Source organism: Jaculus jaculus, chromosome 1 (assembly GCF_020740685.1).
Source record: "Jaculus jaculus isolate mJacJac1 chromosome 1, mJacJac1.mat.Y.cur, whole genome shotgun sequence".
NCBI lineage: Eukaryota > Metazoa > Chordata > Mammalia > Rodentia > Dipodidae > Jaculus > Jaculus jaculus.
In genome coordinates, this window is record NC_059102.1 from 309,350,607 (window position 1) to 309,406,442 (window position 55,836).

Genomic DNA, 55,836 nt, shown 5'->3' on the forward strand with positions numbered 1-55,836 from the left:
ACCTTTAGTTTTTTACAAAATCATGAGCCTCAATATTCAGCATGCATATAATTATTCTATCTTTTGATGAGTTACACCTTTTGTTACAATGCAGTGGCCTTTTTTTTTCTCTCTCCTAGTTTTGGTTTGAAATCTATTTTTATCACATATCAGGGTAGCTATGATGGCTTATTTTTGGCTTCCATTTGCTTTATTGGTTGACTTCTAGTCTGTGGTTGGCTTTGCCAATGAGGTATATTTCTTGAAGATGATAGATTTTCTTAAATCTAATTACCTCACCTAGTCTGTATTTTGAATGACACTGAGGCCATCTACATTTAAGGTTACTGAAAGAGGTTTGCTAATTCCTGTGGTTTATTATTTTTCTGGTAGTCTGGGTTATTTGTTGTCTTCTTCCTCTCTTAGTATTGGGGATTTGTTGGTTGAATGTTGTTAAAGTCAGCTTTGTGTTGCCATGAGAAAACACCCAACCAAGAGCAGCTTGTGGGAGGAAATGGTCTGACTTATAGACTCAAGGATAAGTGCCATGATGGCAAGGGAAAGTGATGGTATGAACAGAGAGTGGATATTACCTCCTGATCAATATTAGGTGGACAATAGCAACAGGAGAGTGTGCCAAACACTGGCAAGGGAAAGGTGACTATAACATACATAAGCCCACCCCCAACAATACACTGTTTCCAGGAAGCACCAGTTTCCAAATTGCCACCAGCTGGGGACCTAGCATTCAGAACACATAAATTTATAAGGGGGCATCTGAGTCAAACCACCACATTCTTCCCCTGGCCCCCATAAATGGATAACCACCCATGATGTGCAGTCTATTCAGTCCAACTTTAAAAGTCCTCATAGGTTTTTATCAGTCTCACTGCTGTTCAAACAGCCTCATAGTCCAAGGTCTTTTTTTTGTGGTAGAGTCTAATTCTAGTCCAGGCTGACCTGGAATTCACTCTGTATTCTCAGGGTGGCCTTGAACTCACAGCAGTCCTCCTACTTCTGCCTCCCCAATGCTGGGATTAAAGGTGTGTGTCACCACGCCCAGCTCAAAAGGTCTTTTAACTGAGCTGTAATAACAAAGCAAAACAAAAACAAAAACACACCATAATGGCACAGAATAAACATTCACACTACAAAAGATGGCATTGGACAAAGCAAAGAAATGTTAACTTAAAACAAAACAGGGCAAACATCAAACTCTGTAGCTCCAAGTCTGACAATTCTAACAAGTGACAAGTCTCCAAGTCTGGTAATTGTAACCAATGACAAGTCTCTGGAGTTCCAATTCCACTAATCTAATTAGTCTATTCCGTCCCTGAAAACTTCATCCAGTGCTGGCAGCTCTCTTTGGCAACCACCCCATAGTCCTGGTATCTCTACTGTAACCCACAGTTCATCCTCATGGCTCCACTGGGCCACTATGCAGGTAATCCAGTAAGCCGGCTTCACACTACCTATGGCCATTTCCAAAAACCAAAACCATGTTGCAAATTCAATGACCACTCTTTCCTGCATTTGTTATATATCACAGTACTATGGGGGCACCAATTTGTTAATCTGGAGGTGGGGATAAAGCCAACTCTGAAGAAAAGGACACACCTTCATCATTCAGGTTCCTTCAAAAGAGTCTGCATTGTTTCCTGCTGTCTCAATACAGGTCAGCTGGCCCAAGGTCAATGGTTGTAATCTCTCAAACAAGTCCAGCTGGACAGAAGTTTTGGTCCAAAGATTTCTTTTCTGTACCATATCCCTTTGCTCACACCAGTTTCTATGCAATGCAACTCTACACAAGTTCTCAGAACATGGGCATAACAGCAAGTCTCTCACACAAACTTCTTCTAGCCTAGTCCAGGCAAAGCTCTTTCTCACCTTCATAAGCCAACCCTCACAGTCCATAGTTCTTACTGCATTCAGGTCTTCCAACTCTGACCAGAATAGTCCATCAAGCTGTACTTAAAAGCACTGCAAGGCATCTCTTAGGCCAGGGTTTTAAATCTTTCCACATTCCTTTCTCACATCAGTCCCAAAAGGCCAACAGCCACATTCTCCGGTTTCTAGTAACAACCCCATCTCTCGGTATTAATTTTACTGTTGCAGTCAGGTTTGCATTGCTGTCATAAAACAACCAAGAGCAGCTTGTGGGAAGAAAGGGTTTGTTTTGCCTTACAGACTCAAGGGGATGTTCTATGATGGCAGGGAAAATGATGGCATGAGCAGAGGGCGGACATCAACTCTTGACCAACATCAGGTGGACAACAGCAGCAGAGTGTGCCAAACACTGGCAAGGAGAAGCTGGCTATAACACATATAAGCCCATCCCCAACTATACACTGCCTCCAGGAGGCTTCAGTTCCCAATTAGCCACCAGTTGGGAACTAAGATGTGAGAACATATAGGTTTATGGGGGACATCTGACTGAAACCACCACAAATGTATTGAACATGATTTCCTAGCTCTTATTTTTCATGTTTTCCTCCATGTATCATCTCCTGTATTCTTAGTATTGAGAATGTCACTCGTCCTGTATATAGTAGTACTTCAAACATTTTCTCTAGTGCTGGTTTTGTCAGGAACTGCCTTCATGCTTATCTTGAAATGTCCTTATTTCACCATCAACTTACAAAGATAACTTTATTTTTTGGCAGTTAAGTTTACTTTCAGGGAATGATATATTTCATCCTGTGCTCTCTTGGCTTTTAGGGCTGATGAGAAACTTGCTGTTATTTTTCTGGTGGTTTTTCCTTTGAGGGTGAGCTGGCCTTTTTCTCTCAGTTTTTCAAATTGTCTGCTTTGTCTTTCACATCTTTGATATGTATGCAAAGGCTTTCAGTGTAGCCTGTTGCTATTTTGCTTTTCTTCAGTTATTCCCAGAAAAGTAAGTCAGGCAGATGTGCAGTGCTCATTCTGAAACCTGGCTCTTATTTTCTATCACTGTTTAGCAGAGCATACCATGTTCTTGTTCACCTCTCATTCCAAAGCATCCTAGAGGCGGCTAGGGGCTGGAGATAGCTCAGAAGTTAAGGAGCTTACCTGTGAAGTCTAAGGACCCATGTTCAATTCTTCAGATCCCATGTAAGCCAGACACACAAGCTGATTGCAAGTGTGCAAGGCTGCACATGTGCACAAGGTGGCACACTTTGATTGCAATAGCTGGAGACCCTAGCATGCCAATTCTTTCCCTCTCCCTCTCTCTCTCATTAAAATAAATAAATAAATAAATAAATAAATAAATAAAAGAAAAGAAAAGAAAAGAAAAGAAAAGAAAAGAAAAGAAAAGAAAAGAAAAGAAAAGAAAAGAAAGAAAGAAAGAAAGAAAGAAAGAAAGAAAGAAAGAAAGGCCAGTCTGTTGGGCTTGTCTCAAAAAGAAAAAAAAAATCCTAGGTTCCAATAAAGAAAAACTTATTAAAATGCCTCACGTATGCCATTTCATTTCAAATACCTATGCTTTTAGCAAATGCTTTACATTCCGTTTTCTACTTTGTTTTGAGTCATTTTTACTCTTTGTGGCTATGACATTACTTCTTATAAACTCATTTTAGTCTGCTTTTTGCTTTCTCCACTAAAAAGAATTATTTCCTTTGTCATCCTATTGTATCCTGAATATTGTAATGGCACCTTCTTGGGAAATAATTTACATACTATAAAATGTTCCTTTCAATATATGTGTAACTAAATACATAATTTAGTGGATTTTAGTATAGTCATAAGGCTTTAAAACCATCACAATCTGATTTTCGTATTCCAGCCTAATTAAAACAATTCCTTAAGTCATTCCTCATTACTCCTTATACCTAGACCCCCAGTAACCATTAATATGCTGCCTTTATGAACTTGTCTTTTCTAGATATTACACACACACACACAAAACCAGAATATGTGGCCTTTTTGCCTGGATTCTATCACTTAATGCTTTCAAGGTCCATTTATGTTACAGGATGTATCAGTGTTATATTCATTTTTATGGCTGAATAATATTCCAATTGCACAAATATGTCACAATTTGTTGTCAGTGACTTGTTGAACATTTAAATTATTTATACTTTGTGAGTATTACAAATAATGCTATGAACACAAATATTCAAGTTTCTATGGGAAAATGTTTTCAGTTCTCTTCAGTAGCTTTAAAAATGCATTTGTTGAATCTTATGGAAACTAACTTTTTAAAAAAGTATTTATTGGGCTGGAGAGATGGCTTAGTGGTTAAGCGCTTGCCTGTGAAGCCTAAGGACCCTGGTTCGAGGTTGGAAGCTCTGGAATAAAAAGAACCCCTTCCTCCTCCCATCTGGCTACAGTGCTGCCTGCTCCCTGCTTTCCAGTGTGGACTGAAGACCAGCAGCTCTCCAGGAAGCCTCCAGGCCTTCAGTGGCAGGTTGGGACTACTGAGGCATCCAACCTCATGACTGAACAGTTACTAGGTTCCTTGCCCCTTTGGCCTGCAAACTGCTATTGTTGGAATGTCGTAAGGTAATCCAATTCATTCTATTGGTTCTGTTCCTCTACAGAACCCTGACTAATAGTTATCATGTGCATTTGCCTTAACCACCAAGAAATCTCTCCAGCCCAGAAACTGTTTAACTTTAAAAAAAATTTTGGGGGGGGACTGAAGAGATGGCGTGGCGGTTAAGTGCTTGCCTGTGAAGCTTACGGACCCCGGTTCGAGGCTCGATTCCCCAGGACCCATGTTATCCAGATGCACAAGGGGGCGCATGCGTCTGGAGTTCATTTGCAGTGGCTGGAGGCCCTGGCGCACCCATTCTCTCTCTCTCTCTCTGCCTCTTTCTCTCTCTGTCACTCTCAAATAAGTAAAGATAAACAAAAAAAAAGTAAATAAAACTTATTTAAAAATTTTTTTTTGTTATTTTTATTTATTTATTTATTTGAGAGCTACAGATAGAGAAAGAGGCGGGGGGGGGGGAGAGGGAGGGAGAGAGAATGGGCGCGCCAGGGCTTCCAGCCACTGCAAAATGAACTCCAGATATGTGCGCCCCCTTGTGCATCTGGCTAATGTGGGTCCTGGGGAATGGGACCTCGAACCGGGGTCATTAGGCTTCACAGGCAAGCGTTTAACCACTAAGCCATCTCTCCAGCCCTGTTTTAACTTTTTAAAAAAAACAATTTAAATTTTTATTTATTTGTGGGGGGGGAGGGAGAGGGAGAAAGGATACACCAGGGCATCTAGCCACTGCAAACAAACTCCAGATGCATGCGCAGCCATGTGCATCTGGCTTATGTGGGTACTGAGGAATAGAACCTGGGTCCTTAGGCTTCACAAGCAAGTTCCTTAACCACTAAGGCATCTCTCCAACCCAGAAACTGTTTAACTTCTAAAGAAACTTGCATTGGTTTCCACAGCAGCAATTACCCCTCATAAAGCCAGCCAGACAGGAATTTGTTTGCAGTAGCAAACACTGGCGCACAGGAGGGCACACACATAAATGTTTAAAAAGTTTTTTTTTTTTTTTTTTTTTTTTTTTTACAAGACCCTTCTCTTCAGAGTCCCAAGGCATCAAGTAATTCTGTATAATCAAAGGGACCAAAGTTTTGGTACAGACTTTTCTGAATTAGAATGTTGTCTCTACCACTGTGATGTGTGGCCTTGGATGGTGATTCTAAGTTTTAAAAAAAAATCTGTTTTTCTCCTCAGAAGGTATGTGTGTAGGGGTACCAAGGTTATAGACATGAGCTAGTTTGTAACATCTGCAGAGTAGCTATCTGGCTCAGTATATTTGTTAGTATATGTAAAGTACTTTGTGGTCCCATGGACCTGAATGGGACAATGGTCATTATCTAGCCATTTAATTACATAATTTAAAATTTTTGGTTTCTCATCCTTTAACTGGTTCCTTTGGCCAAAATTAGGATTATTTCAAAGACCTTTTAAAAATTATTTATTTATTCATTCATTTTGAGAGAAAGTCAGGCAAATAGAGATAATGGGCATACCAGGGCCTCTAGCTACTACAAATGAACTCCAGTTGCATGTGCCTCCTTGTGCGTTTGTCTTATGTGGGTATTGGGGAATCAAACCTGGGTCTTTAGCCTTTGCAGATAAATGAATTAACCACTAAGTCATTTCTCCAGCCCTATTTCAAAGACTTTGTTGTTGTTGTTTTGAGGTGGGGTCTCACTCTGGCCAAAGGTGACTTGGAATTCACTCTGTAGTCTCAGGGTGGCCTTGATCTCTTGATGATCCTCCTACCTGTACCTCCTGAGTGCTGGGGTTAAAGGCATGTGCTACCATGCTTGGCTTCAAAGACTTTTAAAGCAACAAAAATTTATTTTGAAGTTGGGTAGTGCACACCTTTAATCCCAGTGTTCTGGAGGCAGAGGATGGCCATGAGTTTGAGGCCACCCTGAGACTACAGAGTGAATTACAGGTCAACCTGGGTTACAGCAAGGTCTTACCTCAAAAAAAAAAAAAAAAAAAAAAACCCAAGGGGTTGTAGAGGTGACTTATCAGCTTAGGTGCTTGCCTGTGAAGCCTAAGGGCCTAGACTCAATTCCCCAGTACCCATATAAGCTAAACGCAAAGGTGGCACATGCATCTGAAGTTCATTTGCAGTGGCTGGGGACCCTGGTACACCCATTCTCTCTCTATCTGCCTTTCTCTCTAATAAATTAATTTTGAGCTGGGCATGGTGGCACATGCCTTTAATTCCAGCACTTGGGAGGCAGAGGTAGGAGGATCATCATGAGTTTGAGGTCAGCCTGAGACTACATAATGAATTCCAGGTCATACTGGGCTAGAGTGAGACCCTACTTCAAAAAACAAAACAAAACAAACAACAAAACCCTTTATTTTGATTAAAGGCCCATTTCTTAAGTTATTTGTAATTCAAATGATTTCTAGTTCTCTAGTATAAAGTTCTCATTTCAACATGCTAAGAGTTAGGTTAAAACTATCTTAGAACTTTTTGGAAGAGATACTTTGTATCTTCATTGCAGAGAAAATTATCATGCTACAACAGTTACAAAAGCACAACTCTGAAAATTCCAGTTTTGTTCTATAACTCAAAACCATAATGATGAAATATCACATCACCAGGAAGAGTAAGCCTTCAAGAAAAAATGCAAGAATGCCAAGATCTTCTCTAACTACAATTATGTTTAATCTATAAAATAGTTTCCTACAAATTAAGTAATTTTTAGGAATAACATTTGCCATTGATGTGATCTGTTTGTCTAATAGGGTTGTAGTCAGAAAGGAAGTTGGGTGGGTTATTTTTTTCCAGAAATTGCAAAATGTGCCATTATTAAGACAAGGAAGAGAAAGATTTGTATCCGTCTTCTTTGGGCACATAAGATGAGAGTGAAGTCTCACAGTTGGAGAATTTGCGGACATTGCTGGAGGAATTGGAGATACTTTCTAGTAAGCGGGTAATCCCTCTTCCACGAACAGTACTGTTCTGGCCCGAAAATTTCACTCCACATGGGTAATCTCCTAGGATGTTGAAAATACATTAGAAGAGATAATTTGGTTATAAAGAGACACCTCAATTAATGAAATCATCTTACTAAACTCTTAGCCATACTTCAAAGGATCATAAAAAGAAGAGAGATTCTCCAAGTAAGTAAAGGCTGAACAAAAGTGTTTCTTTTTCTTTTCAGGGCAGGAAACTCTTAACTGAAGTTCTTTAGGAACTAACTTTTGAAGTTTCTCATCTCTCATAAGAAACTAAAACTATCACTGCTACAGGAAACAGATTTTCTTATAATTGTCCTGAAGAAAAGTCTGAGTGACACAAAAATATACACATTCAAATTGATTAAAAGTGCTAATGCAAACAATATGTTCACTTTAACAAGCATGTGTCCTAAAATTAGTCTAGAAACATCTGTTTCAGCATCCTTTCTGTGGGTCTTTATAAGGTTTCAGGCCCTCCTTAAGGTATTTTCTTAGAAAATTTAGATGCTCACCAGTGGATGCATTAAATCTTTGCTCTTGCTTATAAGAGTTGAAATGATAGAATCCTGGACTCTCAACCCTCAGCTTCTGTAAATTAATAGAAAAATATAAGGGAAATGTTTATTTATCAATTATTGAATGATCTACTTCAGTTTTAAATTACTTATTAAAAAATGAAACTAACATCTAAATACTTTCCATTTTTTCATCAACATTTTCTGAAAATGGTTAGAGGCAAATTAAGGTTTTATATGAGAGGGTTTACTTTTTTTTTTTAAAAAAGCAGTATCATCTGGCATGACTGTTTGCTGGTAAGAATGACTCAAAGGGCTAGAGAGATGGCTTAGCACTTAAGGTGCTTGCCTGCAAAGCCAAAGGATCCAGATTCAATTTCCCAGGACTCAAGTAAGCCAGATGAACAAGGAGGTGCATGTGTCTGGAGTTCATTTGCAGTGGATAGAGGTCCTTGTATGCCCATTCTCTCCTTCTCTCTCTTACACTTAATCTCTCTCTCTCAAATAAATAAATAATTATTTATAAAAAGAATGATTCAGAAAGAAGGTCAAGTCACCATAGACAGGTCCTTATTTGGTAAGATAATTTGATTTAATATGCAGACTGCTTTTTAATAAGATCACAGATAATTTATGCACTAGACTGGAGTAAATGCAGAGAATACATAGATACAAATGGGTGGGGTTGTAGAAATATAATGAAGGTCTTTTCCAACTGCTTCTATTTTCCCAGAAAAATAGGAACATCTGCACAGGCGAGAGCAAGGGCGAGGGAAAAGGTGATGGAAATTAGAACGGAAAGAATGGGTGAGACGTAACTTTCTATTAAGAGTGTGCAATTAATCAGCCTAGAGAGACTTATGCCAGGGAAATCAATGAATCACTTGAAGATGGAAGTCAAGAAAATTTACTAACAGTCAACATGGTGGTTTTTCCTTTCCCCTTCCTTTCCTCTTTTTCTTTCTATCCCATCTGTTTCTTGCTTTGTTGTTCTTTCATGTTTCTTCTTTCTTGCTTTCTTCCCCTCCCTCCCTCCCTCCCTCCCTCCCTCCCTCCCTCCCTCCCTCCCTCCCTCCCTCCCTCCCTCCCTCCCTCCCTCCCTCCCTCCCTCTTTCTTTCTTTCTTTCTTTCTTTCTTTCTTTCTTTCTTTCTTTCTTTCTTTCTTCTTTTTTTGTAGTTCTGGGGATTGAATGCAGGCCCTTGTCCATGTCAGACAAGTGCTCTATCACTGAACTATACCACAAGCACTTTTTCCTCCCTAAATTTTAGTTTGAGGAATGGCCTCATTAACCCGTCTCAGCTGATCTTAAACGTTCTGTGCAACTGATCTTAAACGTTCTGGCTTTGAACTCATTTTGGAGCCTAGGCTGGCCTGGATCTTACTCTCCTTCCTCAGCCTCACAAATGACTATGGCTGGAACTAGAGTCATGTGCCATAACGTCTGGCAACATGGCAGTTTTCTTACAGGTTTGTTTAGATTCACAAGCACAGATAGGAGGTCAATATTTACTGAGGGTTAGTGGCTGTTGACCAAGTATGAACAGGACCAATGGAGTTAACAATGCATATAAGACACTAGAAAAGGAAAGTCTAAATTCGAATCTAAAATAGGAAGGAAGGAGGTTGGGGTGAGTAGATAAAGGAACATGAACATTGAGAATGCAACTTCATGTATGTGAATGGTGCTGATATTATGTACTGCAGTGGCCCTATAAGGGAACAGAAAAAAGTGGAGGGACTTCCGGATAAGATGGCTACATAGGAGACACACCAATCCAGCCTAGGAGGGGATTTGAGCAAAACCACAGCAACATACACTCTCTGTCTGAAAAGTAAGGGTGTAAAGGTTTTTATCTGCCACAGTGGAGAAGCAGGAGAGACTAAGATCTACCAGAAAGGAGGAAATCAGCCAGAATCCCACCAAGAAGCTTGCAGACCCAGATTTGCATGTGGATCCACATGCCCGCCCAGCACCCAACTGCAGGAGCAGAGACCAAACAAGCAGATTTCCCAACCTCACCAGCCTCCTTGTAAAGTCAAGAAATCTGAAGGGGGAGACAACAGGACACAGGCGGGACCAGCTGAGCAGCTCCAATACACAGGCTTCCTGCACTCTGCCATCCCCCAAACGACAGAACTGCAACCCTCAGGAGAAGGCAGTCAGCTCCCAGCAGCAGGTAATACAGCACAACTATCAGAGCACCAGATTCACAGCACAACGTGGAGGGATCTAGGTGGGCACTCAGCACTGGTGAGATCTGAAGCCACCCCAAAAGGTAACAGGGCCAACTGACAAAAAAGCAGGTTCACAGCCTGCACTGAAGTGCTCATCTCTCTTTCTGTGTCAGGGCAGGTTATGGGTTACATATTTGTGGTTGGCTTTACGATTCTCAATTAAGCTGTATTTGGGGGTTAACTACTGTTGCCTTTAATGCTTTCACATTCATAGGGCTTTTGTCTTTTTCTTCTGTCATTATTGGGGGCAAGGTCTGATTCAGACCCAGGCTGACCTGAAACCCATTTCTGAACAGAAATCTCAACCTCCCAGCTGACAGGATTAAGGGTGTAGAGTAATACAAACCCTTAGGGATTGTGGCTTTATAAGGTTATCTGTTTGTTTCAATCCCCACACTTACATATTCTGTGCTGGTTTTTACTGAATGTGTATATTGCTCAGCTGAAGTTTAGAATTTTCCAGTAAATTGTTCCACCTAGCCCACTAGAATACTTGAATAGCAGGCAGACTCAACCCCTAGGATTTCTTCTGCTGTTGGAGTACAAGAGTTACTCTTGGCACCTTAAACTCCTACACTGAAGGCATATAAAGTTGGATTTACAAATTTAAAAGCACCACAGATTATTAGAAAACTCAAGCATCAAATCAACTCAGGGTGCAAAACCCACAACATTATAATACAAGAAGCATAAAGAATCAAGACAATAAAGTCTCACCAAAAATTATAAATCTATCAGAAATAGTCCACAATGAGAATGTTTTAGATGAAATACCTGACAAAGATTTAAAAAAAATGATTTTATCTATGCCCAAAGAAATCAAAGAGGAATCAAAGGAATCAAAGAAGAAAACAAAGGAATTAAAAAAGAAAGCAAACTCCTGAAGGAATTCCAAGAGATTATAGGAAACCAGCTTAATGAAATAAGCAGGTCATTAAAAGACATGAGTAAGGAAATAGAAATACTAAAGAAAAACCAGGTATAAATTCTAGCACTAAAAAGCACAGTCAGTCAAAAAAAAAAAAAAATCTCTGTGGAATGGATGAAGGAGAGAATAAAATGTCTAAACTAGAAGACCAGGTGGCAGATCTAATACAGTCCAACAAAGAGAAAGACAAGCTAATAGGAAGGTATGAATAGGAATTTCAAGGTACCTGGAACACTATGAAAAGATCAAATATAAGAATTCAGGTTATAGTAAAAGGAGAAGAATTTCAATCCAGCTTAGTTGTCCTTTTCAACAAAATCACAGAAGAAAAATTTCCCCCAATTGGGAAAGAAATGCCATTGTAGATACAAGAAGCTTTTAGGAATCAAAGAGACAAAACCTGGAAATAACTTCTTCTCTATATGTTATAATTAAACTACTAAACATGCAAACCAAAGGAAACATATTGAAAGCAGTTAGAGAGAAAAAGCAAGTCACCTATAGGGCAAGCCCATCAGGATCACAGCAGATTACTCAACACTAACTTTAAAAACCAGAAGAACTTGGCATGATATATTCCAAGTTCTGAAAGATAACAACTGTCAACCAAGAATACTTTATGCTGAAAAGGTATCTATCCAAACTGAAGGAGAAATAAAGACATTCCACAACAAAAACAGATTAAAGGAATTCATGACAACTAAACCAGCTCTACAGAAAATACTTGAAGGAATTCTTCATGCTGAAGAGAAAGCAAAGTACACACATGAGGAAACAGGAAAAAATAAACCATACTCAAATAACAGTTCAAACAAGAGAGTAAAGGGAAACAGGAAGCACTACAAAATAAGAAGATTGGTGAGAATAAATGCATAGCTTTCAATAGTAAGTCTTAATACCAATAGCCTCAAATGCCCCAAACAAAAGACACAACACAGGCTTGCAGACTGGAATAAAAGGCAGGATCCTGCTGTTTGTTGCCTCCAGGAAAGTCATCTCTCAATAAAAAATAAGACACTGTCTTAGGGTGAAAGGATGGAAAATGGTATTTCAAGTAAATGGGCCTAGGAAACAAGGAGGTGTTGCTATTCTAATATTTGATAGGATAGACTTCAAACCAACATCAGTGAGGAAAGACAAAGAAGGTCACTTTATGCTGATTAAAGGAACCCTCCAACAGGAGGACATTATAATCCTAAACATATATGCACCTAATACGGAGGCTTCCAATTTCATCAACACAATTATAGTTTGATTTCCCACTCTCACCAACTGACAGGTCATCTGGGCAAAACAAACAAACAAACAAACAAACAAACAAACAAACAAACAAAAAAGAGAGAGAGACATCTGGATTAAATGATGTCATGGAACAAATGGACCTAACAGATATCTATAGAACATTCCATCCAAATGCTGCAGAATATACATTTTTCTCAGCAGTATATGGAACATTCTCCAAAATAGGAAAATTAAAATAATTCCTTATACTCTGTCTGACCACAATGGTATTAAACTACAAATCAGCAATAAAATAAACTACTGAGCATACAGGAATTAATGGAGACTAAACAGTACAGTATTGAATAATGACTGGATCACTGAAGAAATCAAAAAGGAAATCAATAAACTCATAGAATCAAATGATAATACAATATACCAAAACCTTTGGGACACAATGAAGGCAGTCCTAAGAGGGAAATCTATAGCTCTAAATGCCTATATTAAGAAATTACAGCCAGGTGTGTTGGCACATACCTTTAATCCCAGCACTCGAGAGGCAGAGGTAGGTGGATTGCCATCAGTTTGAGGCCACCCTGACACTACATAATTAATTCCAGATCAGCCTGGACCAGAGTGAAACCCTACCTCGAAAAACCAGCCAACCAACCAACCAAACAAACAAAACAAATTAGAGAGTTCACAAGTAAGTAATTTACTGCTTCACCTTAAGGCCTTGGAAAAAGAAGAACAAGGCAAACCAAAAATCAATAGACAGGAAGAAATAATAAAGATTAGGGCAGAAATTAATGAAAAAGAAACCAAAAAAGCAATCCAAAGAATCAATGAAACAAAGAGTTGGTTCTTTGAAAGGATAAACAAAATTGATAAACCATTAGCAAATCTGACCAGAAGAGAGAAGAGACAAAAATTAATAAAATTAGAGATGAAAAAGGCACCATTACAACAGACACCAAAAAAATTTGGAAAATCGTAAGGACATACTTTAAGGATGGATGTATGTATGTATGTATGTATGTATGTATGTGTGTGTGTGTGTGTGTGTGTGTGTGTGTGTATATGCCTTTAAATTCGAAAATCTGAAAGACATAGATGATTTCTTTGATTCATATAACCTACCAAAATTAAATCAAGATGAGATAAACCATTTAAATAGATCTATAACAAGTACAGTGATCCAAGCAGTTATAAAAAGTGTCCCAACTAAAAAAAGTCCAGGCCCAGGCTGGAGAGATGGCTTAGTGGTTAAGTGCTTGCCTGTGAAGCCTAAGGACCCCGGCTCGAGGCTCGGTTCCCCAGGTCCCACGTTAGCCAGATGCACAAGGGGGCACACGCGTCTGGAGTTCGTTTGCAGAGGCTGGAAGCCCTGGTGCGCCCATTCTCTCTCTCTCCCTCTATCTGTCTTTCTCTCTGTGTCTGTCGCTCTCAAATAAAAAAAAAAAAAAAAAAAAAAGTCCAGGCCCAGATGAATTCACCAGTGAATTTTAGCAGACCTTCATGGAAGAACTAACACCACTGCCTCTCAAACTTTTCTATGAAACAGAAAAGGAAGAAATTCCACCAAACTCCTTCTATGAAGCCAGCATCACCCTGATACCAAAACCTGACAAAGACGGAACAGAAGAAAATTACAGACCAATCTCCCTCATGAACACATAAATGCAAAAATTTTTAACAACATATTGGCAAACAGAATACAAGAATATATCAGAAAGATTATTCACCCTGCCCAAGTAGGCTTTATCCCAGAGATGCAGCGATGGTTCAACATACAGAAATCAATTAATGTAATACATGATATAAATGGACTGAAGGATAAAAATCATATGATCATCTCAATAGATGAAGAAAAGGCATTTGACAAAATCTAACATCCCTTCATGGCAAAAGTCCTACAGAAACTGGAAACAAGGACTGTATCTCAACATAATAACAGCTATTTATGACAAACCTACAGGCAACATAATACTAAATGGTGAAAAACTTGAAGCCTTTCTCACTAAATTCAGGAAAAAGACAAGGGTGTCTACTACCTCCACTTTCATTTAATATAGTACTGGAAGTCCTAGCTATAGCAATAAGGCAAGAGACACTCATGAAAGGGATCCAAATTGGAAAGGAAGAGATCAAATTATCATTATTTGCAGATGATAATATTCTACACATAAAGGACCCTAAAGACTCTACCAGCAAACTGTTAGAGCTGATAAACACTTTTATCAATGTAGAAGGATACAAAATAAACACACAGAAATCAGTAGTTTTACTATATACTTACAACAAACATAAGGAGGATAAAATCAGGAACTCTCCCATTCACAATTGCCTCAAAAAGAAAAAAAAAAAAAAGTACCTCGGAATAAACCTAACCAAGGAAGCAAAGGATTTCTATAATGAGCACTTTTAAATACTCAAGTGAAAAATTGCAGAAGACACTGGGAAATGGAAAAATATCCCATGTTCTTGGATTGGAAGAATCAATATTGTGAAAATGTCAATCTTACCAAAGGCAATCTACACATTTAACACAAGCTCCATAAAAACTCCAGTGTCATTCTTAATGGAAATAGGAAAAACAATCCTAAAATTCATTTTGAAGCACAAAAAAACCCAAACAGCCAAAACAATTTTCAGCAACAAAAATAAGGCTGGTGTTATAACCATACATGATTGTAAGTTATATTACAAAGCCATAGTAACAAAATCACCATGGTACTGGCACAAAGACAGACACATAGATCAATGGAACAGAACAGAGGATGCAGATGTTAACCCAGTCAGCTACAGCCATCTGATATTTGACAAAAATACCAAAAATATTCATTGGATAAAAGATATCCTCTTCAACAAGTGGTGCTGGGAAAATTGGGTATCTGTATGTAGAAGGAAGAAAATAGATCCTTGTCTTTCTCCATGCACAAGAATCAAATCCAAGTGGATCAGGGACCTTAATATCAGACCTGAAACTCTGAAACTGCTAGAGGAAAAGATAGGGGAAACCCTTCAACATATTGGCATGGGCAATGGCTTTCTGAATATAACCCCATTTGCTCAAGAAATACAACCAATAATCAACCAATGGAATCTCATGAAATTACAAAGCTTTTGTACAGGAAATGATACCGTGAGTACAGCAAAGAGACAAACTACAAAATGGGAGAAAATCTTTCCCAGCTATACATCTAACAGAGGATTAGTATCCAGAATATACAAAGAACTCAAAAAACAAAACAGTAAGAAATCAAATAACACAACTAAAAAATGGGCTATGGAGCCGGGTGTGGTGACACATGCCTTTAATCCCAGCACTCAGGAGGCAGTGGTAGGAGGATCGCCTGAGTTTGAGGCCACCCTGAGACTACATAGTGAATTCCAGATCAGCCTGAGCTAGAGTAAAACCCTACCTGGAAAATCCAAAAAAAAGGAGGGGGGCTATGGATGGAATGAGAATGGAGTTCTCAAAGGAGGAAATGCAAATGGCATATAAACATCTAAAGAAGTGTTCTACATTCTCAGCCATCAGAGAAATGCAAATTAAAACTACTCTGACATTCCATCTCACTCCTGTCACAATGGCTATCATCAAGAAAACAAATGACAATAAATATTGGCCAGGATGCAGAAAAAGGGGAACCCTTCTCACTTCTGGTGGGAATGTAGTCTGGTATAGCCAGTGTGGAAATCAGTGTGGAGGTTCCTGAGACAGCCAAAAATAGATTTACCATATGATCCAGCTGTAGCACTCCTAGGCATATATCCCAATGTCTCTTCTCACTACCTTAGATATTCTTGTAAAACCTGTTTATTGCTGCTCTATTCACAATAGCTAGGAAATGGAACTAGCCTAGATGTTCCTCAACAAGTGAATGGATAATAAAGATATGGCACATTTAAACAATGGAGTTCTATTCAGTGGTAATGAAAAATCAAATTATGAAATTTGAGGAAAATGGATGGATCTGGAAAGGATTATAATAAGTGAGGTAACCCAGCCCTAGAAAGCCAAATGTCACACGTTCTCTCTCATATGTGGATCCTAGCTACAAGCATTTAGACTTGTGTTTGAGCTATAAGCAAAAATCAGTAGCAGAGGCCAGTAAGCTAGAAAAAGGCTATGAGGCAGGGGGGGAGAGGGAAGGACTTTAGGGAATTATATTGTATATATGTAAACAGAAGAACAGATTATATAGTGGAATGGCCTAAATGAGGTTAGGGGAAGAGATTGAGTAAGAGAGGGTTGGGGGAAGGGTCAGTCAAAATTCAACATATTCTGAATAAGACATATGAAAGCCTACTTTTTTGGACAATGGCACACCCAGAAATCATAAATTGCTACTAGAAATTTTTCAGTGCTAGGGATGGGATATGTTCCAGTGAGTTGTTGGCCAGGGAAATTCCTGTTCCCTCCAAAGCATTATAGGCTATTGCCAAGGCCCTTGGTTTCCCATTAGTAACAGATGGTAAGCCCCTAATGCTAAAGACTACCTTCCTGGGCAGCAAGGTCACTGAGAAATCAAGCTGGTGCTGAGCTGAAAACCTTTTCCCTGTAAACCAACCAAGTGAAAGCTAGAAAAAGCTGTACTGCATGCAGCCCTATGGGAGACAGAAGTCATCAGTGGTGAAAACAGTAGGAAGCTTTAAGTTTAGCTAGACAGGCCAAATGACCAAACAAGGGCAGTAGTGGCATGTCTGCTCTTGGGGAAACCAACTACTCTCTAATTGGACTGGAGGCCTACTCTATGGGAGGAAATACATGCTTAGTACTGAAAATTTAATCAAAAGTCTATGGCGGGGAGGTTATGACCATGCTCTTGTCTGGCTAAATGCATATATTATTCATATATTAATGCTACTCTCACTTTTGGTTAGAGAAGCTTTTCTTTTCAAAGATGGTGGTGACCACTGAGATGACCCAAAAGACAACACAGTGCTGAGAAGAAGTGACAGAGGAGTGTACAGCACTGAAACATCTCTATCGCACCCTCCAAGGCTCAGCGTATATTATGGAAGAAGTGGCAGAAAGAAGGTAAGAGCCAAAGGAAGGGTACGACTCCTTATAATGCAATTGTCCAAACAAAAATTGGCCTTGATATCCATGACCTCATAGTACCTAGCAATTCCTTCACAAGATCTTCATGATAGAAGAAAAAGACCGATGACATCAAAGTAAAAGAGACTAACAGAGAGAGGGAGGGGCTATGATGGAGAGCAGAGTTATGAAGGGGAAAGTGGGGGAGAGGAGGGAATTATCATGGTTTATTGTGTGTAAGTATAAATGTTGTTAATAAAAAAATTTAAAAAAAGAAAAGAGTGGAGGTGTAGTAGTCACTTCATTGTTGCTATATACAAATACCTGACAAAGAAGCAACTTGAGGAAGGAAACAGTTTATTTCCACTTATATAGTCAATTTATTTATTTATTTATTTATTTATTTTTTTAGTTTTCTGAGGTAGGGTCTTACTCTAACTCAGGCTGACCTAGAATTCACTATATAGTCTCAGGGTGGCCTTGAACTCATGGTGATCCTCCTACCTCTGCTTCCTGAGTGATGGGATTAAAGACATGTGCTACCATGCCAAGCTCCATGTAGTTAATTTTGAGGACGGCATGACAGGCCTGCTGGTCATATTTCAAATCAGAAGCAGAAAGTGAAATGGCAAATAGGAAATGGGGCCAGGCACCTGAAAGTCTGCTCCTGGTGATGCACTTCTTCCAGCAAAGGGTTATATCCTAAAGGTTTCACAACCTTCCCAAACAGTGCCACCCATTAGGGACCAAATGTTCATACACATGAGTCTATGAGGACACTTTACGTTCCAAACACAACAGAAGCTGTAAGTGGTGTAGGTCAAAGTAGAAATCAGAATTGTTGACACCAGAGAGCTAGAGGAGAATGGTAGTCAGAAACGAGGGTTTGAAATTGAGATTATGAAAACAGTACCAGTAAGGTGTAGAAAGTGACCAGTTGTATAGTTTATGAGACACTGGAGGAGGGTCAGTCAAGTGACTGAGCAATCAGGGAGCTGGAAAGATTACTGAGGAGACAGTGAAGAATTCTGATGAGGAAACAGTTCTACTTGGTTAGTGTTGGCAAATGAGGTGTCCACTGATTGGCAAGGAGGTTAACAGATAATACCTACCCTGGATGGCATAGGTTTCAAAGCTTATGAATTCTAGGGAGAACGGTAAGCATAGAGGATAAAGTTAAGGACAATTACTTCAAATGTGGGAGGAAGAAAAATATGTCATCATTTTAAAGAACAAACACTGTGTTCAGAGTGAAGTAGAAAAAATGTAAATGGACTTCTCAGAAAGAGATTGAGTATATTTAAGGTTTTATAGATAATTAAGATTTTCTTACCTGATAGCGTCCTGCATCCAGTACCACCATTTTGGGTGTCACGCTACTGCTTGCCTCATAGTCTTGTAGTGGTATATGAGTGCCTGTGAGCCGGATTCCAAAGAGAGTGGCCAGAGAATTGCTGATGCAATACCTTTAAGAGAGACAAAATTCACTGTAAGAATCTCGTCAGTTCAAACTAAAACCACTCATATTTAAAATTTTCAAACAGAACAAGCATATGAAGGATATTATAGATTAGGAAAAAAACAGAAAAATTCAGAGATAAGATGGGAACAGGCAGCATGCATACCACAGACAGTTATTATTGGTAAGCCATTTTCCCCAACTTACGTGATTTTCTTGCAAACAGCTAAAGCACAGAAAAGAATATCATTTTCTTCATGCCACTTGCACCTATATGGAAAAAGGGGTTTATAGAGACTCCCAAGTGGTTGAGGTTGTAGGTAGTTATAAGAGTGCTTGCCTAGAATATATAAGGCTCTAGGTTTGATTCACAAATACAAGAAAAAAAAAAAATCCTAACCATTGCAGCACTGCTTAATGTTTTGTTTTTTAAAAAAACATGCTAGATTTCTAACTTACCTGCCTGGAATCAGTGGATGAAAACTGATAGTATTACTCAACGACTAATTTAACTAATTTAACACATTTATAAATAGGGCTTAATGTTACTTCCTCCAGTGCAAATTCATGGTACTGGCAAACTACATATACCATCTACTTTAGTTTTGTCACAGTAGTGATTACCATACACTCACTTAGCAAATACTTTCAGAATGTACACTACTTGCCAGGCATTTTTCTAGGCACTAAACACACAGCATTGAATAAAAGAGACAGTACCACAAAACTTACTTTGTACTAGGGGAAGATAGATCAAAGATCAAAGATAAGCAAAAGCAGATAATGAAAAGTTCTAGGGACTGATAAAAGAAAAAAGTGATACAGTGTGGGGAGGGGGCAACCTTTTAGATGAAGCAGATATAAAAGGCATCACTGGAAAGGTGATGTTTGAAGGACTTCAAGAGGACATGTTGTAGACCTGATAAACATGTTCATCAAATCGCAGGATATGAAACTGACACATAAAGACCAGCAGCCTGCTTACACACCAGTGACCAACATACTAAAGAAAGCAATCAGGGCAACAGTCCTATTTATAATAGCCATAACATTTCAATATCTTGAAATATCTCTAACCAAGGAAGTGAATGGCCTGTACAATGACATGAAAATACTGAAGAAATTGAGGAAGACACCAGAAGATTTAATAATCTCTCATGCTCATGGACTGGAAGAAAACAGCTATCATACCAAAAACAACATACAAACTCAATGCATTTCTAATCAAAATTCTAGTCCCATTCTTCACAGAAATAGAAAAAATAATCTTAAAAGGCATATGGAATTACAAAAAACCTTGGAGAGCCAAACATGTCCTCTGCAAAAAGATACTGCTGGTGGTTATCTCCATACCTGCTTTCAAGTTATACTACAAAGCAATAGAAGTAAGAACATCATGGTACTAGCACAAAACAATCACACAGATCAGTGGACTATGTGGTAGCTTGAATATTTAGCCTCACAGACTCAGGCTTGAGTTCTAAGTCTCCAGCTGGTGGAGTTCTACTGAGGAAGAGGTGTCAATGGGGACAGATCTTGGAGTCCAGCCCTAAGGTGTGTTTAGGGGCAGATCTGAATTCCAGCTCAAAGGTGTGGAGAGAGCAATTTGAGCTCTGGCAGTTTGTACTTTCTAGTGTTGATGTTTGTTTGCTGCAGTTGTTTCTCTCTGTTTGGACGTAGAGGTAAGCAGCTTTTTCCACCACTGATGGTGTTCACTTGGTTTTTGGAAACCCTAGGCCTCTTCCTACCATAAGCTGTGTCTTGTTGGTTGTTTGTCCTAGAAACATGGAGCTGACTATAAAAGTAATTTGGAATCAGAAGAATAGGGTGTTGTTATGATGAATCTGACCATGTGGATTTTGGCCTTTTAGAACTTGTGTGCTGGAACAATGTGGACGGTCTTGGAACTTGGGACTACAGAAGCCTCACAGTGTGGTAAGCCAAATTTTATAGACTATTCCAGTGAGAGTGTGAAAATGCTAAGTACAAAGAGAAGACCTGGCTTATGAACTTTCAAAGGGGAAGAAGACAGCAGAGAACTTCATTGTGGTTGAGCTATAGCGTAAGAGTGGGCTGCATTCTACTGATTGTGCCCAGAGAGTTTGAGCAAAACTGAATTTAAAAGAATGGACATCCAGGTGTGATAGTATACACCTTTAACCCTAGCACTCAGGAGGCAAGAGGTAGGAATACTGCATGAGTTCAAGGCCACCCTGAGATGACAAACTGAATTCCAGGTCAGCTAGGCTAGAGAGAGACCCTACCTCAAACCCTTCCCCCTCCAAAAACAAACAAACAAACAAACAAACAATTGAAAGGATCAAATTTGCTCCAGTTTACAGCTAGGCCTAAGTTTCAGTTTCCTGGAGAGGGAGGCAAGACTTCTGGGAAAAACCACAAAGGCCCAGGGGCCTGAGTTAGTTCCTGCAATACCTCTGAACTATGACCAAAAAAAGGACTTGCCCAAAATAGTGGGCTCCAGGGCTGTGTCAGTTCCTGCAAAGTCTCTAAAACATTTCTAAAGATATTCAAGGATGGTAAAATCTGGGCCACAGCCAATCAAAGGTGTACAAATGTAACTGCTGCTTGCTTAGCCAATCACATTAGAAGATGACCTACCCCTCCTAAAATTCCCCTAGTGTGCTTAAAAGGTGCCTGCATGCTCGTCTCAGGGTCACCATTTTGTATGAATGGTTGACCCCCACATGCTAGCTGATTATGCAGAATAAATGTTCTTTGTTTTTACATACTATTTGAGTCTGGGGTCTTTCTTCAGCAATTCTCAGACCCTTACAACAACAACACAACAAAACAAAACAAAAAAATGGACTGATGTACTTAGCAGAAGATATAGAACTAAAAGATGTATGATTTAAAGATGGAAAAATTCAACCAAATTTAAAGTTACTGGCACAGAGACTGATTGTAAATTGCTGAGGATACAACTGTTAAAGAGATTATCCCTATTAAGGGTGGGCCAATTGTTGTGCACTGACACAATGAAAAAGATGCCTGAGGGTGAAATCCAACACAGAAAAGGCTCAATGAATAGGAATGCAAACTCAGTAACAAGGATATGACTTAAAGGGAGAATTCTATCCTTCTCTTCAAGATCAAGATTCATTTCCTCTCTGGATTAACAATGGCTGAGTTGCTGCACACCTGGTTTTGGTTTTGGAAACATGAAAAATACATAGAACAGGACTGGAGAGATGGCTCAGGAGGTAAGGTGCTTGTTTGCAAAACCTAGGGACCTGGGTTCAGTTGCCCAGTACCCATGTAAAACCAGATGCACAACCAGTGGCACATATATCTGGAGTTCATTTGCAGTGGTTAGAGGCCATGGCATGCCCATTCTCTCTCACTCTGGGCAGAATGTGGTAGTTTGAATAAGTACAGCCCCACACACTGAGGCTTGAATTTTAAATCTCCAATGGGTGGAGCCCTACTGGGAAAGTAGATGGATCTTGGATTCCAGCCCTAAGGTGTGTTTAGGGGTAGCTCTGAATTCCACCTCAAAGGTGTGGAGAGAGCAGTTTGAGCTCTGACAGTTTGTGCTACCTAGTGTTGGTGTTTGCTTGCTGCTATTGTTTCTCTCTGCTTGGATGTATAGAAATAAACAACTTATTCTACCATTGATGGAGTTTCCCCTGGATTTTGTAAGCCTGAAATAAACCCCTTCTTCCCACAGCCCAGAGGATATGACAAACACTCAACCAGTGAGATCTCATGAAACTAAAAGCTATTTTGTACAGCAAATCAACCTGACAGAAGGTTAATATCTAGAATATGCAAGCCACTCAAAAAACTCAGCTATATTCAAAAAGTCAATCAATCCAGTCAAAAAATGGGGATAGAGAAGTAAACAGAATTCTCAAAGGAATAAATACAAATGGTCAATAAACATCTTGAAATGTTCAATATATTTCACTACCAGAGAAATAAAAAGTAAAACTACCTTGAGATTCCCTCTCACTCTGGTCAGAATGGCTATCATCAAAAAAATCAAATGACAACAAATGCTGCTGATGGTGTGGACAAAGAGGAACCCTCATCCTCTATTGGTGGGAGTGCAAATGTATACAGCTGCTATGGAAATCAGCATGGAGTTCTTCCAAAACCCTAAAAATAGATCTATCATATGACCCACCTATACCACTACTGGGCAAATACTCTATAGACTTTTCATTTAATTAACTACAGAGAAACTTGCTCAGTCTTCTTTGTTGATGGTCTAGTCACAATAGCTAGCAAAAAGAACCAGTCCAGATGCCCATCAATTGATGAATGGGTAATGATATGGTGGTACATGTATACAAAGGAAAACTACATTCAACTGTTAAGAAAAATGAAATTATGAAATTCAAGGGAAGAAGGATGGACCTGGAAAGAATGATACTAAGTGAGTTAACTCATGCTCAAAAAACATGCTGTAAAGCTGGGCAAAGTGGCACACACCTTTAATCCCAGCACTTGGGAGGCAGAGGTAGGAGGATCACCATGAGTTCAAGGCCACCCTGAGACAACATAGAGAACCCCAGGTCAGCCTGAGCTAAAGTGAGACCCTACCTTGAAAAACAACAAAAAAACCAACCAACCAACCAACCAACCAAACAAACAAACAAAAAACAAATGCTGTAAATTCTCTCTCAGATGCAGATCTAACTTGGAATAGATTTGTTTGTAAGTTATAGTGTCAGTAGCAGTGGTCAGGAAGCTAGAATGAGGGTTGGAGACAGAAGAAAGGTGAGATTAGGGCACAGATAGTAGACAACTAAGTGGAGAAACAGAATACAGGGGTGGGAAGGTCTAAGGGGGGGCATAGGAAAGGGAAGGAGAGATGAGAACACACAAAACTAGAGATGGTATAAATAGGTACTAAAGAAACCTTTGTTTCTATAAAATGTAATTTTAAATTTTATTTCAATTTTTGTCATCTGTTTGCAAGGGGGAGAGCAAGCCAGTCAGGGGCTCCTGTCACTGCAGACAACTCCAAATGCATGCACCACTTTGTGTACCTGGCTCTATGCAAGAGGGTGAGAGGACTGATACACCAAGGCCTCCAGCCACTGCAATAAAACACCAGACTCATGAGCCACCTTGTGCACATGTGCAACCTAGAGTACTTGTGTCACCTGTGCATCTGGCTTACATGGGGGCTGAATCGAACAGTGGTCCTTAGGCAAGTGCTTTAACTGCTAAGCAATCTCTCCATCCCTATGTATCTGGCTTTATGTGTAATCAAATCTGCAGAATCAAACCTGAGCTTTTGGTTTTGCAAGCAAATGCCTCCTTTAACCACTGAGCCTTCTCTCCAGCCCCCATATATGTGATTTTTTAAATGAGAATGAGAGCGAGTGAGTGAGTGAGAGAGAATGAGAGAGAGAAAAGATTGATTGGGCAGAAGTACTTTGCTGGGGTGGAGAAAACTTTACCCTAAATCCATAGGTTGTTGCATGAATATCCCAGTGTCAGCAATTGGTTATCTGTCCCCAATTCAGGCCATTGACCAGGCACTTGATTATCCAACAGAACTAAATGATTACTGATACTTTCACTGTTCTAAACCCATCAACATTTTCACATGAAAAGAGGACAAAACAAAGGAGATGAAATACAGGAAAAGGACAATCTAGAAAGAGAAGTCCTTAGTGGATTGGGGCTGGGGAGATGGGATAAAATAGGATAACAAAACAGAAATATGATTTTTAAAAGAACCAACTACATCATTAAAATGAAGTATTTCAAAGTCTTCATAGAAGTGATGTGCAGTAATTTTTTTCTCTTTATCTCTCATCTGCTGTAACATTACCCACTGAGATAGGAGTCCCCTCTAGTGTCTTCACGTGCCTCACTGTTGTTAGACAGGAGACCAAGGACAAGGACCATGATGTCACAGAACCTATGACCTGCCCAGATTTTTGTTAAATGGAAAAGCTTATTAAATTGAACTAGGAAAATGTTTTGCAGTGATGACACAATATGAAGCTACACCTCTTCACACTACTTAACACTGCTGAGGTTTCTGGCTCAAGATGGAGAATTAAAACACATGCACATTTATTTCCTCCTGTCTCTGAGATCCTCTGAAGCAACAGTCAAATAGATAGATAACCACAACAAAGAAGAAAACAGAAAACTGCTTCTATAGTGAATTTAAAAATAAAGGAATAGTGACTGGAAAAACTGAACCAAAAGAGTTACATAAGCTTCCTTTGGGGTTCATATAAGAGGCATAAGAAAAGAAAGCTCCACCTGAAGATCTGCCTATTAGAACTCTAGAATGCGAGACTCAAGGATATGTCTATAAAAGCAGATGTGAGATTATGAGGCCATTTCTGCTCAAGAGCAGTCAATCAATATCAAACTCTATGCAAGGGAGTAAACTATTCTTAGAGAACATGGCAGCAAGAATAGTTGCTGGCACTCTAAAGTCCTTTGTATTTAGTTTGTGTTCCCTACAGCAAAGACTGATGAGTTGATAATCCCTCCTGAACAAGATGGACCCTATTTGGTTTTAAAGCCTCATTTCTAAATATAACCAAGGAGAATCAGACACTTAAGGAAAGCCTACAACATGAAAAAGACCACAGGAAGACATAACCAAAGAATGAGACAACCATCCAGACCCACAGAGCTTTGTTTCTTCTCATTAATATAGATGATGACTATGTTAATTTGTGTAATACAGCAATTGTAAGCCAGGAGGTGTTGAAACCTCAAGATATCACAGCCTCTGCCCATGGTTCATCTGATGCCTCACTTGTGCCACATGACATTATAAATCTGCTCCTCTCCCTCATCTATTAAATTGGCCTATGCTATTCTTTTTCCGTTCTCTTCTCCTAGTTTCAGTCCTTCAGCAAAATCTACTAACTTATCTATTGTTCTCCATCTCTACCCTCATCACCCCAGTCCAAATCATTTTTTTGCCTGATAATCTAAAAGTCCTATGCTCCATATTTCCTTTTTTGCTGCCTTTAGATACATCTATAAAATACTCAGAGAAGCGTAATCTATTTTCTTCCCTCCTTGGTAAAACTCTTTCTTATTTGCAAAGCCCTCCTCATTTCATCTTCCTCTTGCTTTAGTTCTTAACTTCAATGTTAAATTAACAAAGGTATTCTTGGGGCTGAAGAGACAACTAGTGGTAAAGGCACTTTCCTGCATAGCCTAATGACCCAAACAGCACAGGTTTGATTCCTCAGTACCCATGTAAAGCCAGATGCACAAAGTGGCACATGCATATGGATTTCATTTTCAGCAGCTGGAGGCCCTGGCAAAGCCTATTCTGTGTGTGTCTGTTTATCTCTGCTTGCTAATTAAAAAAAAAAAAAGGCAGATGTTGAAGTATCTGAAATCAGAGTCAGTGCACCTGTATAAGTATGGAAGTGGAGACAGGAGACTCTCCTGGAAGCTTGTGGGCCAGCCAGCCTGAAAACAAACAGTGAACAAAAGACCCTGCCTCAAACAAGACAGAAAATGAGGACAGGCACCCTATGACCTACACACCTGCATTGTGGCATGCAAGTGCCCACACTTACACACACAAAAATGATTGTGAAAATACTTATAGGACTCACTGAAACAAACAAAAACCCAAGAGTTAAGAAAAATTCTCTTTTCCCTCAAAGCTCCTCCCCTTTGCTGTAGACTTATAAAGAGGAGGAAATAAATGATACAGCAACTGATTTGATTTCTCTTGCATTGTATGCTGCTTCTGAACATATAATTCTTTGTTAGTTATCTAAGTAAAATGCCTTTAAAAAAATCTTGCTGGTCATGGTGGCACAAACCTTTAATTCCTGCACTCAGGAGGCAGAGGTGGAGGGAGGATCACTGTGAGTTCAAGGCCTACCTACGACTACAGAGTGAGTTCCAGGCCAGCTTGGGCTATAGTGAGACCCTGCCTCAAAAAAAAAAAAAAAAAAAAAAAAAAAGCAAGGAAATTCTCTACTAAACACTCATCAATAAAAATCAAGAGATAATTAAATTTCTAGCCTGTCAGAACTAGAAAAAGAACTAAAATGTATTGAGAAAAAAAGAGAGAAATTATGTAAAAAGAACATCAAAACAGATCTGGACAATATACTAGCTAGTGCAAGGAGAAAAGGAGAAAGCACAAATGTATAAGAAATGCTGACATAAAAATCATGATAAGAGAAGATTCTAAGACTATCTTTAAACAAGATTTAAAAACTTACAGAACATGGATAATGTCTAAGAAAATACAAATTGCCAAAATTTATTCCACCAGAATGAGAAAGCTTTATCAAAAAAATTTCCACAGAACATGTAAAATTATCAAGGAACTGCCCCTCCATGCATCACTAAAACATGTTCAATCTATGAGAAAACATTTAAAGTACAATTGAAAGATGCAAATAAAAATTTGAACAGATATATATATCCCTTGTCATTGGATTTACAACACAATGTTATGAAGATTTCAGTTTTCTTCATGTCAACTTATAAATTTGTTGTATTCCCAACAAACTTTAAATTACTTTGACTCTGCCCTCAAAGACCCACTATAAATGAATCCTGAACTGCTATCTGTTCTTTTTTTCTTAAGAGGTTCCACTAATACTCAATAACTTCTAGGACTAAACAAACAAGTACAAATATTGAGATCTAGGATCTCCCTCTAAAGCACCACCTTCTCTAAGGAACCAAGGATCACCCAAGAAACTGAAAGTCCAAGGGTGGGGCTTAAAGATAGTGATGAGCTTAGAATGTGCCCGAAAGCAAAAGAGCACTCAAAGTGCAGGTCATGGTGGCACACACCTTTAATCCCAGCACTCAAGGGGCAGAGGTAGGAGGATCACCATGAGTTCAAGGCCACCCGGAGATTTCATAGTGGATTCCAAGTCAGTCTGGGCTAGAATGAGACCCTACCTTGAAATGTGCCCCCCAAAACACAATGATGAGGTGATATCTGAGGTGATACCAAAGAGTCACAGAAACGAGAGTTTGAAGGAACTTCTAGTGGCTATATATGGAACAGTGAATATAAAAATAAAGTCTGAAGCCGGGCGTGGTGGCGCATGCCTTTAATCCCAGCACTTGGGAGGCAGGAGGAGGATCGCCTTGAATTCAAGGCCACCCTGAGACTCTATAGTGAATTCCAGGTCAGCCTGGGCTAGAGTGAGACCCTACCTCAAAAAACCAATAAAATAAAATAAAGTCTGATAATAATGGACTATAATTCACTGAATAAACTGTGACTACACAGATATATACGCCATATATAAAAGAGAAAGTTTCAAAAAAACAAAAGCTCTTTCTTCTAAAATTCTAACTAATAAATACCAACTGTTCCACAAACATGTGAGTAATTAATTCAGACTAAATCACTGGATGCCCAAACTAGCATTTGGAAATATGAGGACTAGAATATCTAGTCTCATAGTATCCTGTAGGGAAGTCTCATTGGACTTCCCTATAGGATACTTAAAATTAATATTTTGGGGGTACTCGAGATTGAACCTAGGGCTTTATATATCTAGGTAGCACTCCACCGCTCAGCTACATCTCCCAACCCATAAGGTATTTATTAAGTTATATGTAACTTAAACAAATAGCAAATTAGTAATATTCCAAAGAAGAAATCTGACGGGTACTCTTTAGGCAAGTGATTAAAATTATCATGGTCTGCTGCCAGGTATGACACACTGAGAAGAAACAGCATCATTCTATTGTATCCCTGCTTACAACGTGCAACCTTAATCTAATCATGAGGAAACAAAACCAAACTCAAACTGAGAACCATTTTATAATATAATGGGACTGTATTCTTCAAAGAAATGTCAAGATCCTAAAAGCTAAAGTAAGACTAAGGATGCACACAGTGGTGGTGCATGACTGTAATTTCAATACCTGGGAGGCTGAACCATGAGGATCATGAGAGTTCAAGGTCACCTTGAGCAGCATATTCAGTTCAAGGGCATCCTGCATTATAGAGTGAGACTGTATCTCAAACAAACAAACAAAAACAAAGACCAACAACTATTCCAGATTACAGGAGCCTTAATAGACATACTGACCAAAAGCAACACATGATTGAGTGGGTTCCAAGGTATGTTTTCTATAAAAAAAAAATCACAGAATAACTATCATATTATGAAATGGTCTTTAATTCTGATACTGCTCCTAGATCAATGGCAACCACCTGATTTTGATGGTTAAAAAAATGGTATTTTTAGGAAATACATATTGCCATAGTTGGGCAAAAAAACATGTTAATAGCAGGTTACTCTCAAGTGGCTTAGAAAAGTGTCTATGCATTTAGAAACAAATTACAAAGAAGAATTGGAAAGAATAACATACTTTTTACTATTTTTGTTACCTTTCAGTAAGTCATATTATTTCAAAATACAAAATAAAAACTTTTGAACAATTTCACTAATGTATTACTTTGTAAGTATAAGGAAAATGGTTTAATAAAAATTAAAAATAAATAAAATCTAAATAAATTTAGAAGTATTCTAAGTGGTAAAGAATTGGAAGGTATTTTTGATTTTAGTATAAAGTAGTAATATATTTCTCCATCAATGATCTTATGGTTTAAGAAATACAACATAGTATCTAAAAAATACATTTCCAGGACTAAATAGGAGATTACTGCATAAAAGGACAAAGCAGTCCTACTATATTTTCTTATAAAATACAGTTAAGAAGTCAACATCACTCAATTATGAAAATCCCATCAATACCTTGTGTTGCTAGAATAATCCCACATGGCCACATCTAGGAGGCTTCGAACCCAGGTCTTGGAGGGCTCCTTGAGAAATTTTTGTTGGTAGATCCCCACTACCAGGTCCTCTACGGTGAGAAGTTCTAGATCTTGCCTTATTTCTTCCATTTGTGAACAGAAAACAACATATAGTGAATGTTGGTACTTAGAACATGTATGTCAGCAAGGTAACATGTAATATACTTCTGCAGCAATCCAGTTCTGCTTACCTGAATCCCTCTCCATGAGCTTCAAGCACCAGTGGATTCTGGCTCTGTCATCAGACTGGAGAAGGAGAAACATCACTTGTATTTTCTCCTACTTACTTTGGTTAACACTGCCTTTTAAATAGGGGTGCGAGAAGGACAGACAACTGAGAAAGAACTATGAAAAAGAATGGTATACACTAGCAAATCCTACTGTTATTTAGTAAACAGTTACATTTACAAAGCAATGTCAATATACTTGATGAAAAGTAAGACTTAGGGCAGACCAATGAAGAGAACAATGTTCAGGAAAAAGGATTAAATAACCTGACTATGGTTAATACTTATAATAAGCAGCAAGATTCAGTGCAAATTCTTGACTCTTAGCCTAGAAGACTAGATAAAGCCAAACACAGTCTTTTTTCTAAATATCACAGAACAAGGAGTAAGGGTTTTGAATCAAAGGTAGTATCACATGGAACAATATGCATACAGAGAGACTATCCAGGCTTCATGGTAAAAAGATGCTGTAGCCATTTCAGGAGAATGCCAAAAGTATATCTACCCCAGTAGAAGTTATGTTCAGCTTTCATTGCTTTCAAAAAGCCTTCACAGTTATGAATTTAAAAGATGTATAATAATTTCACTGAAAACAACTTAGCATAAACATATTGTAATACACAGCTAATATACAGGCAAAATTTTCTTATTTTAATGTTTTCTTTTCCGTATCTTTTGGTATGTAAATGGCTATATTAAAGATCTTTGTGGCTAGAAATTACCTTGCAGTAGATAGGTGGCCATTTTCCTGGGTTTGGATGAATAAATCTATAAAGTTTTTGCAACACAGTTGCTTGGTCATGCCCAAGTTCAAAGTTTGAAATGGGAATCTTGTGACTAGAATCACCTGAAGGGAAATAGAGAAGTAGAAGTTTAATCTTTGAGCAGAAGAAATACTGTGGAGTATGTATGGAAACGGAGGTGTAGGAAGAGAGTACAAGGGAACTTGTACTTAAGCATAGCCTGGTTCTGATTAGGAACTTATGTGTTTTAATCTTAAGGTCACTGTTGGAGAAAAGATGAATACATGAATTAAGAAAAGATCACAGACTCTCAGAAATTAATAGTAAGTTAATGAACAAGGGACATATGACTCAAACCTAGGTTTGGTAACTTGTCAACCTGCAGTATTTGTACAATTCCCATGAAGCCTTTCAGAAATGTTTTGACAATAAGGCAGGAGAACTTTAAGCTTTTATTTATTGGCCTGTGTGTTTTTGTGTATATGGGTTCACCAGGGTCTCTTGCCACTGTAAACCAATGACTATGTGGTTTTAAGTGGACAGCTGGGGAATTGATCTCAGGCCCACAAGCTATTGCAAGCAAATGCTTTTAAATGCTGAACCATTTTCTCAGCCCTAGGCAGGAGAACATAAGGGGAATAATGACTACTTTTTAAAAGGTCGTATGATAAAGTCTTCATTTCTAGAAAAAATATGGACAAAGTAGTTCAGATCAATCCCTTCCTTCCCCTTCCCCCCAAAAAGCCTTGAAGATGCTAAAGGCACATACACAGCAGTAGTTTCTGGGTCAAGGTGCAGCAGATGATAAAAATGCAAAAGTTAGTTTTGGGGGACTTATCTTCTTACATGATTTGCCAATTCTAGAAAAATCTACACAGCAGAATGTTTTCAGGTCTTATATTTGGGAGTTCTCAGTCTTCAAGTCACCTCAAAGAAGCAAACACAAATCTCTTCTGGAAGAAAGTAATACTATTATGGGCCCACAATTACTATAAAATCATTCTTTTCGAACACTCTAATGTATAACCAGGTACACAGAGATAGGAATGAGCCCCAAAATAAAGCTGATAGACACTCTAAAGGCATTCCTGATTGAAGTTATCAGTGACATGTTTTAAATAATTATGCATATGTTTGAAGAGATCCAACTGTAAATTTCAGTATGAAATATGTAATAAAAGATACAAGACTTCAACAGTTCATAACGGCAAGATGAGGGAAACGCTGAGCACATAAATCCTTGCTTCTAAGCAATACAGAGTGCACTGCATTGGAGAGGTCTGTTTTTTCAAGTGTCACTTCCCAGTGTGGAAGGATCCAGAGGCCAAACAACTAGACAGGATTCTTTTTTTAAAATACTGGGCTGGGGAGATATCTTAGTGGTTAAGGCGTTTGCCTGTGAAGCCTAAGGACCCATTTTTGACCCTGCAGATCCCATCTAAGCCAGACGCACAAAAGGGAGGCAAGTGCAAGGTTGCACATGACCACTAGGTGGTGGAAGCATCTGGAGTTTGATTTCAGTGGCTGAGGCCCTGGCATGCCAAGTCTCTGACTCTCTCTAAAATAAAAATAATAAATAAATAAAAATTATTTATTTGAGGGGAGAGTGAATGAGGGAAAGAATGAGAGGATAGGCACACCAAGGCCTCCAGCCACTGCAAATGAACTCCAGATGCATGCATCACCTTGAATATATGGCTTACATGAGTACTGGGGAATTGAACCTGGATTCTTAGGCTGTGGAGGCAAGTGCCTTAACCACTAAGCTATCTCTCCAGTCTAGGAAGGCTTCTTAACACACTCAGCACAAATAGGAATTTAAAGTATATTTTCTAGTGTTACTTGTATAAATAAAAAATTATAATTAAAAATACTCTACTAAAGGCTGGAGAGATGCAGATTGCTTAGTGGTTAAGGTGCTTGTCTGAGAAGCCTACAAGGACCCAGGTTTGACTCCCCAGGACCCACATAAGCCAGATGCACAAGCTGGCACACGTATCTGCAGTTTGTTTGTAGTGGCTACAGGCCCTGGTGCACCCATTCTCTCTTAATTTGCCTCTTTATCACTCTCTCTGTCAAATTAAACAAATGAGAAAGAAAAAATATTAAAAAAATATATTCTGCCTGATGGCACATACCTATAATCCTAGTGCTCAGAATTCTTAGATAAAGTGATCAAAGGTTCAAGGTCATTCTTGGCTACAGAGAAAATCTGAGGTTACCATGGCCTACATGAGATCTTGTAATTTGAATATATACATATATATGTGTGTGTGTGTGTATATGTGTGTGTGTGTGCATGTATATATGTATATGTATATGTACCTTGTATTGTTTTTCTGCTGCCCACTGTTATGCTGCAACTTTATCTAATCCTTTGGTATTAATTTGTGCATCCTCTCTCTTCTTCCATTTAAGGAAGGAAGGTATGGTCATTTGAATTTCAGTTCTTCAATAGACTTAAATCTGGTTTTTATTTTGTTTGGGTTTTTTAGTTTTTCATGGTAGGGTCTTGCTCTACCCAAGCTTACATGAAATTCATTATGTAGTCTCAGGGTGGACTTGAACTCACAATGATCCTCCTACCTCTGCTTCCAGAGTGCTGGAATTAAAGACATGAGCCACCATACCCAGCTACATAAATGTATCATTAAAGCTGTAACTTGGATTTACAGCTGCATGGCTGGAGGAGGTGTCACTGTGGGCAGATTGTGGGTTCAGCTTTAATGTGTTACTAGGGGTTGATCTGAATTCTAGCCTATGGTATGCAGAGTGCTTGAACTCTGCCAAGGGTTCTGGGTATATGATTGCTTGTGATGCTTGGTGGTGGTTTCTCTGTTTGTGTGGATTTGGTAAAGGGGATCAGCTTCTTCCACCATTATGGAACCTCCCCTGAGTCTGTAGGCCTGAAATTAATCCTGCTCCTCCCACAAACTGTATCTGGTTTGAAGGTTCATCCCAGCATCATGGAGCTGACTACAACAAAAATTAGTACCAGTGAGTGGGTTGTTGCTCAGCAATAAATCTGACCACGTACACTTTGGTCTTTTGGAAATTTTGTTTTGGAAGAATGGATATGGACTTGGTACTTGCAACTGAAGATGCCTTCTGGAGTAGTAGGCCAAATTTTATGAACTATTCTGAAGTTTGAAAATGTTAAGTACAGAGATAACTGTATTTGGAGGCTTTGCTTATGAACTTTCTAAGGGGAAGGAAAGACTGCAGAGTATTTTGTTGGAATTGGGTTACCAGAATAAAGGCTGGCTATGTTCTACTGTCCATGCCCATAGAGTATGATGATCAAGGTTAAATTTGAAAGTAATGATTCACTTGGTGATATAGAACTGATATAGACAGGACCAAAGAAGAAACTCTCCAAGGCACAGTCTAGTTAAAACCCTTAACAATAAAAACAGAGAGAGTGCTAATAGCAGCAAGAGAGAAACAACTCACTACATACAAAGGCAATTCCATCAGAATTACCTCAAATTTATCAATGGAAACCCTGGAAGCCAGAAGGGCCTAAAATGGAACCCTTCAAAGTTGAAAAAACCATGGCTTCCAATCCAAGCTACTCTACCCAGCAAAAGTATCCCTCATAGTAGATATTGAAAGGAAAACTTTCCATGAGAAAAGTCAAATCTATGATTATGTGAACACAAAGCCAATCTACAGATGGTACTTCAGGGAATACTCCAAACAGAACAGTTAAACAACCAATCTCAAGAGCCAACAAGAAGATCACAATAACCAAAAATAGACCAGGCTCAAAAAAGTACAAAACAGAAGGAAGCACTGAACTTCATAAAATACTCCATCATGGAAGGGATTAATTTGAACCTCAGAGTAATTAACTTTAAATATTAATGATCTTAACTCACCCATCAAAATCCACAAGTTACAGGGTGGATCAAAAAAAAAATTGACCCTTCTATCTGCTGTCTTTAAGAAATCTACTTCACCACTAAAGACAAGACACCTCTTCAGGGTAAAAGGATGGAAAATGATATTCCAAGGAAATGGAAATAAACAAGTGGGTGCTGCTATATAAATACCTGGTAAAATAGACTTCAAACTAAAAGTAATAAAGAAGGATATAGAGGGCCACTTCTTACTCATCAAGAGAATGATCCATCATGAGCTTATCACAATCATAAACATACATGTGCTAAACACAGGTGCACTACAGTTTATAAAACAAAATCTACTCCATGGTGACCAACACCAAGCCGGGTATGGTGGTACATGCCTTTAATCTCAGCACTTGGAAGGCAGAGATGGGAGTATCACTGTGAGTTCGAGGCCACCCTGAGATTACATTGTGAATTCCAGGTCAGCCTGGACTAGAGTGAAACCCTATGTTGAAAAAACAAAAACAAAAACAAAACAAACAAACAAAAAAAAAGAAAACACCAACACTACCATTGTTAGAAACTTCAGTACTCCACCATCATCAATAGACAGATCACCCAAGCAGAAAATCAACAGGGAAATATTAAAGCTCAACAACACCATAGATCAACTGGACCTACTGGACATCTACAGAACTTTCCACCCCAACCTACAGAATGCACATTCTTCTTAGCAGCCCATGGAACCTTTTCCAAAATAGGCTATATATCAGGCCATAAAGCTTGTCTCCATAAATTCAGGAAAATTGAAGTAACTTCCTGCATCACATCAAATCACAATGCCTTAAACCTAGAAATCAACAAGAGACACATCAAGAACTCCACCAGTTTCTGGAGACTAAACAACACACTTTTAAACAATGAATGGATTGTGGAAGAAATAAAAGTACAAGTACAAGGCCTGGGGGTTCAGTCCCCAGTACTGAGATTAAAAAAGTAAAAGACATTATAGAGAGTAAATACTGCAAGTTGGTATTTACACACTATTTAAACATCAATAAACTGATCAGATATAATACTTTTTCTTTCTTTCTATTTTATTTTTTTAAGGTAGGGTTTCACTCTAGCCCAGGCTGAACTGGAACTCACTATGTAGTCTCAGGGTGGCCTCAAACTCATAGTGATCCTCCTATCTCTGTCTCCCAAGTGCTAGGATTAAAGGCATGCACTACCATGCCTGGCCAGATATAATACATTTTGAAGATGTAACAAAAATGAGGGGATGGAGAGATGGATCAGAGGTTAAGGCACTTGTCTGCCAAGCTTAAGAACTGGAGTTTGATTCCCAGTACCCATGTAAAGCCAGCTGCACAAGGTGGCACATGTGTCTAGAGTCTGTTTGCAGCAGATAGAGGCCCTGGTATGCCCAATCTCACTCTGCTTCTTTCTCTCTCTTAAATAAGTAAATGAATATTTTAAAACATAAAAATGATTCAATACAAATATGAGTATTTGAAATGAATACAAATATAAAATACACATAAATATGCTAATTATATAAAAGTTCATTAAAGAAAATTAAACACATAATTTAAGTATGCATATACACATACTAAAAATATTCAGACAAATGGTCTTTCCTATTTATTTGGTGCAATGAAGTATAGCAGATAACATGGGGATAGGTAAATTATCACCTTTAACAAGATTAATTTTTAAATTTTTGTTTTATGTTTATTTGTTTATTTGAAAGTGACAGACAGAGAAAGAGGCAGAGAGAGAGAGAGAGAGAGAGAGAGAGAGAGAGAGAGAAAATGGGCACGTCAGGGCCTCCAGCCACTGCAAACAAACTCCAGACATGAGCGCCCCCTTGTGCATTTGGCTAACATGGGTCCTGGGAAATTGAACCTTGAACTGGGGTCCTTAGGCTTCACAGGCAAGAGCTTAACTGCTAAGCCATCTCTCCAGCCCAAGATTAATTTTTAAACGTTTTTATATATTTGGAATTATTTAATTGGTTTTGCTGCAACAGAATATTACCTTTGAGATACTATTTGAATGTTGACTTGAATAAAAGTTCTTGAAATTGTAAACAATAAAAATTCAGAAAAGGAAATGATTAATAAAACCAGAACTATTTGGAAAAGTATGCATCCAGCAAGAGGCACAGCAGGTCAGTGCTATTGGCTTCAGATGGCTGGTGGGTCCATGGCTGCTCATTCTCTTCACTGTAACTGAATGTTATATCCTTGGTATGGACTTTTCAGTACAGGAAGGTGAAATCAGTGTTCAAAGTTTGCTTCTTTTAAAGCCCAGTTCTCTAAAAGAAAGCCATTACCCAGTAAAATGAACAGAAGCAGAACTCCGGGCTGAGTGAGGAAGAGGAGCCAGGACCTTTTATCTCCTCCACTCTCAGAACCAGAAGCACCTCTTCTGAGAAACATAATAGGGGAGAGGGAGACACTGGACTCCCTATCAAAACTCCTTCAGTCATTGGAGGCCCACTCCATTTGAGAGAATATATCCCCGATACTGAAAACCTGCAAAAGGGGTAGTCATGAGCCCTAGGGGTGTAACATCTGCTGGTGTCTGGCCAAATGTATATACTATGCTCCAAACTGCCCAGTAAGCACTTCTCTTAATGTTCATACCCATATATTAATGCTACTCTCACTTTTGGTAGAGAACCTTCTTTTTCAGATGGCAATGGCCTTGGTATGACTCAGAAGGCATCATGGTGCTGGGGAGAAGAGGAGTGCTCAGCACTGCAATATCTCTATCACACCTCCCAAGGCTCAGGGTCCACTGCGGAAGAGGTGGTGGAAAGAATGTAAGAGCCAAAGGAAGGGTAGGGTTCTACATCCAGACACAAAATGGCCTGGATATCCTTGACCTCACAGTGCCTGACATTACCTACACAAGACCCTCATAATAGGAGGAAAAGATCATGACATCAAAATAAAAGTGAGACTGATTGAGAGGGGGAGGGGATATGATGGAGAGTGGAGTTTCAAAGGGGACAGTGGGGGGGGAGGGCATTACCATAGGATATTGTTTACAATCATGGAAGTTGCTAATAAAAATTAATTAAAAAATTCCTTCAGTCCTTAAATTCCTTTCTATTCTAATGTGGTTAAACTACAATCCTCATAATACAGTTACTTGATTTCACTAACACCTGAAATTTCAGATAGCACAAGGTTATCTAAGAGAGATATCTGCTTTAGGTTCCTTAGCTGCCACTTTTAATGGATCACATCATTAGTAAACTTACTCCAGTTATTACTCCATGAAATATGATCTGCTCCAAATCAGCACAATTACATTAACACAGGCATTTTTAGTTATTATGTCAACATAGCTGTCACTCTAACAGTTATTTATCCTGTTTAATGGGCACATTTCCCAGGTTTATCTAAGTGGGGATTTAAGGCAAGCTTAAATTCATGAGTTCCAGTCATTTTAAGTTCTCCTGAATGAGGAATACTTTGCTCCATTTTAATTAGATAGAATAATAAATTAAGAAGTTGTTCGTATTTGGGGTGTAGCTTAGTGATAGAAGCCCTTGCTTAACATATGCAAGACCCTGCCAATGTTTTGTCCTCAGCACGACCAATAAGAAATAAAAAGAAAACATCCTTGGTCTTTAATAGGTTTTTTTAAAAAAACATACTTTCTGTTAATTTGGTTAATCTGAAAATGTTAAAAAAACAAAATTATAATAAAAATTTTAAGAACAGAATTATCAGAACTAAGCAAAGAAATACTTAGTGATACTCTCACAAACAACAGGGACTCACATTCAAAAGATGAACTAGGGCTGGAGAGATGGCTTAGCGGTTAAGCGCTTGCCTGTGAAGCCTAAGGACCCTGGTTCAAGGCTCAGTTCCCCAGGACCCATGTTAGCCAGATGCACAAGGGGCACACACATCTGGAGTTTGTTTGCAGTGGCTGGAAGCCCTGGCGCACCCGTTCTCAATCTCTCTCTCTCTCTGTCACTCTCAAATAAATAAATAATGAAAAAAATTTTTTAAAAAGTATATAAAAAAAGAGGAACTAGAGCTGGAGAGATGGCTTAGTAGTTAAGGCACTTGCCTGCAAAGCAAAGGACCCAAATTTAACTCCCCAGGATCCTCATAAGCCAGATGCACAAAGGGGCACATGCATCTGTAATTCATTTCCAATGGCTGGAGACCGTGATGTGCCCATTCTCTATCTGCCTCTTTATCTCTCCCTCTCTCTCTAGGAATAAATAAAATCAAAAAATGATTTTAAAAAGATGAGCCAGATTAAGTAAAAATGTAAAAATTAATTTGCAAACTAAGTACATCCTCCCCACACTATACACATTTAGATATATCTTGCTCTGTAGCCCAGGCTGACCTTGAACTCAGAGGCAATCCTTCTGTTCAATTTTCCAAGTCCTAGGATTGCAGGGTAAACTACCATACCCGGCTCTATCTCTTGTTTTTTCAATTTTCCAAGTCCTACGAGTGCAGGGTAAGCTACCATACCCGGCTCTATCTCTTGTTTTTTCAACTACCATCTAGTTAGCAGCTCAATAACCTCAAATGATGTAACACATGAGATTATGGAATTTTCTCTATATGATAAAATTTTTACCAGTAAAAACTATATAAGGAGCATACTATTTTTTTTTCTTTCTACAATCATGTTGCAAGGCAGACAGAAAATGGATCAGTTTGTGTTTTCTACCAAGATCAAAAAAAAAAAAAATCAAAATATACTGGTAAAAATGAGTACAAAATACTTTCACTTATTAAAAACAGCATAAGAATGACAATATTGCTACTTGTTATGGTATACTGGAAAAGAGTTTTTTTGTAATACTTCTATAGGCTAGTTGCCCCCATTTTTAGGTTAAGATGCAAATGCAGAAAGTATTAAAGTGCCCCCTAATCAAACAAAAATACTTCAGAGTTAATCTAAAAGAAAACATTATTTTCAATCAACTACTTAAAACCTGATTAAACCCTACTTCCTAGGAGAGTTTAGGTCAAAAGCTTAAGTATAATCATACCTTTTACTTGCAAAACACATGAAAGTGGATTTCCTCATCAAAACTTAAACTGTTGTTTTCAACTCTATTATTTTGGAAGTATAAACTTTAAAAAATGTTTTGGAATAAACATACTCTATAAATGGTTCTAAATCCAGACATTCTAAAACTTCATGATTTTCTAAGAACTTTGTCACTTAAGGCATTTGACCTTGAAGCCTAAGAATATACAGTATAAAAATAATGAAACCATATTTCTTTGGAAAGAGCAAAGTTCACATATACTACAAAAACAAAACAAAACAAAACTTTGGTCTGAGGATATAAGCACACTGGCAGAAGCCTTGTCTAGTGTGTGAGATGCCCTGAACTCAATCTCCAGCACTGTCAAACAAAAGTTCTAAAGTTTCTAGGCCAGACACCATCTACAGTTTCTGCCCCTCATATCATTCTATATTTGATATGCTAAAAAAATACTAACCATGTTTACATATACTTGATTCCTGTATTATACACCATTCTGTTATACTTACTTGCAGCCTGACAATGAAATCGAAATCCTCGTGGAATTTCTCCTGAAATACAGAAACACTTTGTTGGGAGGCAGAAATCTGCAGGTTCTTTAGTTGTGCTACAGTAATAGCCAAAGGATGGCCAAGTTCTAACATGTCTAATCTTCATTATGTGAAAATAAAAGACTTACCCTTCAGTTTTTAAGACATTAGATTTGATGATTATCAAAGAACTTTCATATATTTCCTATTTTTCAAAGAAAAGCATTCCTTCGAGAGAAATTATATTAATTTAGAAAACAAGTCTCAGGGCTGGAAAGATGGCTTAGCAGTTAGGGCATTTGCCTGCAAAGCCAAAGGACCCAGGTCTGATTCCCTAGGACCTACGTTAGCCAGATGCACAAGGTAGCACATGCATCTAGAGTTCGTGTGCAGTGGCTGGAGGCCCTGGCAGCCCATTCTCTTTTCTCTCCTTCTCCCTGTCAAATATATAAATAAAAAGAAATAAAAAATAAAATTAAAAAAGAAAACAAATCTTACACCAAAGGAGCTTTAGCTGTTCACAAGCTTCAGGAAGTTGTGAGGCCAGTGATACAGTAAACAGACATGAATTCCTCAGGGAGGGGAAAGCCTCCAAATCTCCAAGTTCTTCAATTTTTTGAAGTTTTTTTTATAACACATGACCCCCCCAAAAAAAAACAAAAATTATTTCAGTTCTCCAAGCCAGCAGTGTCCACATATGTAATAAAGATGATTAATTTTTCTGTTCTCTAAATCAATGAGGATATACAAACTAATTTTAAAACAAACATAAATTAGGTTTTATCCTCAACCTCTTCTCTTGATACATTTTGCCTTTTTAACCTCAAGAACATGGTGTCTCTCAAATATAATGTCTTCTTAGGAACTGAACAAAGCCTCCATCTTTGTAACTGTCTTGCTTATTTGTTTCTTTCAGGCAGGGCCTCACTTGTACCATAAACTGACCTTGAACTCAAGACCTTCTTGCTTTAGCATTCCAGGAGAGTACTAGGATCACAGTTTCCCTGAGCTACTTCATTTTTAAGGGGGTAGAGTAGTAGAAAGAGATGTCAGTAACTAAGGCCTGAGAGTGCTCAGCCACTTCTGTGCTTTCTCATCTGTTTTTGTTTTTTCCAACAGATTTCCAATAGTTTGTATGGCCACTTATAAATGAGCTAATTTGTTGAGAAGTATATTCCTCAAGTATACAAATCTGCATCAGCTTAATTAAAGACTATTAGATGAAGGGTGGGGTAGAGAAAGAAAAAAGCAAGGCACAAAACCCTTAGAAAAATCCCAAGACACAGACCTCAGGTAAGTGAACAGTAGGCTGGCTATATGTGCATTGCTGATGTATTTTATCCACCCAACTCTAGTACTCATTTATAGGGAAAAGCTTTAATACCAAATTCCTAATAGTTTTTCATTTAAGTATTACATCTTGTTACATTTTAGAATTCAGTTGTACTTCAGCTTTTAAGAAAACACTATTAATAAATGTAAGTCCGATTAAATATCCACATATTTTTAAGATATAGCAGAGTCTTAATTGCCTACTTACCGGGATTTATAAAACTGTGGAACTCTGCCACAATGCCTTCTTGGAGAGAATATTTAACACAGCCAACTTCACAAGGGAGGAAGCGCTGTTCACAATGAGGAGGCAGCTCACCATGGCTAAAAATGTTCAAAAAATAAAAATTGCCTCCAAGGAGAGCTAAAACAAAACAAAATTTACAAAACCTTCAGAACCATTTTTTTGTGTGTATATGTTCCTATATTTCTTAGTAAGCCAAGAAAAAGGAAACTCAATTATACCAAATAAGCAAGTCAAATTTTTATAATTAAATTTATCAACAATAAATAGTAATCACTCTGCTGTATTTATCTACAAAATCCATGCTCAAGAACTATATACAGAATCAAGTTACCAAAAAAAAATTTCCTGTTTAAAATAAGTTTATTAATTTTGTATTTGACCATAGTCATAACATAGGTCATATATGGTCCTATGCAGTCTTTGAATTGGACACATCTTCTCTATATTAGCCTTGAATTTCAGGAATAATAGAAGAAAAGTGACACATATTCAATAGAAAAGGTTTGGTAGGGCTGGAGAGATGGCTTAACAGTTAAGGAATTTGCTTGTGAAGCTGACAGACCCAGGTTCGATTCGCCAGGACCCATGCCAGCCAGATGCAGAAAGCGGCACATGCATTTAGAGTTCATTTACAGTGGCTGAAGGTCCCTGGCATGCTCATTCTCTTTCTCTTCCTCCCTCCCTTTCCCTATCTCTCTCAAATAAATAAAATAAATAGATTTTAAAAGAATAAAAGAAAAGGCTTGGGAAATAAAATTCAAGCAGAATCACTGCAATAAGATTCTGTAACTAAGGAAAACTTAATTCATGCCTTTCACTTTTTTAAACATATACAAGATTCCCTATAAATAGGGAAGGAAAACTGCAACACTGTTCCTTTATTAATAAAGGCCACATTTAAGACCAATCTTCAAAGTTTATTAGTGTTAAACAAAGACAGAACACAATTAATAACATCAGCCAGAAGGAATACCAAAGGCCTTTGTTTTCTAGGGTAGTTACTCATCTTGACCTTTATGTTTCTCCCTACTCCAAGATTATTTTTAAAATTTTATTCATAACTGGCAGATAATAATTGCAAACCTTTATGAACTACAATGTGGTTTTAATAGATGATCAAATCAAGCTAACTTTTTGTAGTACAAACATTTAAAACCTACTCTCTTCACAATGTTAAATCTACATATTGGGGCTTTACCCCACTCCTGCCTTCTCACGGGCAGTTCTCTGTACTCTTTCCTCCTCCTTTTTCTTAAGTTCTGGGATTCTCACAGCCCCTCTTGTCACCTTGGGCAAGAGCTCTACATTTCTTCTTTCTCTTAAATTCTGGGCTTCCCTATAACTGGAACTAAGCTCATGTCCAAGAGAGGCATGAGCTCCATCTTCCTTCCTTCCCTTAAGTTCTATCTATAATCTAATAAAACCTGTAAACTCAAAAAAGAAATACACCTATTCTCATAAATTATGGTAGCTAGGCTTAATTGTAGACCCAAACCCTTCTTCTTCCTGTCTACCTTTATGACATGCTACAGATATAAACAAGTCCAAGAGACAGGCATCTTTGTTAGTGATATATGAAGATGGAAGAAAGCAAGCCAAGATTTGTTAAAAAAAAAAAAAAACTTTCAGTATTATTTCAACAAGTGTAAGTAACTGTATCTTTCATAACTTTAGTATAATAAACACCATAGTCAATTACTTTGAAATGAAGGCTCAAAAAGAACAGAAAACATTTTTATTGATCAATATGTCATAGTGTTTGAGTATAAAAATTCAAGAAAAATATTTTGAGAAAGACCTACCTTGATCACTTTTGAGAGACAAACTTGATATATCAGGGGGAGAAACACTTGGCTTTGGTACAAGCATGCCTGGTTCCCCCAGTAGGGTTGAAGTTGGTTTCTTAAGAGGAAGAGAATCACTGATCACATAGTTATCAAACTTTTACTGGAGAGAACAGACCATGTATTTGAATGTAACAGAGTAATTTCAAAATAGTTGAGAGATTATTTCAGCAATCCCTCAAGACTAATAAAAACAAAAATGTATTTATCAATAACACCAATATTCAGAGGCAACAGCAAATCTAAAACAATTATGAACCAGAATGTGAGTAACAACTAACTTATCTCCAACCCAAAGCCATGTGTCCGTGACTGATAAGGTTAATCTTCCTGAGTCATCTATTACCAAAAGAACATAATTTACCAGAACCCAAAAAAGTAATATTCTGCTTGGTTTTCCCAAAGAGTGAAACCAGAACATATTGACTACAACACTTAAACAAAGTATGCATAAAACATACTTTAAGTTTTGAGAAATATTTTGTAAGAAATTATAGTGAGACAGCCAGGTGCAGGCCTTTAGTCCCAACACTCAGGAGGAGGATCACTGTGAGTTCAAGGCCAGCTTGAGACTACATAGGGAATTTCAGGTTAGCCCTGACTAGAGAGAGATCCTGTCTTAAAAAAAAAGGCAGGGCGTGGTGGTGTACACCTTTAATCCTAGCACTCAGGAGGCAGAGGTAGGAGGATCAACATGAGTTCTAGGCCACCCTGACAACTCCGAGTGAATTTCAGGCCAGCCTAGACTAGAGTGAAATCCTACCTCAAAAAAAAAAAAAAAAAAACCCACAAAAAAATAAATAAAAATAGAAATGAAAGCTGAAAAGTATTTAAAAAGTACAATTCAAATATAAGTCCATGTATAAAAATTTCTTGGGGGGGGGGCTGGAGAGATGGCTTAACAGTTTAAGTACTTGCCTACAAAGCCTAAGGACCCAGGTTTGATTCCCCAGTACCTGAATAAGCCAGATGCACAAGGTGGCACATGCTTCTGGAGTTTGCTTGCAGGGGCTAGAGGCACTGGCATGGTCATTCTCTCTATCTGCCTCTTTCTCTAATGTATAAAAAGTATTAAAAGATATTCTTGGGGGCTGGAGAGATGGCTTAGCAGTTAAGCACTTGCCTGTGAAGCCTAAGGACCCCAGGTCCCACGTTAGCCAGATGCACAAGGGGGCGCACGCGTCTGGAGTTCGTTTGCAGAGGCTGGAAGCCCTGGCGCGCCCATTCTCTCTCTCCCTCTATCTGTCTTTCTCTCTGTGTCTGTCGCTCTCAAATAAATAACAAATTAAAAAAAAATATTCTTGGGTCTGGGAAGATGGCTTAGCAGTTAAACACACTTACTTGCAAACCATCCTGGATTCAATTCCCAAGCCACCTACATAAGCCAGATGCAAAAGTGCCAAGAGTCTGGTGTTCAACTGCAGCTGCAAGAGGCCCTGGTGTGCCCATACACACATGCATGCACACAAATGTGCGCACGCATACACACACACACACACACAAATAGGTGCAAATAAATAAAACACTTTTTAAAAAGAGGTATGAATAGAGGAGATTATGGTGGGGGAAGGAGAAAACAAAACCAAAATATTTTGAAATACAACATAATGAAACCTAATTTTTTAAATATTAAACAAGATTTTTAAAAACCCCCAAACTTGGGTTGGAAAGATGGTTCAGCAGGTTAAGGTGCTTGCCTGTGGAGCCTAATAACCAGAGTTAGATTCCCCAGTACCCACATAAAGCCTGATGCAATGTGGCACATGCATCAGTAGTCTGCAGAGGCTGTAGGCCTTCCAGTGCCCATTCTCTCTGCTTGCAAATAAATAAAACGTTTTTTAAAATCCCCAAACTTTACACAAACACTTTTGCTTGAAGTTCAATCCAATGCTAACAGTTTACGAATGGAATTTCAGTGTGTAGGAATTGTGAAGAAAAAACAAAAAAAACAACAACAACAAAAAAAAAACGTTCTGACACTAAGGGAAAAAATTGAAAAAACTCATCTTCACACTAATCCGATAGTCTACCCTTGACATCCACCGGCTCATTCTGGTCACCTACGGCCCAGGCTGGCAGGCAGGCAGGGACACTGCCATGTTTGGCTAACTTTACCTGCTTCTCTGAAGGCCCTGGATCCTTCCCCTGCGTTGCTCTCCATTCTCGAGCCATTTCTGAGTATTTCTCTTTCTCTTCCTCCCTCAGGAGCTATGGGAGAGTGAAGACGGAGGGGGGGGGGAGGGGTCAAGAAAACAAGAGAAGCAGGGGGTTCAGGATCCCGAGCCTGGGCATCCAGGGTGTCAGTTTGGGCCCGGGCTCAAGAAAAGGGATCGCCCCCGGCCCTCCTAGCAGGGTCAGCTCAGTTAATCTCCCCGGCCTCGTCCTCCAACCGCCCGGGCTCGCCGGGGCCTCTCCTCGCCTCCGGCCTTACCGCCCAGTCAGCAGAGCAGTGAGGGATGGCATCGGCCACGCGGGCCACGGCCAGGCCTCGCCTGCGGAGTTCGGGAATCTTCTCCTGCACGAAGAAATAGTAGGCGTTGCGGCTGGCCCTGCGGTTCGGCATGGCCGCGTGTGTCGGGCTTTCGAAGTCAGAGCAAACACGAGCAAGCTGCCAGCGACCTCGCCGGGCTCCAGCCCTTAGTAACCGGAGGTAGGAACCGGCGTGCGCACTTCACTAACGCCAGCCCGGCCAATCAGCGCGCCGCGCGCAGCCGCACTGGCCCCGGAAGAGTTCACTTCTTGCAGAGGTGAGAGGGGACAGGATGCTGGAAGGGGGAGGGGTCACAGATGAGAAGCGTGCTGATTGGCTGGGATGGGTCTGCGAGGGTATTGTCACGTGGAAGGCTTCGAGCCTTTCCTGTGTATTGTCGTAGAATGTGGCTGATTGGGCCTAAGGAAAAAGAGGGGTGGTGGCTCCTATATATGAATCCGGGTTGATGTTGTTTTTTACATCTTTTATATTACAGTATGAGGGAGATTCTTTTGTAGGACTTTGTATGATACTCTGGAACATAATTTCTGTCAGTCCAGTGAGGTCAGAAACAAGTGACTTATGACATAAACTCAAATTGAATCAGGTTTTGCAACAACAAATCATTTTTACACAAAGCACTGAGAGGAAATGGGGGAGGTAGGAACGTGTTTTCAAGAAGTTTGTAGTGGGGTATGAGAACAGGATGATGAAAACAATACATTTTTTGAGACAGGTTCTCTCTCATGAAGCCAAGGGGTAGCTCAAATACCCACTGCTACCCGGGGATAACCATAAACTGATCTTCCTACCTCCATCTCTCAAGTGCTGGGGTTTACAGGTATACACCACTCCTGGCAAAAATAATATTTGGACTTGAATCCAAAGCCTGAAGCATGCCGGACAAATGGTCTACCATTCCTGTCCTCCTCCCCAGCTTTTAAAATCACACTTTAAAATTAGTCAAGAAAAAAAAAATCACAGCAAGAAACCTATATTTTAAATAATGTCCTTGGCCTCAGTTCGATTCCCCAGGACCCATGTAAGCCAGATGCACAAGGTGGTGCGAGCATCTGGAGTTCATTTGCAGTGGTTGGAGGCTCTGGAGCATCCATTCTCTCTCCTTATATCTCTGTGCATCTTTCTGCCTCTCAAATAAATAAATAAAATATTTAAAAATAATGTTCTTGAATAAAATTTTATAGATTTCCACATAAAGGTTTGGTTCATTTTTTTGTCATTATTATTACTAGGTGACAGTATTTTTAAAGCTATTATGTAAGATTTTTTTGTGACCTTGTATACTTAGCTACTGCTGATGTAGCGAAGGCATTGAATCAGTGTTGATCCTGTTCATTTAGTAATACTGAACTCTCATATTGATTTAAATACTCTCTATGAGTCCCTTGAATTTCCTTGATATTTAGCAGGGTAATTTCCTTCCCTATTCCATTTACTTTTTGTGTATAGGTAGAGGATTTATATATATTAAAGAATAGCAGTTGAAAATTCATTAAGTGCTATTTATTCATTTGTGTGTGTGTGTGTGAGAGAGAGATACATACACCACCTTGTGCATCTGGCTTATGTGGGTACTGAGGAATTGAACCTGGATCCTTAGGCTTTGCAGGCAAATACTTTAACTGCTAAGCCATCTCTCCAACCCCTTAAGTGCTTTTTAAAAAATCTTTTCCTATAGCCACATGTTAAAACATCGTAGCATAACATTTTGATCATGAGTCATCACTGACATTAAAATAAACCACAATGAAGAAATTTTGTTTTTCTTATTGCTGTGATATTGAATTATAGATTTATATATTTATTATAGATTTATATATTTGCTTGCCAAATATTGATATTAGGATTATTTCCTTATAAATTGAACTACCATTTTTTTCTGCTTAGACTTGAATAATACATGACATTTTGGTAGAAGTTCTTGATTAACCCTCTGACTTGGTAACCATCTTTGGAGGGTAGAATGGAGCTGACCTTTGACTACAGTTTCAGTATCTTGTATGAGATTTTAGTCTTTCCAGGTTTCCTAGTTTTCTTCAGCCAGTTCTCTTAGAAAATGTGTATTACATTTGCAGTTACAGGTATATACATAGAAAATTTGATGAGGAGGTGAAGCACTGAAACATTCATGAATATTGGTCATAGAGCTGCTTGATAGTTTCTTATACTTATCACAGGACCCAGCAATTTCATTCATTTAGGAGAAATGAAACCATACAAAGCCTTTCAGTGGAATTTTCATAGATCTGTATTCATAAAAGCCCAACACTGAACACCCAAATGTACATCAACAGGTGAATTACGAAGTTGTGGTATATCATGTGGTAGACTACTAGAAAAGAAAATGAATGAATTGATGAGACCCAACATGATGAAGTTTGAAATTTTGTTGAATGGAAGAAGGCATAAATAAAAGTATACTAGTACATGATACAATGGATTCAGACCTTGAAAAGCAGTAAAACCATAGTTATATAGAAATCAGATCCTCAGAAACATGGAGCCTGATGGTAGTGGGAAGGAACAAACTAATAATACAGAAAACCGTATAGGTGGCAAAAATATTTTATGCTTTGATTGTAGTGTTGGTTGTTAAAAGGGGTACATGTCAAAATTCATCAAATTATATACTGAACTATGTTCATTTTATTGTATAAAAACTGTAATAAATTTGATTTTTAAAATAATAGTTGGGCTGGAGAGGTGGCTCAGGGGTTAAGGCCTTTGCCTTCAAAGTCTAATGACCCGGGTTCGATTCCCCAGTGCCAATGTAAAGTCAGATCACAAACTTGCCACATGCATCTGGAGTTCCTTTGCAGCAGCTAAAGACTCTGGTGTGCCCATTTCTCTCTCTCTCTCTGCTTGCAAATAAATAAATTAACTTAAGAAAATAAATAATAGTTCAAGGCCACCCTGAGATGACAGAGTGAATTCCAGGTCAGCCTGGACTCAAAAAACCAAAATAAATAAATAAATAAATAAAAGTAAATAAAAAAGAGTTGAAAAAGCATGGGAACAAGAGTTGGTGTAAAAACTAATTATAATATTTTCTTTTAACTTTTAAAATTGCATACTATTATGATCCCCTTTCTTTTTAAAAGTATTTTTTATCTATTTACAAGGAGCGAGAGAGACTAAGAGAGAGAAAGAGTGAAAGAGAATGAAAATAGGCATGCCAGGGCCTCTACCGGCTGCAGATGAGCTCCAAATGCGTGTGCCACTTTGTGCATCTGGCTTTATGTGCGTACTGGGGAATTGAACTCCAGTATTAGGCTTTGTAGGTAAGCACCTTAACTACTGAGCTATCGCTGAGCCCTTTTACTTTGTTTCTAATATTATTCAAAACTTTCAAGCTTTTTCTTAATACTTGACAAACTATTTTATTGATCACTTTAATATATATTTTTTGTTTTATTGGCCAACTCTATAGTTTTTTTTCTTTTAATTCATTTCTGCTTTAAATTCACTCTTTATATTTGAAGTTGTTTTGTATTCCTTTTTTCCTAGCTTGAAAAAAAAGTTTTATTCAATTGTTTTCAATGTCTATTTTTATAGACTTCTTTCTTTTTTCTATTTTAGTTGGGTTGATCAGGATTTCTAGTTCTATTTTCTTGTCTACTAACTTCAAAGCTATACATTCTATTTTCTTCATTCTGTACTTACTCATAAAACATTTGTCTTAAAACTTACATTTTTATAGCAACTTCTACAGTTAAGAGATATTCATATCTTCCTACCTTAAACAGGCAAGAAGCTTAGAGGATTATTTTCCCCACTTGTTCACCTACTCATCCCACCCATTCTCCTACCTTATCTCCAATGTCGATGTTATCCGAGGTTTGAGTTTTGAGGTAGATCAAAGAGACCCCATTCTTTCCAAGGATATTAGTTAGGGGTTAAACACTGTGAAATGCTGTCAAGGATGTTAATTTCTTAGAGTTTGATTGTAAGCCCCTTATTTTTTTTTTTCCGCTTATAAGTGAACAAACCTGTTGGGAGCAGGTCATTCAGTTTCTTGTATGACAGATGACAGAACCATTTCTTGTATTCAGTAGCCTCTCCATGGGTTACCCAGTGGACTGCTGTTGTGGTACAACTTATGAACACTTCACCATTGCCTTGAAGAAACTGTACTTCAGCTGCAAGAAGCACCACCAGCATGGCTGCTACTGAAACCACAACTGTAGCTTCAGGGGGTCCTGCTCTAGTCACAGCTGCTGCTTCATCTTCACCAGAGAACTTCCAGTCACTCATGACCAGTCTGCTCATCCCACAACTGTTTCTCTCTTGGGCAGGGAGTGTTATCACTTCCTCAGTGCCTCAGCAGAAAGTTTATGATGAGTGATTATGCATGCTTTGATTTCTACTTATGTAAAGCTTGTGATTGGTGGAATTAGAAGCTGTGCACATGTGAGGTTGTGATTGGTGCAATCACAATTCATGCATAAACATGCCACATCTCTCTTTGGCTATATAAGTAGGATATTTTACACACTTTATTTATTTATGAGAGAGAGTGAGAGAGAGGCAGATAGAAAGAGAGAATGGGCAAGTCAGGGCCTCTAGCCATTGCAACCAAACTCCAGATGCATGTACCACCTTGTGCATCTGGCTTTATGTGGATATTGGGGAATTGAACCTGGACCCTTAGGCTTTGCAGGCAAGCACCTTAACCACTGAACCATTTGGAGTTAGTTTAAGAGGGTATTTTTCTCTTATAACACCACCCTGATGCTACAACATTAAACCCAATAAATGCTTCATATAGTCTTTATCAAGGGTAGAGTAGACCGAGCAGATTACGTGAACAATAGACAAAGCTACAGGGCTTCCAACTTCCACAGTGATGGTAACAGCAGCAGTGGCAACAGAGAGGTGACTAAGAATTATAGACAAGCCACTGAGAACTAAGAACCCTGTAATGCCAGGAGGGAGCCAAGAGTTCCAGAGAGTGACCAAGAGCAGAAACTGCAGGAATCCAACACTAGGAAGGATGATGGAAGTATTGTGGGAAAGTCTGAAAGGTGAATTCAAAGGTGGCAGTGAGACTATTTTAAGACAGTAAGGCTGGTCATTAGAAAAGCTTAAGACAGCCACCAAAAGTTAATGTGACACTATGCTTTGGGTGTTGGTACTCTAAGCAGGGAACAATAAGTAAGCTCTTGCTTTGACCACCCACAGTAATAAGCCTCTGGCTTTGAGAGCTTGGAGCCATGACCCTTTAGCTGTCAAGGCTTAGAACTACCAGCCCAGCTTGTAAACCAGCTGCTAACACTAAAACAATGGTTCCTTGCAATTTTGTTCAGATAAAACAAAGGAACCCCCAGCCTCCATCCAACCATTTGTGACAGCTACAGAGTTGTGGTTTTTGAACCAATGTTGAAAAATGAGCCACAACAAATTGAATATATCTAAAAAGTACAGTGGGATGAGTTGTGATGTGTGTGCACCTGGAAACTATCACTGCCAACAAAGATACAGAATGCATCCATTCCTAAAACTTTTCATATCATCCCTTTACACTACTTGAATTTGCCTACAGTTGATCTTTGTTCATTTTTCCTTCAGTCTTCCATTTTATTATATATACTCTCCTTTCATGGGTTACGTCTTCATATTCACTCAAATTTTCTTCTCTATGTTATGTGTTGTTAATCCCACCAGTATAATCTCATATCATATTATCTAGTTTTCAATACCAGAAATTAATTGATTCTTTTTTGTCTTTAAGTGTCATTTATTTTATTTTTTTCTCATTTTTTATTAGAATTTTCCATGATTATAAAAAGTACCCCATGGTAACGCCTCCTCACTTTCCCCGTTGAAATTCCATTCTCCATCATATGCCCTCCCCATTTAAAAATATACTTTATTTCTCCACTTAACATGGCCTATACTTATTTTCTTTTGCAGAGTATCATTATATAATATAGTAATAATTAATTGTTCTTGTATACTCATTCTATCTCAGTCACTTCTGGGTCTGTTTCTACTGGTTGATTTCTTTCTTATTAAAGTTTATTGTCATTGTCCTATTTCTTTGCATGCTTGGTAATATTTGATTGGATGCTAGTCATTGTAAATTTTATCCTGCTGAACATGCATATTTATATACTTTTATAAATATGCCTGTGCTTTCTTCTGGAACATAGTTTGTTACTTGGAAACAGTTAAAAACTTTTTTGCTCCTTTTGAAGCTTGCTGTTATGCTTTATTATGTAGAATCAGAGCAACTGTCAGGACTAGTTTTTTCCTCTAGTGATGCAACACCCTTCTGAGCCCTCTACCTGATACCCCGTGAGGTTGGAGGCTTTTCTTCTTTGGCTGATAGGAACACAAACTATTTCTGGCCCTGTGCAAATTCCAAGGATTGTTCCTTCTAATCCTTTCAAGTTGTTCTTTCCCTGGCACTGTGTCGTTTCCTCCCACACATGCACTGATCAGTATTCAGCTAAGCCTTCAAGGGAGATCCTCACCAGAACTCCAGAGCTCTTTTCATTTTTCTTTTCTGTGTGTGCTGCCTCCTGTTTTCTGGTGCTCAGTCCTGCAAACTCCTGCCTCTGTGGCCAGCCTGGACACTTGTCTCCACTTCCTCAATCCAAGAAGACTCCAGGGTTCTGCCATGGTTATTCTTCTTGATGCTACATTGTGGATCCTCTATCTTGGCAGCAACCAGAGGCAATGACAGAACTTACCTGGATTGTTTCTGTTTGTTTGTTTTTCTTTCTTTTTTCAGGGATACTTACCTTGGCTCTCTGATTTCCATTGTCTGAAAACATTGATAAATACATTTAGATAAACACGCACACACAATGTTAGTTTTTTCTGGCCATTAATTAAATCTATGCTCCCCATGACTCCACCTTGATCAAGATGACACTTTCTTCTTTTAACATTATAAAATAATCTTATACTTAACTAATAAATGTTTAGATAGGTGAACAGGGCAGATATCTGTGAGGAGCAGGTGACTTAAAATGAGAAAGAATGGAAAAGAACAGAAAGAAGAAAATTACATATAAAGGGAACATGATATATGAAGGATGAAGATGGGTGTATGCTGAGGTTGAAGTAATTAACAGGGGTTTGTTTGGGCCTGACCATTATAAGGCATTCAAGTAGTGCTGTTAATAAAAGGGTCATTTAAGAGTTTTATTTTACATTCATTTATTAATTTTAATTGCACATATACATACATACATACATATACATACATATATATGTATGTATGTATGTTATATGCAACATGTTGTTTTGAATAGGTATGTATTATAGAATGGCTAAATTGAGCTAGTTAATATATACTTACCACTTTTTGTGGTGAGAGCACCTAAAATCTACTCTTACTTAAAGATCTCAAAAGAAGTGTCATGATATGATTTACAGTTTAAGAAGATCAGCGTTGCTTCTATTGGAAGAATGTCTCAAAGCAGTAAATATGAGCAGGATAAAACATATTAGGAGGTTCCTCCAAGAGTCCAGGTGATAAGCAGTAGGGCTATACCTCAGTGCTAGATTGCTTGCTTAGCCTTCATGAGATGTTGGGTTTCATCCCAGCATTTAAAAAAAGAGTTCAGGTAACAAGTGAGTATGGAAGCTCACACCTATAATCCCAGCTATTCACCACAAGTTCTAGGCCAACCAACCTTGGGAACTTAATTGAGACAGTCATAGAATTAAACAAAAAATAATGGTTGGGACTATAAGCACTTTCTCTGCCCAGGTGAGACCCTAGGATTCAGTCTCCAGTACTGTGTATGAAGGAGAAAACAAAACATAAAACAGAGTTCAGGTGCAAGTGGATCTAGATGGTGACCTAGAACACAAATGAAGAGTAAGTATGGAGGGGCAAGGAAGGGATCAAATTGCATCTCAGGGAAAAGTAGAAGAAATTGGATTTGGAAGAGAGAGAAAGGAAGGAACCTTAAGGTGTGTGCTTGAGTAACCAAGTAGCAAGTGGTGCTTTTATTAACATAGGGAGGACTTGGGATAGACAGAGACAGTGCTGATGACCAGGAGGGTCCAAAGCACCTGCATAATTTCTGGTATCTTTACCTCCCTCTTGTTGATCATAATTGATTTTTTTCCATCTTTTAAGAAAAAAGTTATTTTTTTATTTTGAGAGAGAGAAACTGGGAGGGAGAGAGGGAGGGAGGGAGAGAGAGAGAGAGAGAGAGAGAGAAAGAGAGAGAGAGAGGGAGAGAGAGAGGGAGGGAGGGAGGGAAGGAAGGAGGGAGGGAGGGAGAGAGAATGGGACTGAGGCCTTCAGACACTGCAAACAAACTCCAGATGCATACACCATCCTGTGTTTCTGGCTTACTTGGGTCCTAAGGAATAGAACCTGGGTCCTTTGGCTTTGCAGGCAAACACCTTAACCTCTAAGCCATCTCTCCAGCCTGATTTTTTTTCAATCTTACTTAAGCCCCTTATAAACACAATCTCCACCCAGTTCCCAGCCAGAACAGTTTTCCTATTCAGAAATTGTAGAGAGTTGCAAGCATTAGTTGGGGTAAACTGGGATTAAGAGTTCCATTATGGGCATGTTAATTTTTAGATGCCTACTATATATTCAAGTGGAGATATCAAGTAGGCAATTGGCCATGTAAGTCTTGATTCTGGGTTTGAGACAGAATTTGGAAGTAAGCCACATAAAGATGGCATTTAAATTCATGGAAATGAATGAGATCACCCAAGGAGAGAGGGGAGAGAGAGAGGAAAGAATCTAGGATGGAGTCCTGAGGAACACTGGCTTTTAGAAGTGAGAGAAGAAAGAGCTAAGTAAAGGTGGCTAAAAAAGAACATGTGAAGATGTACAAAGAAAAGGAGGAAAACTAAGGGAAGAGGGAGCAGTTCATTTACGCAGTCAAGATTTAATAAGACCCTACTAGGCTCTGTGATAGGCACAATAATAGATTAGACAGAACGAAGGTTATGATGAGGAAAGTAGGCAATAAAGAAATAACCAATTACATTTCTAAAAAGCAGAACATTGCAACGGACAAATCTAATGAAGGGTAAGACTATAGTAACTGATGGAGGATGTAATCCAAAATGGTTGGAAAAGAACCTGCATGAGGAAATGAAATGTGAGCAATGATTAGAATGAACTGAAAAGGCAAAACCTGGGGAAGAGCATTCCAAGCAGAAGGAACAGCCCATACTCAGGTTCTCTGTGGTGGGAACATGTTGGAGCAACAGTAAAGCCATTCCTATGACTGTAGTGAAGTGAGAGGGGTAGAAATGGAGAGGATACTAAGGAGTGGGTGAGGGATAAATCACTGAACTCATAACACCACCAAATGGACTTCAGATTTTAGTCTAAATGAGGAGTGGGGGTCACTGAAGATTTTGGTGGCTTCTATTTTTTTTTAAACATGAAAAGTAATTTTCAGCTAGCCCTTATAGAAACCACCCAAGAACAAAAACATAGTAGATTATTAGACATGTAGATGAGGTTTTTCTCTAGTGCTAGTTTAGAATAAGGCCCTCACATTATTTGGAGTGTATCCTCTATCCTGTACTAACACTATTAACGCTAACATTCATTAAAGGCACTAGGTTAACCTCTGCTAAAAACTAAAGGGATGTTATTTCCTATAACCCTTTATAACAACTCTATGAAATAGATGTCATGATTAACCTTATTTGCAGAATGCAAAGTTAGGGCTTAGAGTAGAGAGGTGATTTTCCCTGTAGAAGGCAGCTTCATGTTGTTGGGATTAACTTCCAAACTAGGCACAGTTTATGGGAAGAAGGGATTTACTGAAGTTTAAAGACCCAGGGGAAGCTCCATAATGGCAAAAAAAAAAAAAAAAAAAAGAGAAAACCTACCACTAAAAGCAAGAGAACCCCTCACCCCAAATAGGCAACAAATAGCAGGGAACCTAGGTAGAACTCAGACACTCTGCATACCTTAGGCTGGAATTTCAGATCCACTCCTAA

General features: G+C 38.6%; 1 protein-coding gene across 2 annotated transcripts; it reads right to left on the minus strand.

Annotated features, from left to right (window-relative positions):
- Positions 1-7,082: 7,082 nt before the first annotated feature.
- On the minus strand, positions 7,083-45,966 carry Mael (maelstrom spermatogenic transposon silencer). 2 transcript variants are annotated; one of them, XM_004651945.3, is made up of 12 exons: positions 45,835-45,966; positions 45,519-45,611; positions 43,362-43,461; positions 41,521-41,676; positions 39,960-40,001; positions 30,535-30,659; positions 29,777-29,831; positions 29,527-29,668; positions 19,019-19,081; positions 18,686-18,818; positions 7,915-7,990; positions 7,083-7,438 (listed from the first exon to the last, which is right to left on the minus strand). In XM_004651945.3, the coding sequence occupies exons 1-12, from the start codon at positions 45,964-45,966 to the stop codon at positions 7,251-7,253; spliced, it is 1,305 nt and encodes a 434-aa protein (XP_004652002.1). In that variant the 3' UTR covers positions 7,083-7,250. The 2 variants fall into 2 exon arrangements, with proteins under 2 accessions (XP_004652002.1, XP_012802817.1); XM_012947363.2 differs by lacking the exon at positions 45,519-45,611.
- Between the last annotated feature and the right edge of the window lie 9,870 nt (positions 45,967-55,836).

Bases quoted from the DNA above. Each gene is read 5' to 3' on its own strand.
- Mael (XM_004651945.3), bottom strand. From the start codon at position 45,966: ATGCCGAACCGCAGGGCCAGCCGCAACGCCTACTATTTCTTCGTGCAG. The intron at 29,832-30,534 runs GTAATTTCTAGC...CTCCTTCTCCAG, and splicing joins GGCCACCTATCTACTGCAAG to TCTGATGACAGAGCCAGAAT. The intron at 7,991-18,685 runs GTAAGAAAATCT...ATTAATTTACAG, and splicing joins TGGATGCAGGACGCTATCAG to AAGCTGAGGGTTGAGAGTCC.